Source organism: Mesocricetus auratus, unplaced genomic scaffold (genome assembly GCF_017639785.1).
Source record: "Mesocricetus auratus isolate SY011 unplaced genomic scaffold, BCM_Maur_2.0 Super-Scaffold_6730, whole genome shotgun sequence".
Classification (NCBI taxonomy): domain Eukaryota; kingdom Metazoa; phylum Chordata; class Mammalia; order Rodentia; family Cricetidae; genus Mesocricetus; species Mesocricetus auratus.
The window spans coordinates 15,749,666-15,821,188 of record NW_024429184.1 but is presented as its reverse complement, the minus strand read 5'-3'; the positions used below and the strand labels follow the sequence as shown (position 1 = coordinate 15,821,188).

At 45.4% G+C, this 71,523-nt stretch overlaps 4 protein-coding genes across 4 annotated transcripts; all 4 read right to left on the bottom strand.

The window, feature by feature from the left end:
* Positions 1-29,452: 29,452 nt before the first annotated feature.
* LOC121138938 (olfactory receptor 13C7-like) lies at positions 29,453-30,412 on the bottom strand. The gene has a single exon (XM_040741977.1). It carries the CDS (start codon positions 30,410-30,412, stop codon positions 29,453-29,455), a length of 960 nt encoding a protein of 319 aa, XP_040597911.1.
* Positions 30,413-41,921: 11,509 nt separating this feature from the next.
* On the bottom strand, positions 41,922-42,884 carry LOC121138908 (olfactory receptor 13C7). The gene has a single exon (XM_040741963.1). The coding sequence runs from the start codon at positions 42,882-42,884 to the stop codon at positions 41,922-41,924; it is 963 nt and encodes a 320-aa protein (XP_040597897.1).
* A 5,136-nt stretch (positions 42,885-48,020) lies between these two features.
* LOC101828568 (olfactory receptor 13C7-like) lies at positions 48,021-49,181 on the bottom strand. The gene has a single exon (XM_005078777.3). The coding sequence runs from the start codon at positions 49,179-49,181 to the stop codon at positions 48,225-48,227; it is 957 nt and encodes a 318-aa protein (XP_005078834.2). The 3' UTR covers positions 48,021-48,224.
* A 12,491-nt stretch (positions 49,182-61,672) lies between these two features.
* LOC101833863 (olfactory receptor 13C7-like) lies at positions 61,673-62,629 on the bottom strand. The gene has a single exon (XM_005078890.2). The coding sequence runs from the start codon at positions 62,627-62,629 to the stop codon at positions 61,673-61,675; it is 957 nt and encodes a 318-aa protein (XP_005078947.2).
* Positions 62,630-71,523: the final 8,894 nt, after the last annotated feature.

Below are 71,523 nucleotides of genomic sequence, written 5' to 3'. Positions count from 1 at the left end.
TGTGTGTGTGCATGCATGCCCGTGTGTGTGTGTGCATGCCCGTGTGTGTGTGTGTGCATGCCCGTGTGTGTGTGTGTGTGTGTGCATGCCTGTGTGTGTGTGTGTGTGTGTGTGTATGCTCGTGTGTGTGTGTGTGTGTGTGTGTGTGTGTGCATGTGTGTCACAGAACACATGTGGAGATTGGAGAACAACCTTCAGGAGTTGAGTCTCTTCTAGTGTGAGTGCCTGTGTTTGGACACAGGTTGCAAATGCTCTGAGTCATCTTGCTGGCCCTTGTTTGTTTTTAAGTGATCAAAACATTTTTGTCCACTTACCCTAGTCTTGGTTTTGCTTCTGATATCAGGATGACTCTTAGCACTCAGACTGTAGAGCAATTTCCGACTCATGATGGAGTGTTCTAAAACTACTCGCAGCCTCTTTTGGTGTTCACCGGTAACTTTTTATAGCTCTGTAGCCTCTAGTGAATATTCAGATTCTTGGGAATGCCAGTGATCACCATTGGGAAGTTACCACATGGTGTTAATATTCAGAACCACCAACAAGCTTAACAAAGCCACTTGTCAAAATAGCTGACTTAAGTTTTGTTTTTTTTTTTTCTTCCAAAATTTTGTTCATTTTTCTGATAGTCTTCAAGGACTTGTGTGTGTGTCTTATGTGTATAAAATTACTAAATTAACTTTGTTTCTAGGAATGACATAGTTAAAAACTACCAGTCTGGGGACAGGCCTAGAGGTCTCAGATTCTGACTTCTACTCTTGTATCTGCCTTCTTTAACCCCATCTACAAAGCCAATCTCCTCTGCTTGGCCCTGGAATGCACTTCAAATTTAATCCAGTTTGTAGAATGAACTGTTTTTGGAGTCTGGCATTAGAAGTCAATTAGAAGCTGGGCCTTATGACTCAGGCCTGTAATCCCAACTACTCAGGAGGCAGAGACAGGAGGATTGCCCGGGCTACAGAGTCAGCATGAACAGTTTCATGATTTTTTTTTACTCCAAATAAAAGGCAAAGATGTCTGGGGCTAGAAGCCTAGTGTTAGAGAGCTTACCTGGTGTGCAGAGGTCCCCGGTTCAGGTTCTGCTATTAAAAAAAAGAGCTTGTTGTAGTACTGTCTTTTGCTAGTTCGTAATTTTAAAAATGGCCTTTAGCAGAGTGTATTGAGAGCTCAGTAATGACGTGTGACCAATAAAGGACTTAGTAAGGTAAAGTCTACATGCGGGAACGTGGGAGGGGTGGCAGAGTGAGGATGGGGACCATGCCTTCAGGCAAAAATATTAAAAAAATATTTTAATTGTAAAAATTTATGTGTATGGGTGTTTTGCCTGCCTGTATGCCTGTGTACCATGTGTATGTACCTGGTGACCTCAGAGGTAAGAGGAGGGCATGGGATCTCCTGAAACTAGAATTGCACACGGTTGTGATCCACCACGTGGGTGCTGGGGATTGAACATGGGTCCTTAGGAAGATCATTCAGTGCACTTTGATGATGGAGCTTCTGTTTAGCCCCTGAATAAACCCACAGAGGCTTTATATTGGTTACAAACTGGCCGATGGCTTAGACTTCTTACTGGCTGGCTTTCTCTTAATTATTAACCCAGTTCTATCAATCTGTGCATCTCCATGTGGTTTTGGTGCACTAGAGAATGCCTGGAGTCCTATTTTCCTGGTAGCTACATGGTGTCTCCCTCAAGACTCACTCACTGCCTTCTTCCCAGTGTTCTTCTAGTCTGGTAGCCCCACCTACATTTTCTGCCCGGCTACTGGCCAATCAGTGCTTATTCATCAATCAATAAGAGAAACATACATACAGAAGTACATCCCCCATCAGCTCTTAACCACCAAGCCATCTCTCCAGCCCTCTACAAAGAATCATTTTTTTTAAAAATTCATCTGTTTATTTTACATCCCAGCCACAGCCTCCACCCATCCTTCCCTCCCAGCCCCTCCCCCCCTACTCCCACTTCCTTCCACCCCTTCAATCTCCTCCTCTTCAGTTTCTATCCAGGAAAGGGCAGGTCTCCCGTAAGTATCAACAAAACATAGCATATCAAGTTACAGTAAGACTAAGCACCTCGTCGTGTAAGGCAATCCTGTATGAGGAGTAGGGTCCCAAAAGCCAGTGAAAGTGTCAGAGACAGGCCCTGTTTCCTCGGTCAGATGTGGGGTTGGTGAAGATCTTTTCCAATTCTGTAGCCTGCTGTTTTGTCCTTTTGATGGTGTCCTTTGCTTTATAGAAACTTTTCAGTTTCATGAGGTCCCATTTATTAATTGTCGGTCTTAGAGCCTGTGCTATAGATGTTCTGTTCAAGAAGTTGTCTCCTGTGCCAGTGCATTTTATCAGGTTTGTGTATCTGGACTTACATTGAGGTCTTTAATAAATATGGACCAATTTGCATCCTTATATCCAGTTAGACTCCTGCCTTTAATCCCAGCACTCGGGCGGGGGAGACAGAAGTGACTATAAGGTGGGGTGGAGCAGGATCTCAGCCTTTTGGTCAAAGGGATCCAGAGAGGTAAGAGGTCACTGGTGGCCGCTTTTCTGTTTCTCTGATCTTTCAGGTTATTACCCTAATATCCAACTCCGGGTTTTAATTGATTAAGATTAATTAGATTAATGCTTCATTATATTGACAGATTTTTGCATGTCAAACCATTCATCCCTGAATCTGTGGGAAGAATCCTACTTGGTCATGGTGGATGATCTTTTTTATGTGTTCTTGGATTTGGTTTGCTAGTATTTTACATCTATGTTCATGAATGAAAGTGGTCTGCAATTCTCTCTTTTTCATTGGGTTTCGTGTGGTTTGGGTATCAGGGTGACTGTGGACTCATAGAAGAAATTTGATGATGTTCCTTCTGTTTCTATTTTGTGGAATAATTTGAGGAGTATTGGCTTTAGCTCTTCTTTGAATTAGTGCTAGAATTCTGCACTAAAACCCTCTGGCCCTGGACTTTTTTGGTTGGGAGACTTTGAAAGACTGTTTCTATTTCCTTAGGAGTTACCAGTCTATTTACATTGTTTATCTGATCCTGATTTTAACTTAGACAAGTGGTATCTATCAAGAAGTTTGTCCATTTCTTTTAGATTTTCCAATGTTATGAAGTATAGGTTTTTGAAGTCTACCTAATGATTCTCTGGATTTCCTCAGAGTCTGTTATATCCCCCTTTGCTTCTGATTTTTATTTGAATATTCTCTCTCTGCCTTTTTAATTAGTTTGGATACGGCTTTATCTATTTCATTGGTTTTCTCGAAGAACCAACTCTATGTTCCACTTATTCTTTTATTGTTCTCTTCATTTCTGTTTTATTGATTTCAGTCCTCAATTTGCTACTTTCCTGTTGTCTACTCCTCTTAGGTGTGTCTGCTTCTTTTTGTTCTAGAGCTTTCAGGTGTGCTGTGAGGTCACTTGTGTGAGATCTCTCCAAATTCTTTATGAAGGCTCTTAGTGCTATGAATTTTCCTCTTAGCACTGCTTTCATTGTGTCCTATGAGTATGGGTATATTGTGTGCACTCATTTTTATTGAATTCTAGGAAGGGTTTAATTTCTTTATTTCTTCCTTGATCCAGTGGTAACTCAGTAGAGAGTTGTTCAGTTTCCGTGAGTTTGTAGGCTTTCTGTTGTTGAAATCCAGATTTAATCCATGGTGGTCTGATAAGATACTTGTGTTATTTCAAATTTTTTTTGTATCTGTTGAGACTTGTTTCTATACAGACTCTTTCAACATGTTTCTGACTTTCACTTTATGACAAGCAGACCCCTGGGTGGCACAGAATACATCTTATAATACCAGCTGAGACCTTGGTAATGACTGCTGAAGGTGCTCAGGTTTCAGCAGAGAGATGGGGTTCTGGGAGATAGGAGACCCCACACAGTGAAATTTAGGAAGAGTTTAGATTACTTCATGGAGTGCCTCAGGAAAAACCAGGGCCCTAGGGTGAGATTGCCGGTTTTACCCTACATTCAACAGGAATCTTACATGCAACAGGGCTGGGATTATAGCTACTTCTTCACAAGACTCTGTACTTCTGGGGGAATTTATGCAAAGCTCATGTACAGTGGACTCTTCAACTGAGCAGCAGACCTAAAGGCTAGTCTACAGAGCAGTGCCTGTCCTTAGCATGTTCCAGGTGTGTGTGTGTGTGTGTGTGTGTGTGTGTGTGTACTCACACACTATATATGACATGTTAATATTCCCAATGCAAAGTGTATTTCTTTTATTCTGAGGTTATAATATAATGTCCTTTTTGGTTATGCAGTAGGTGGTATGTTGTTGTTTTATATCTTGGAAAAAATCATAAACTGTCATTAAAAATTAATCCCGACTGTGGAATCTGGAAATCTGGTAACAACTAACAACAGACACAAAATGATACTCTGGCCATCTCTCAACCTTCTAAGGAACTGTAGTTTAGGTATGAGGTCACTAGAGGCCACTGTTGTGTACAGTAGTACCAGTTAGAGAAACCAGTCATATGGTTGCTCTTTTTTTTTTGAGATTTATTTATTTATTTTCTTTCTTTTCTTTTTTTATTTTTAAGTTTAAATTTAGATTAGAAACAAGGTTGCTTCACAAGTCAGTTCCAGGTCTCTCTCCGTTTCCCTCCCTCCTCCCGTGTCCTCCCCCCAACCCCTACCCCCCCATGTCCCCTCATTTCCCCAGGGAGGGTGAGGCCCTCCATAGGGGTGTCCATAGTCTGTCATTTCATCCTGGGCAGGGCTAGACCCTCCCCAAGAGTTCAGGGTGAGAGTGTATCTCCCATTGTTGGATGGGAGTCCAAATTCCATGTGTATACTCGGGATAAATAGGTTACCTAGGCCTCCTCACTGACACCACATTCAGGGGGTCTTGATCAGTCCCATGCTGGATTCCCAGGCATCAGTCTGGGATTCAAGAGCTAACCCTTGTCAGGTCAGCTGTTTCTGGGGGTTAAACCAGCCCAGTCTTAATCCCTTTGGTCATCAATCCTCCCTCTCTGTTACTGGCTTTCTTGAGTTCAGCTCAATGCTTAGCCATGGGAGTCTGCCTCTTCTTCCATCAGCCACTAAATGAAGTTTCTGTTTCCCAGACTCTCTGGCCATGGGATTGTAGGCTGGCACTCCCCAGATCTATGTCTAAAATCCATATATGAGAGAGTACATGCCATGTTTCTCTTTTTGTGACTGGGTTACCTCACTCAGGATGGTTTCTTCTAGTGCCATCCATTTGCCTGCAAAACTCAGGATTCCATTGTTTTTGTATTTATTTATTTTCTTAACCCTTGAGCCATCTCTCTGGTCCCCGTGTCTCTTACAAATTGTGGTACGTCATGAGCAACGCAACACTTAATCGCTTTAACCGCCTCTCCCTGAAGTAGGGAAGCTAACACGGGGCGTTGTAGCTGCAGGCCAGTGCGCTCTCAGTGAGCTACATACCTATCTCACATTTCCACTCTTTTAAGTGTACAGTTCGGTGGTATGAGCAACGTGGCATAACCCTCACCACCATCTGCGAAACTGTGCCCACCCTGCCAAACTGAAACTCTATACTGGTCACGCAGTGGCTCTCCCCGCAGCCCCCGCAGCCATGCTCCCTTCCAGTCTCTGAATTTAAATACATAGGTTTCTCCTGTAAGCAGGGTCAGTGTCTGTCCTTTTGTGACCCTCTTACTTCACCTAGTGGGACATTTTCAAGGTTGACCCACAATATAGCAAATACCAGAACTTTCTCTTTTAATGGTTATAGTCCAGTGTGCTTCTATGTATTAAATAACTTGTAATATTTTGTTCTTCTGCTTTTTTAGATAGGGTCCCGCTAAGTTGCCCAAATTGGACTAGAATTCCCTATGTAGCCCAGGCTGGATGCAAACTTGGGATCTTTCTGCCTCCGTTGCCTGGGTGCTGAGATTCTAACTACAACTCCTGAAGCTCGTATAGGGCAAATTTCAACCACACTAAAAACCGCAGAGACTAGTACGATATACTCACATGAACCCGTTGCTCACTTCCAACTCAGTTGTCTGATGGATTCTTCCATGACCCCACTACACATTATGAAGATAATCCCAGGGCTCCATTAACCTGCAAACATTTTTAATAGATCCAAAAGATGAGTTTTATTTATTTATTATTTTTATTTTTTTGAGACAGCGTTTCTCTGTGTAACCCTGGCTGTTCTGTAACTCGCTTTGTAAACCAGGCTGGGCTCAAACTCAGAGATCTGTCTGCCTCTGCCTTCTGGGCACTGGGATTAAAGGCACACAATCAACTCTCAAACAGTGCCCGATTTTCTACATTTTTTTTTCTTGGCCCGATTGCTTTTCTTATATTTATAACGGATCACTTTATGTTTGCAAAGATCTGGTGGTAGTCGAGGGACCTGGTTCTAAACCAAGAGAAATGGGATCTGAGCTGCTCAGAGAAACTTCATGGATTTGAAGGAGCCTTTGCCTTGCTGTCTGTTCCACGCTGGCTGCTTGCATCCCTGCTTGACAGAGGCTGCGGAGAATTGAGCAAGAGCTGGGGATGCCGCTGCCAAAGCAGCCTTGGGAGGATTCGCTTTTGCTCCCAGTTCTGGGCTCAGCTTCTTCCCTCCCTAGGAATATGTAGTAGCTTAGATTTAAGATGGGTCAGAAGGTCGAATCTTGGGTGCAAAAGGAAAAGCTTATGAATAAAACAAAGAAAAATGAAGTGAATGACGGCTTCTGGGGGATGCGAAGACAGGTGCAAGGATGTGACGGGGCTGTAGAGACGGCTCCGGGTGAGGAGGGCCTGCTGCTTCTCCACTCACTATACCTGTGACTCCAGCCCTGGGGTGTGTGTGTGGTGTGGTGTGAGTGTGTGTGTATGTGAGTGTGTGTGCATGTGCGTGCCTGTGTGTGTGGGGGTGGGGGTGGTGGTGGTGGTGATGCAACACCTCCTCTGCCTATCCCGCCCCATATACATGAGCTCATAGGAATAAAAACATCTTTCTAGGCCGGGCGGTGGTGGTGACCGCCTTTAATCCCAGCATTCGGGAGGCAGAGGCAGGTGGATCTCAGTGAATTCGAGGCTGGGCTGGACCGACAGCCTCCAAAACAATACAGAGAAACCCTGTCTCGTAAAAACCAAAAAAAATCTTTCTGATAAGGGGAGAAAGATCAGAAAACTAACATGAAAGAAGAGAGCCGAGGTACTCCAAGGTAAAGCCTGTCTCTTGTTATTGTTTATATTAAATTAGAGTGCCAGACAAAGACAGGATACCCAGCATTTTAAGGATCATTATTTATCTCAACCACATTTATGAAGATATCTGTTCTTATTTAATGCATCTGGCACCCCTACATTCAATGCTTGGGATTCCACAGGTCAAATTGAGGATCTCTGGCCCAGAGTTTCCTTCACAGGAGATAGCTAAGCCTCTTTATTCAAGTAGCTCACTTGATTTGTATGCTCAACGAAGCCCATTACTTCGTAAGATAATTTAAAAAAATAGTTTAAAAATATTTTATTTAATTCAAAATTTAAAGCACATTCTATATAATGTCAAATGTAATGATTTTGAATTCATTTGCTTAAAGGCCACAGTAGGTTTCACAACAACCTCCAACAAGACTTTTCTTTTCAGTATGGATGGGCCCGGCCCCGTGCTCAAGAATTTCAGTTTAGCTTTAGCAAAAGCAAATATTTACACTTTAAAAGTAAACATTTGATCCAGAGTCCATTAGATGAAACAGTTAATGAACTAAAGCTGCCTTGTTAGTTAATGCCCCCAGAGGCAAAGTCTATTGACCTGGAACATGCTTTTTTCTTTTTTTGGCTTTGTACAATCATATTTATAATTATTGCAATAAGGGGATTTTTAAAAACTGATCCCTTTCATCTACAGTCCCACAAAAAGCTGTTGAAAGTGCAAGTTTCTGCTCAGTTGTTTTTTCCTTTGCTTAAAGAAAAGGTGCCAGGAATCTTACCCCACCCCCTGCTGGGTAACAGTCAATCATTTGTGATCCCTGGCTCAAACGCAGGCATTCATACCTAGGAAAACGCTTTGCGATGAATGGGATCTTGGTCTCTACTAAAAACAAAAAATGTCTAAAAAGAGACTTCAATTTATTTTCAAGTCCTATGGCTAAATTCCTTTCATTCCTAACTGGTGAAAATATTGGCAAACCCCCGGGTTTCACTTGGGGTCAGAGTAACCTCTTTGGTAATGCCTAGAGGCGTTGTGGAGCACTGTTGGGGACTCAGATGTAGTGAATACTGGTCCTGAAGTACAATGTCCAAGGAGATGCAGATCAGAGAACCGAGTGCTTCAAATAAAAGACTTCACTAATGGGCTGGAGGGACGACTCAGTCTCTCAGAGCACTGACTGCCATTCCAGGACAGGGTTTGGGTCCCAGCACCCACATGGAGGCTCACAACCCTCAATAACTCCACTTTGACACCCTCTTCTGCCCCTGAGAACAGCACCAGGCACATAAGTGGTACCCAGACACACATGCAGACAACACTCATACACACAAAATAAGAATAACTAAGTGTAATCACTTGAACAGTTGATGTATCAAAAAGTTAGTTCCCCAAATAAGGAAACTCACAGGTCCTAGGAAGAAGGGCTGTCTGCTTAGCTGCTGACCACCTCTCCAGTTCCAGCATCTGTTTTTATAAGAAAAAGTCAACTCCCAATGTTGCTTATACATAAGGAGAAAGTTACCTTATTTTCTGATGAATTTTCAGACAGGTTAAAGGAACATTTTTACGTTTGTGAGCTATTTATATTAGTATTTGAGGGTACAGCCTTAAGTGCAACGGAAACAAAACTTCAAACAGGGAGTAACCCCTGCTGCTCCTGTAGAGGCTCTGAGAAGCTTCTAGAACATATCAGGTGTCTTACAGCACCAGTAACTGCAGCTTTTTGGGACCCGATGCCTCTGGTCTCCATGGGCACCAGGCACACATTCACTACCCAGTGTTGCCATGTATGCATAAAATGAAACACTCAGATGTACAAAATAAACACAACCTTTAAAAATGTATTTAAAATTAAAATGAAAACAACTCAAAGCGGGTTGCCACTTGAGATGTAAATGAAACAGGTTTGAACTCGGTCACAGCAAGATGCCAGCCAAAAGCCATCGTGACTCTGAGGAGCGCCATAGCCCAAATGTTCTTTAAGGGCTTTTGGGTGCCAACCAAGAGCAGTCCCTTGCAGAATCAAGTCTGCAGGTGTACTGGGTGGTTTTGTGTGCCAACTTGACACAAGCTAGAGTCATCAGAGAAGAAGGAGCTCAGTTGAGGAAATGCCTCCATGAGATCCAGCTGTAAGGCATTTTCTCAATTAGTGATCAATGGGGGAGGGTGCAATCCATTATGGGTGGGGCCACCCCTGGGCTGGTGGTCCTGGATTCTATAAGAAAGCAGGCTGAGCAAACCAGGGAAAGCAAGACAGTAAGCAGCTCCCCTCCATGGTCTCTGCACAAGCCTCTTCCTCCAGGTTCCAGCCTGGCTTGAGTTCCTGTCCTGACTTCCTTAGTGATGGGATATGATCTGGAAGTGAGAGCCAAATAAACCCTTTGCAGCACAAGTTGCTTTTGGTCATAGTGTTTTGTTGCAGCAATAGAAACCCTAACTGAGACAGCAGGTTACTGACGGGAATGCAGGTCTCAGAAGCAGCAGTGGGAATATTTGTCTGCAGCAGAAGTGTGTAGTCTCAGAGTCTGAGGCAGCAATGACTTCCCTGGAGCCTCTGGTAGAGTCCTAGAGGTTGGCTCATTTCCTGTCCAGGGCACAGGCAGTCTCTGGTGATTCTGTCCCCAGCAACTGTTGAAACCAACCTTCCTTCTCCGGTGAACAAGCCTGTGGGGAGCTTTCAGACCTGAACCAACACATGAACATAAATGTCTGTAGTGAATAAGAATGGTCCCCATAGGCCCATGGGTTTGAATTCTTAATCACCAGGGAGTGGCACTATTTGAGAGGGACTAGAAGGTGTGGCCTTGATGGAGAAAGTGTGTCACTGGGGGTGGGCTTTGAAATTTCAACAGCCCAAGCCAGGCCCAGTGTCCCTCTCCCCCTTCCTCCCGCCCTTCCCCCTCCCTCCCTCCCTCCTTCCCTTCCTCCCTCCTGCTCTCCCTCTCTCCCTCTCTCCCTCCCTCCCTCCCTCCCTGCCTGCAGATCAGGATATGGCTCTCTCCCCTATTTCTCCATTAACATGTATTCCCGTAGGCCACATGCTCTCCTCCATAATGATAATGGACTATACCCCAATTAAATGCTTTCTTTTATAAGAGTTGCCATGGTTGTAGAGTCTCTCCACAGCAATAGAACATGAGTAAGACAGTGTCTTAGTACTAGAACTCTTGATGCTGCCTTTGATATGGTATGAAGTGCAGCGTGCTCTCAGGAGGCCTGTTTGCTGGTACAGAGTTAAATCATGCCTAAGCGTGACTCATCTCTGAGACACTGAAGTGATGGTTTTATTCCTGCACATTACAGTTTGGAAGCATGTCTCAGAAGATGAAAGACATTCCTGTTATCTGGAAACAGTCAATGAAGTCCAACTCACAGACAAGTGTATCTTTTAGATGCACACAGCCAACTAGTGCCCATCGTCAAAAATATAATTACGATGCCCACTTTATTGGAACATGAGTGACACTTAAGAACAAAGAATGTGTCAGTCACTTTATCAAGGAACTCATAATTGAGAGGGTCTGAACTGGATAGTTAGGTCATTAATTCAGTCCCATGATGGTCATTTCATCATGAGTTAGTAGTTGTGTAAGATTGTCCTGGACACTGAGAAAATCAATGCATATGAAGATAAAGGCTTTAATGTCTATCTTATTGACTTACTTTCCTAGTGTAAGTACTTTCCGTACTTTCCTGAGTACTTTCCGTAAGGAGGGTTTCGCTTTACTTGGTGATGCTGAGGATGGACCCTAGAGCCCTGTAAATGCTAACAGCCCTCTCCCAATGAGCCACACCCCACCAGCCCTCTTTTCCTCTTTTTGAAAAAACAACTTATTGTGTAGTCCAGGCTAGCCTCATACTTCAGAGACTCACACCCAGCTCCCCAGCGCTGAGACACAGGTGTGTACCACCACGTCTGGCTGGGAGGTGGCAGCGCTTCATCAAGAAAAAACGATGGAAGTGTGACAGGCCACGGCAGTCATGAACTCAGCCTGGTGGGCGGGCACCAGGAACACAGATGTCAGGACCTCCTTTCAGTTCTATTACTTAGTGCTGGCAGCTAACGGGGAGAGGGAAGGCATAGTATGCAGCTGTACACCCATGGTGAGCCTAGTTCAAACCCAGGGTCACGTAGACAGCTCTTGTTAAACGCTGCAGGACACTAAATGAGACACAAACTAGTAACCAGGAGGGAAAGATTTGTAGGGAAGGGGAGGGGCTAGCAGAGGTGAGGGTACTTAAGGAGTGTGTGTGTAGGGGAAACAAGCGGAATATGTATGAAATTGCCAAAGAACAATATTTATTAATAAAAACAAACCACAAGAGGAGATAGAGCCATGGGGGTCATGGGACATAAACAGATGTTGTTTCTCAGTATCTGGTCTCCTTTTCCTCAATAATTGAAGGATCCTTCATGTTAGCTAGATCACGTGATGCTGTGGAAACTGTTTATGAACCTCCTGTGTTCACTTCAAAAACCCTCACTAGCGATGTGTTGATATTTGGAGGGGCCCTTGGGAGGTAAGCTGGTTAATATTATGCCATGATAGGGGACCCTAATATTTGTCTCTCCATGTACATTTTCACTCTTTCTACACACACACACACACACACACACACACACACACCACACACAGAGAGACATTGTCTGTTTTTTCTCTCTCAGTATATACACATACATTCTCTCTCCACTCTTTCTGTATACATAAGCTCTCTTTGTTGTCTCTGTTTCTAGACACCTCCTCCTCTTACACACACACACACACACACACACACACACACACACACACCACATAAGACATTCTCTTTGTTTTCTCTCTTTCTAGACACCCCCCTCTTTCACACACACCACACACACACAGAGACACAGACACACACACACAGACACACACACACAGACACACACATACACATACACAGCAAAAAGCCTGAAAGCCATTGTCTGTGATCCAGAAAGACCAGAAGGAGCCCTTCCTGGGAATAGGCAGAGGAGGTAGATGATCTTGAACTTTCTGGCCTCCAGAACTGGAAGAACAAAATGTTGTTTAAGCCTGTGGTACTCTGTTATAGCCCAAGGTGGCTAAGAGACATCATCTCTCAGAATCAAGACTAGCCTTAGCTTAGAGATTCAATTAACTGTAAGAGATGCTGGGAAACAGTCTTGATATCTGGACTGTAAGTAGGACTGAAACCCAGACAGACATCGTCCCATAGGAGCCTTTCTTAGGGCACGGTGAGCATATGGCCTTTACTTCCTTTCTTTTTGTTTTGTTTTCTTTTGAGACAGTGTCTTACTATGTAGCCTTGGCTGACGTGGAACTTACTATGTAGACTAGACTGTGCTTGAACTTGGAGATCCGCCTGCCTCTGCCTCCTGAGAGCTGGGATTAAAGGCGTGTACCACCAACACCCGTCTGTTCACTTCCCCCTGTGAGTCTTTCCATTCTACAGCTGGAAGTGTGGCTTGAGGTGTCACATTGCAGGTTTGACCGGCTTGCACGATGGGGTGGGTCTGGACCACAGGACTACTGAAGTTGGAAGCAGTGTGGATTGGGACTCTAAGGTACTCAAGGATTAGAGAGCCCTGGCTTGTCCATCCTCCAGATCTTTACACCAGACAGAGACTCTACTGTCCTGTTTCAGCACTAAAACTCGGAGGCTCCATTATTCTCAGTTAAACGAATTCCTTGCTGGTGTACAGCCTTGCCTTTGTGTCAGCGTAATTCTTTGTGGACCTGCGTCGGTGGGTCCCTAGGTCATTTCCTCTTAACTGTCAGAAGTCAAATTTTGGTTCCTCAGATTACAAGCACAGCATGTTGAGAAGCTGTTTTCCTGCCTACAGCAATGAGTGGAGACTGGCCCAGCCACAGCTACTTCAACCAGTCCCCAAAATAGTTGCCCGAAGCCCGTCATGGACTATTTGACTCAGTTTTCGCTCTGCAGGACAATGCTAATCAAAAACCTTGCCTTTTTATGTAAAGGTACTTCACTGATGCGGTGGGGTCATCGGATGAAGAAAAAAAAATCTCCCGTGTTAGAATCTTTTGAGAATGCCTATGTATGGGTGTTTTGCATGCATGTATGTCTGTGTACCGCATGCCGGCCTGGTACCCAGAGAGGCTGGAAGACGGCATCAGATCCTCTGGAACTGGGGCTTCAGATGGTTGTGAGTCACCATGGGGTTCCTGGGAATTGAACCCCAGTCCTCGGGAAGGGCCTTCTGAACTCTTAACCACTGACCCATCTCTCTACCACCATGCCTAGTTTTAGACAGTGTTGCACTGTGTAGCCCTGTCTGGCCTTCGAACTCGTGGTGATCCTCCTGCCTGTGCCTCTCAAGTGCCGAGACTACAAGTACATACTACTAAACGTATACTTTAAAAGTCTACTCCCTCACCCCCTGAGACAGGCCTCCTGCTGCAGACTGGGTGAGCACTTGCTATGTACCTAAAGGTGACCTTGAACTCCTGATTCCCGTGCCTCTCAGTGCTGAGGCTACAGGCACGTGATACTGCATTTGGGTATTCTGCAGTGCTGGGGAACTGAACTCACTGTTTTCTGCACGCTAGGCAACCGCTCTGCCAACTGAGCTGCTTCACCAGCCCCAAACCCTTATTTTAACGGGAAAAGTTTTATGTTTTATTCTGACCCATGATATCTCAACAATGCAAGTAGGGAACTATGGGGACTGAGAGCTGAGAGCACCGTCGAACAAGAAACAATAAGAAAGCCAATCAAATTCGTATGTAAAAGGTGTATAATCAAGTTCATTCTACTAGCCTAGGAAAGAAGGACTCGTGGTGAGGTCTGAGGAAGGAACCCGAGGGATCTATTCTTTCAAAGGAGCACTTTTTTAAAAAAAAGATCAACTATTTATTGTGTGAGGTCGGGAGGCCACATTCGTGTCCCGATGCCCTTGTGGAAGTCAGAAGACAACTTGCAGGGTTTGGTTCTTTTTCCACCACCCGAGTTCCCAGGGACTATACTCAGGTCACTATGGTTGTTGGCAATCACCTTCACCCAATGAGCCATTCCTCTGGCCCCTAAGAAGCCATCTCCTTTATGGTGTTTTCTTCATTACTTTTTCTACGTTTTAGGCTGTTAAGGTAATCTTGCACTAAAAGTATACAACTAATAAAATTATATGTCAGGAAGTACTTTCAGGGATAAATATAAAACTAAACATATAAGTGTGTTAAAACATGGGTTTTTTGTTTGTTTTTGTTTTCTTTAAGGGAATGTATGCACAGAACCCATGAAAGTTTCCAGAAGACATGGCTAGTCTATGTGTTTATCTGTCTTGCTTGGTGACACATTTTAGACTTGTCCCTCGGTGACAAGCAATTCCTACTTGTTCCACAGGATAGTCTCCATCTAGAATGTGGAGTGTCAAAAAATAAGCTTATAAGTATATCTTTGAAACAGAAAGTCAAATATTGCTTCTTGTGGGATGTGTCGTTGGGTTAAGACATTGCTATGATGGCTGGGGTCAGTGTGGGGTGGGGTGGGGTGCCATTGTCTGGAAAACAGAAGAGGGTTCTGGAGGCAGCCCGAGTGGTGGGAGTTCTTCACTGGGCTGCCCGTATGCCGGGAAGTGTACAGCTGGAGAGAGCCGAGGAAGGCGCAACCCAATTCTTTCTCCGGCTTCTCCAGTGCACCCAAGTGTGGTCAAGCGGGGAGGCCTCTGCCACACACAGCCAGGGCCCTCACACCTCCAACCTCTGTTTTCTTTCCACCAGACCTGGCTTGTGTGTGTGAGGCCTGTAAGCATTAGTGTTTCTGGGAAGCAGTGGTGGGAGTTCCCAAACACTTGGTGACTTAAAGAGACAGGACTTGGAATGCACTGGCCAGCCTGGGCATACATAGGTTTGTTTTGTTGAAAAATCAAGTCTTGCTGGGTGGTGAAAGCCACGCTGGGAGAAAGAATGGGGTAATTCATCAATCCCTGCTCACCCGGCCTCTCCCATTTTGTTCTGAAATCTCTTGAGAGAAGGATTTGTTCTTAGGCCCTAGCAGAGCAAGCGCTCCCAGAGCCTAGAGGTGTGGGGTGAGATGGAGCTGGTTCAAGTCCCATTTCCTTTTCTAAACAAGTTAGGTCTTTTTTGTCATCCACCCTCCACAGAAAGGAAACCACAGTAGCTTCTGACCCCGCATTCCCCTGGGAAGGTGTCGCAGCACATTTTCTCTTCTTAGCTAACTTCGCTGTGCACAGATGTTTAACACTGTTTTATCCCAGAGACATTTCTGTGCCGATTTCAGTCTCCTTGGGTGCTCTTTGGGAGCCTTGTTTCTCGGGGTGGGGGTGCGGGGTGGCTTTCTGTCTTGCCGTTGGGTTCCTTGCTGCTGGGGTCAGCTGTCACCCTAAGGCCCGACAGATCCTGCGTCTGCCCATGGGAACTTAGTTGTGAGCCACTAACCAATTTGTGTCCTTTAATATGGGAATTCCTTGCTTGGGTACATGAAGTTCCCAGCTCCTCCTTGAAGACAGGGAAGCCTCACCCCTAAAGCTTTCCAACAATTCTGACACTGGGGGTGCTGGGTGGGCCACAAACCTGCCCCTCAGTGACAAGATGGCTCCCTCTGGCTCCCAGATCCCAAGCTGTTGCTTCATTTTATCAATCTCGGTCTTTTTTCTTAAGATTCATTTGTGTGTGTGTGTGTGTGTGTGTGTGTGTGTGTGTGTGTGTGTGTGTGCGCGCGCAGCATACAGCCCACAAATGTAGGTCAGAGGACACTTTTGAGAGTTGGTTCTCTCCTTTTATCACGTGGAACCAAGAATTAATTTAGTTGGCAGGCTTGGTAGCAAGGTTCTACTCATGGAGCCATCTCACCAGCCCCCTATGACCTTTAAAATTCCCTTGTTGAAAGCCTGGGGTGGGGGTAGGGATACACACTTGTAATTCCCCCACTCTGATGTAGAAGTGGGAATCATGACTTTAGAGGCAGCCTTGGCTACATAGCAAGATTAAGACTAGACTGAGCTAAATAGGATTCTGTCTTTAACAACAAAACAATGGCTGGAGAAATAGCATAGCAGTTAAGAGCAAACACTGCCCTCCCAAAGGATCCAAGTTCAGTTCCCAGCACACACTTTAGGCGGTTGATAAGCTTCTGCTCAGCTCTAAGGGATCTGATGCCTCTTCCCATCCCCTCCCTACTGTATGCAAATGGACAAACACATACTTGGACACACAAATGTACACATAATTAAAGATAAAATGTAAAACATTTCTCATTTTTGATTAATTTCCAGTTTTGACTAAGCACAAACAAATTAATATGTAAGTTATCAGAGTTAAATTATTTCTTGGTTTTGGTTTTGTAGTGACCAGCCTCCCGTTTTAGCAGCCATGACAGGCTAACATGTGCTTGCATGACCTTGCGGCTCCTGTCCTGGTCACTAAGGTCAGATGCCCTCCTCACGGCAAGGAACCAATCAGAAGTTAGCTGGCAGGGCAGTGCTTTACAGCTCTGGGTGTGCTTTAGGACAAGTGCACAGCAGTGACATGAGGAGCATAGCAACCGGCCTGGGAGGGCCTATGGGCCATAACAACCAGTTGACCAATCAACACAGGGCAGGTCACCCAAACTTAGAAGCACACCAACCCTGAGACTGTTTCATACCCCTAGACACTCCCCTTACGCCGGCCTTTAAGATCCCTGCCTTGAGGTTGCTGGGGGTCTTTCTCCAGCCATCTGCCATGGTGGTAGGGTGAAGGACCCTAGCTAATGGGTTTAGCTCGTTAAATAACTTCAATAAAAGACTCTTTGCTTTTGCATTGAAATGGGCCTCTTGGTGATTTTGGGGCTCAGAATTTGGACACAACAGTTTCACTCTGCGTTTCTTTCTATTCAGTAGTACAATGGTTGCCCTGGGCCAGCACCCACATGAGAGAGTAGGAGTTAGGATTACTCCCTGGGAGCAGACAGAAAGGGAGGTGCCCTTGGCCAAATTCTTCCTCCTGACTTGAGACAAAATCCTGGCAGCCTTTGTCTCCCACCAGCAGGACCCCTGATGTACTGACTCAACAAGTTCAAGACCTGCTAAGGACATGTCACACATCAGTTGTGGGCCAATCAAACACTCTAATGGTCTTCAAGCTGACCAACTAAGTTAGGGGAGAGAGACTCTTCAGAGGCCTTACTCCGCTCCTCCAGCCCTCAAGAAGACACCGGCTCTTTTTGGCTTCCCAAGCCCTCCCTCTACTCTGCAGAGGGTCTTTGGCTGTGTCTCTGAATGTGTGTTTCCTCACCTGCAATAAATACCTTCTTTCAACTGCTGACCCTGTTTATGCTGCTTGAGATTTCTCTGCTGCCACATGCTGTGCTCAGATTTCTCCTGCCTTTCGATCCTGTAAGCAGCAGAGAAAACAAATCCAACCAGGACCGTTAGGCTGTGCCATTTCAAGACCCCTAGACTGCATCATTTCAAGACTGTATCAGCTGACATATCCAGATCATTGTCGTCATAATGAATCTGATCTACTTTTTGAGCATTAGCTATAATTCCTTTTTTATTAGAGATATCCATTTATTTTTTATGAAAAATTGTCAATTATTTTATTAGCATGATTTAAAATTCAGAACTCTATTTTAATCTTTTAAAGGAACTTTGGGGAATCTATTGAGATGATTTTTTTCTCTTTGCACAGGAGTGTAGGGAATTATGCCAGTAAGCGTCCTTAAATTGTCTCATCTTTACACTGAAAATGAATGGGGGTGGGAAGATGGCTCCGGGGTAAGAGTGCTTGCTCCGCAAACATGAGGACTTAAGTTTGCATCTCCAACATCCATGCAAAAAGCAGCACATGCCTGTGACTCCAGCACTGAGGGGTGGAGACAGGCAGATCCTGGAAGCTTCGTGGTCAGCCAGCCTAGCCAAAAAGTGAACTTCAGGTTCAGTGAGAGATGCTGTCCCAAGGGGACAAGGTAGACATTCAGTGTCCTGATTCTCTTCTGGATTCTGCATATATCACACTGCATGTGCTTTCAACACACGCGCGCACACACACACACACACACACACACGCACACGCACGCACACATACGCGCACGCGCGCACACACACACACACGCACGCACGCGCACACACACACGCACGCGCGCACACACACGCACGCGTGCACACACACACGCACGGACGCACACACACACACACACGCACGCACGTGCACACACACACGCACGCGCGCACGCGCACACACACACACGCGCAGAGGCAACTGCTTTTTTAATGTGTTGCTGAATTCTATTATACCTATGTGTGACATTTATTAATGTCACAGCTCTCGAGGCTTTCCCTCCTTGTCTCTTCTTCATCATGTTTGGTATCAGTGCTGTTCTGGCTTGGTTAAGGGAATTTGAAAGAGATTTTGTGTGTGTGTGTGTTCTAAAACAATTTGAACAACCCCCAAAGATCTTTTTTTTTTTTTTTTTTTTTTTTTTGGTTTTTACAAGACAGGGTTTCTCTGTATTGTTTTGGAGGCTATCGGTCCAGCCTGGCCTCGAACTCACAGAGATCCACCTGCTTCTGCCTCCTGAGTGCTGGGATTAACGGCATGGGCCACCACCCCGGCAACCCCAAAGATTTTTGTTCCCAGAATGCCCTGCGACCCCTCAGTGACATTAATTTGTGAAACCATCTGAAACTGAAATATCTTAAGGTGGTAACTCTGAAAATTCGCCAACTTCTTTTCAGTTAATTCGAGGTTTTTTTTTTTTTTGTCATTTCTTAACTGGCTAACTAGATCATTTTCTCAGCTCTAGAGTGTTCTCCCAAAGTTTTCTGGGTTTTTTTTTTTTGTCTGTTTTCCTGAGTGTGGGCAGTTATTCTTATAAAATCCCTAACTCTCCTTTGCAGTGGTGGCTCGTGTCTAACTGGCAGCTAGTGGTGAAACGGGGTGAGCATGGAGGGTCAGCTGTGTAGAGAGCCCCCACCTCACATCCTCCTTGTGCCTCGAGTTCCTGCACGCCATGGTTCAGCCAAAGCAGGCAAGCTTTACATTTGGAGTTTTCCACTAAACGTCTCTCTGGGGGAAACATGAGAAGCAACAACAAGAAAACAAAACCGCTGGCCTGGAGTTGAGGTGTTTGTTGGACTTTTGGTGTGTCCTGTTTGTTTGGCAACAGATACCGGGTGGTTTTAGCTCAGGTGGCGGTGAGGGGGCGCTGTTACGGCTGTCAGGGGAGAGACTTGCCATCAGGAGAACAGTCATCACACAGAAGGGAAGGCATCAGGTGTCTGTTGTGTAGGGGACAGGAGGATAGTCACTGCTGGAGAGTACATGTTACGGGTGCAGGAAGACTGGCGGTGAGCGTGAATGAAACAGATACAATCTGGAAATCTGAGGTATCCCTCTCAGTGGAGCAATGCTGGGTGGGCAGAGCTCTATCTATGCCCTACTTAGATGAACCTCTGCTAAATTTCACTCCCGCGCTCTGTGAGTGTCTGAATTTGGCTTGAATGGCCACTAGATGTCACACTTGTGCATCTGTAGTGGCAACAGCGTTTCAGCAGGCTCCATTAACCCAGAGGGTAATAAACTAATGTTAAGAAAATGAAGTTTGAAGCCGGGCGTTGATGGCGCACGCCTTTAATGCACTCGCGAGGCAGAGGCAGGTGGATCTCTGTGAGTTTGAGACCAGCCTGGATTACAGAGTGAGCTCCAGGACAGGATCCAAAACAATACAGAGAAACCCTGTCTTGAAAAACAAAACAACAACAAAAAAAAAAAAAAAAGAAAGAAAGAAAGAAAGAAAGAAATTTGGGGGCTGGAGAGATGGCTCAGTAGTTGAGAGCACTGGCTGCTCTTCCAGAGGACCCAGGTATAATTCCAGCACCCACAAGGCAGCTCATAACTCCATAACTCATAGCTCATAACTCCAGTTCCAGAACCCAATACCTTCACACCAATACACATAAAACAGTTAAATAAAGTTTAAAAAAGAGGGGAGGGGAACAATAAGGAAGGTATTAAAGAAAAAAAGATAATGAAATTCTATTTCAAGAAACATGCACCCTAGGTTACACTTAGCATAAACTTAGTTTCTGAGCCATGTTTCACAGTCTGCCATGAATGACAAAAAGTAACTCAGTTCTGTTGTGTTAAAATGACATCAAGTTGTCAGGTTATCTCCAGACGCCCTCTAGATAGGGAACTTCCCTTTGTCTCTTCTTAGGCCTTCTAGAAAACACCTGATAGGTGGAAATCTCCCTCCCAACGGGAGCAGGGGGTCCTGTGGCTGTGTAAGCCAATGTCTTCCCCTTAGTAAGTTCAGTAAGGACCACTCAGCCTGCTCTAATGGCTGCTGTCTAAACGGCTTCAGTGTGTATTTAGAACGCCTTTAGTGAAGCAAATTAGGGTATTTTTTAAGCCTGACACCTGATTAAGTTGTTAAACATGAGACTCAGAAAACAGCCTTTGAAAAGTTCAACATTGACCTAAGGGTGAGAGACAATTCTCGTTGGTCAGTCTAGACTTTTGAATGGCAGTTGATGTGATCCTTTCTTTTCTGTGGGTGGCCATCATAGTTGACCTTGTCACCATCACTGGGTGAGGTATTTCCTAACTATGAAGGTCCTCACCGCAGTCTTGGGGGTCAGAACTCCATAGAAGAAAGAGATAAGCTTGCCTTCTCCTGGTGGGTCCTTGGACTTGGGCTTCCCTGTGATGAAGAGGGTGGTCCCACAGAAGACTCGTAAGGCGAGTACCTGAAGAGGTTGAGGCAGGAGGATTCTAAGTGTGAGGCCAGCTTGGGTTGTACTTTTGAAACCAGGCACAGTATCATAAATCTATCATCTCAGGCCTGGTGAGGTTGAAGCAGGAGGATGGCTATGTGTTCAAGAGCAGCCTGTGTCACATAGTGAGCTGGAAGTTACTTTAGCTTGGACATTGTAGGCTTCAACGGACGCGTTTCCTCTGCTGAGCCGGAAGCCGAACTCCAGGAAAAAGAGACCGAGACGTCCTGTGTGCTGTCTTTTATACCTTCCCCTGTAACGCCCCCAGCCATGCCCAAAAGTGGGCCTGGCTAGTGACGTAGTTCCGCCTACGTACGTATACGTCTTTACGTCCAGCCGTATACGTCTTTAGTCCTGCCTAAAGTGGGTGTGGTTAGCGGTGTGGTAAACCGCCCTTTTATTACCTCATCTGTATGCGCCTCTAACAAGTCACATGTTTAATGGCGGCATCAGACTTCCTCCTACAATTCCCCTTTTAGTCTAAAAAAGGACAACTAACTTGTGTCCATGAACAAAATGTATCAAAGCTCTATTCTATCTACCTAAACTTATCTGAAAGAAATACCCAAATCTGAACACCTCCTTCCAATCCTAACTCTAAAATAATTGAAAACTAACACTAACAGGTGTAAACTATCTTATAATATCAATAGTAGGGAGAGGGGGCGTGGAATTCTCAAAACTACTTCCTGCTGAGATGGGACGATGATAATCTCATGGGGACCTGTGAAAGAAAATGTTAGTATAACAAAATCTCAGTAGATCAGACAGTCTCAGTATGGCAGGAGATGCTTGATTGAAGTTCCTGACTGGGGTTCTAGTGTTGATTGAAGCTCTCATCTTGAAGCTCCTGCCAGATTGTAGAAGATGTGCTATTTCAGTTTCTTGGTCCGGAGTTGTGTAGAGTGATGTAGTTTCAAGCCAGTTTCAGGATGGTGCTTGTCAGGTGGAGTCAATGATGTGGGGCAGTTCATATGCCTCCAGTCGAATCAGGTGAAGTCAAGGAAGTGAATCCTCATTCTCTTTCTGAAGCAGTTGAAGATTGCTGTCAGGAAATCCCTTGTTCTCTGGAAAACTCAAACATTAATGTTAACAAAGAAATATTTTAACTTTCATATGTATGCATACAGAAGAGGTGACAATAGGGAAGATGGAAAACCTGGAGGAAATTAGACTGTTCAGAAAAAGAAATCCACAGATAACAGTCCCTCATTTTATTTCTTCTGTCTTATATCAATGGCTCTTTGATATAATACAGAAATTCTGAATCGTATTTAAATAATATGCTTGAGTTTAGAGTAGGAGAGCCAATCCAACTCCAAAGCCAGCTTCAGTTAAATGAATGGGGACTGAGGTATGTGAAGAAATAAAGATAAAAGAGTACTATGAAAAAACAATATAGAGAGATTTAGACTTTGATACCACACAGTGAGTTACTGTTTGTTTGATGGTCCCCAGGGTAGCTATTCATTCTTCTACAGGAATCCATATGTCCAGTAGTCTTTGCTGAGTTTACCTGTGAATACAAAAAGCAAAACACTTCTCTTTCCTTTTAGGAGGTCACTTTACCCATGGTGGACTATGAATTTGTAGATTGGCTGTTATCTTCCTCCTCCTGATATAATTGATTCATCCTCTGGAGCTAATGTATTATCCAGTGCCCTATTATTTACAATGGGCAGTGAGATCTTCTAATTGTCCTGGGAGAGGCTGTCCTCCACTGTCACTGGGAATGACCGAATAATCTTCCTTTTTGGGGCTCCATTGAGCCCCTGAACCCCGTTTCCCGGCTTTAAAGATCTACCTTGTCTGTCTATTGTGGAAAAGCATTCATCAGTCCAATGGCGCCCCTTCCCACACCTCCTGCATAGACCAGGAGGCTTAGGCCTTCTGTTTGATGCATTCCTGGTAAAAGCATTATTTCTAGGAATGCGTTGTCTACAGTTCCTACTAAGATGTCCTATTCTACCACAGTTAAAGCATGTTGCATCTTTATGCCTATTAAAATTCTTTGAGATTGCCTTCCCTACCCAGGCCTCTATATCATCACATGTAGGGTATTTGGCATCCTGGTGCCTCCTCAAGCCTGTAGAAATAGCTTCACCTACCCAAGCTCCTGTATCCTGACTTTTACATTCCAGGTTCGCTGTATGTAGGACCCATTCCTCCAATGGCGCTGATCTTATTTTTAATGGCCAAATTACCTGCCTGCATTGAGGATTCGCGTTCTCATACGCCAAAGATTCTATAAGGAGACGCCTGGATTCTGGATTCACTACCTGTACTTCTACTGCTCTGGATAATCTCTCTAAAAATTCAGTGAACCTTTCCCTTGGGCCCTGTAATACCTTGGTGTAGGGTTGCATTATCTCTCCTGTTTCACAAACCTTATCCAAGGCATTTAAAGCAGCTGTACAGCACAAAGACAACATGTGCTCGTCATATGCAGATTGAACCTGCGTGTCAGCGTAAGGACCCTCCCCAAGAATCTTGTCTTGGGGTACTTCATGACCGTTCTGTAATTCCTGAATTTCTATAGCTTTTGCTTCTTGCCTCCATAAAGCTCTCCATTGAATTTGACAAGAATTTTCGAGCACTGCAGAGGCTAATTGGGCCCAGTCTTTTGGGGTTACTTTATTTACAGTAGCCCATGAGGTTAGGAGCTCTCTGACAAAGGGAGAATGAAGACCATACAAGACAATGGCCTCCTTAATATTCTTTAGCTCCTTCATCTGTATAGGTTCCCAATGGGACCATTTGATTGCTTTTTCGTTGCTGGTTTTTCTGTTACAGATATTGGAAAAACCATAGGGGAACGCATAGCAACCTTAGGGAAATCATTCCGGCATTTGAGAAGCTTTGGGAAACTCCTGTCCTGACCTGTTGCCTGTATTTCTGATTCTGAAGTATCAGATTGAGCGTCTTCTAATTCCTGCAGTCTATTCATCATCGTTTCTCTGAGCTCTTGAAGTTCTTGGGACAAATAATTTTCTAAGGACGTCATGGAATCTTTCATTTTCTTACATTCATCATTTACATGTGATTCCAAATTTCTAATATTCTCATCCTTATAAAGTACTTCAATAGCATGTAAACTGCCTTCCACAAATGATATTCTATCAGTTAGTTTATCATTGCTCTCAGACATGGAACAATTCTTTTCTGTTAGCATTTCAATTTTATGTTCCAGTCTTTGTAATTTGCTAGTGAAATCATCAAACATGGAACCGTGTTTTTCGTTAAATGTTTCAACATTATGTTCCAATTTTTCAATTCTATCTGTGGAACACATTTTTCCTGAAAGTAATTCGATTTTGTGTTCCGTCTCTTTAAACCTGTTCGTCAGACCTACACTATTGTTTTTAATATCCTGAATATTTTCTACCAACCCTTTCTTACTCTCCTGCAATGAATTTTGCATTTCCTGAATCCTTTGTATTAAGATTTCAAAACTATCCTGCGATGACTGTATGACCTGTATAAGTTTAGTCCTATTTTTGAGCCATTTCATTAACAAAATTATATTGATTATGAAGCTAATAATCACCATCGTGGGTAGGAAGTACCTTTCAGGTAGGTCCTCAACCCTTTCTAAAATCCCCTCCATACAAAAAACAAGAAAATTCTTAACATCCTGCATCATAATGTTAGCTGTTGACATTGTATAAAGCAGTTACGTTTGTTACCAGTGGAGTAATTCAAGCTGAAATCAACAGGCTGCCAGCAAAAGAGCACGTGGCCTGAGTCAGCAGGCCGCCAGTAAAACCGCACGTGGCCTCGAGAGAAATCTTGGAATACCGCCTAACCTTACCGGCAGGTAGAAGGTGCTGGTTCCTGGCGGCAGGAATCGTGCCTTGCCAAGCGAAGTGGTGAGGAACTTAGCGAAAGGAGAGTCCACGTGTGCCTGGTCGGGCCGAGAGAAGCTGCTTTTCTGGGCGCCTGGATCCGGATTCCAATCCTGCTCCCGACACCAAACTGTAGGCTTCAACGGACGCGTTTCCTCTGCCGAGCCGGAAGCCGAACTCCAGGAAAAAGAGACCGAGACTTCCTGTGTGCTGTCTTTTATACATTCCCCCGTAACGCCCCCCTAGCCATGCCCAAAAGTGGGCCTGGCTAGTGACGTAGTTCCGCCTACGTACGTATACGTCTTTACGTCCAGCTGTATACGTCTTTAGTCCTGCCTAAAGTGGGTGTGGTTAGCGGTGTGGTAAACCGCCCTTTTATTACCTCATCTGTATGCGCCTCTAACAAGTCACATGTTTAATGGCGGCATCAGACTTCGGACATCAGTGAGATTTTTGTCTCAAAAGAAGTGGGGTGTGGGGAATAGGTTGATGGGGAGGGGACAAGGGGCACTTTGGGCTTGCTCTGCATGGCAGTCTTCAATGCACCAGCTGTTGGAGGGGTTTTCGCTGGCATTGCTGGGCTCTGTGTATCCACAAAAGCAGCTGGAACCCTGGGGCAGGGAAGTGGCCTCTTTGAGTCTCCTGCACAGGTTGGTGACAGAAGTAAGACTTAAACCCAGCCCCAATAACCCATACTCAAAGAGGGCTTTTCTACCACCTTAAGAGTAACAGCTGAAAATGGCATGGATCTTGCTCATGCAAAAGTATACAGCTTTCATTTAATCTGGGATTTCTTTGACATTTCAGAGAGAGAAAAAATCCTCAAACAGATCCAGTTGTTAGAACTAGCATGCTTAGCAGTCTTTCTACTTGGACCACAAACATGAGGAGCTCTGCATGCACAAAGAAATAAGTCTAGCTGACAGCTTAAATGTAAGGAGGGTTATTGAGTTGAAGGGATGGCTTAGCAGATAAGAGCTGGCTGCCATTGCAGAAGATCCGAGTTCAGCTCCCAGCAACCGACTTGAGTAGCTCACAACCACCTGGAACTCCAGTTCTGGGGTGGTGGGGTTAGGGGTCTGATGCCTCTGGCCTCCTCAGGCACCCCTTCTCTGTCACTGTCTCTATCTCTATCTCTCTCTGTTTCTCTCTGTCTCTGTCTCTATCTCTCTCTGTCTCTGTATCTCTGTCTCTGTGTGTCTCTCTCTCTCTGTCTCTCTCTCTCTCATAATCACTTAGTTAAAAATAACGAGTTTTACTTCTCTTGCCAGTTAGCTGTTCCTGCCAAGGCTTGCATGAAGATATCTATTTTTACTTCTGTTCATATATGATCACTACAAATATACTCATACAGGTTTCACCTATTTCTTGCTTTTCCCCCTAGAATGGCACACGGTCACCTTACTGTACTTTGTGTTTCTAGTAATTTTGCACTAAATTTAACATTTTATTGTTTAGATTTTATTTTCCTTGGGATTATAATGTAATACCATTTTCCTCTTTCCTTCCTTCCAACCTTCCTATATACTCCTCCTCCTCTGCTCTTCAGTTAGAGATGAGGCTGGCTTAGGAAAGTGATGGTTGTAGGGTCTCTTCTGAGATCCATGACTTCACTCGCCCTGGGTAGTTGTCTAGCTTTCCAGTACCAGGACGGTTTCCCTTCTTGTTGAGCAGATCTTAAATCCAATTAGAGAGCTGCATGCACGCTACTACTGCGCCCTTAGGGTTATCCTGCTGGTCATTGTGGTTCACAGGCCTCATAGCTGGGCATGTGGATTTCATTTTTTTCCAGATAGACAGCATGTTTTCCAGTGGATAGATTTGTTCTTTTTTTTTCTCTCAGTATTACATTTTTAAAAATTACATGTATTTATCTGTTTATTTGGGGAGTATTGGTGCACAGGTGCCATGGTGTGCCTGAAGAGGTCAGAAGACTGTCTCCTTCCACACGGAAGGTCCTGGGAATTGAACTCAGGCTGTCAGGCTTGGTGGTAATTGCCTTTGCACGATGAACCGTATTGTCGGCCTTTTTCAGTGTCTTTATCCTTTGTTTTATTTCCTGAATCTGATGTCATGAGGTAGACTGTAGTATGACAGGCAGAGCAGATGCCCAGGACATCTGGGGGATTCGTCACCAAGCAAGCTGCCTGCCACCGTCCTGATGCTTCTACTCCTGTTAAGGATGATTTCCTTTATTCAAGTCCCTTACTTTAAAAAAAGTCATAAATTGGATGGGGAGGGCCACGTGTGAACCCACCCCCAGCTGAGGAACCATGGGCAGTTAATGACTGATTGGGAGGGGGTTCATTTTTCTTCAGGGATGTAGTCACTTGTAAGTTAACCATGACCCGAGAAACAACTCCATATCCATGTACATCCTGGTAACTCTAAACTCAGTGGGTTATTAAAACAAGTAAACAAGCTTCTCTCCAGGCCCTAGCCCCCAGGAGCACGCCCTGTGTCCCAACCCATCTACCGCAGCCCAGGGACCAGGCAGCTGCATCCTCCCCAACCATCCCCAGCTGCGCCAGCAACCGAGGGAGCCACACTCCCCATCTACACCTGGAGGAAGTGGGACCGCCACAGCCATGGACCCCACCTGCGCCAAGTGGAGGAAGAGAGGACCACGGAGGCACAGGCCCCATCTGCACCGATTGAAGGAACAGGTTGTGTAGACAGCAGTATAAGAACACACTCCACAACACACAGAGCAAAATGGCAGCACCAGAGACTAGTGGCTACAGCAGCAAGACCTGAGCATCCCAATGCAGATGAAGCAGAAGAAAATGCATTTACAATAGCTTTTTGAAGATGATTGAGGCCCTTAAAGAGGAAACGAGAAACTCTCTTAAAGAAATGGAGGAAAAGGCTGGGTGGTGGTCACGCACGCCTTTAATTCCAGTACTTGGGAGGCAGAGGCAGATGGATCTCTGTGAGTTCGAGGCCAGGCTGGTCTACAAGAGCTAGTTAGTGCCAGGACAGGCTCCAAAGTTACACAGAGAAACCTTGCTCAAAAAAATAAAAAAAAAGAAAAGAAATGGAGGAAAAGACAAATACAAACTTGGAAGAAATCAACAAATAAGTTAAGGAACCAGGCGTGGGTGCACACCTGTAACCCAGCTCTTGGAACTCTATGACTGGATGGAGAATCTAAGGCCAGCCTGAATGACATAATAAGGTGCCATGCTAAGAAAGCACTCTGCCACCGAGCCAAATCCCCATCTCTTTTCCTTTTCATGAACATTTGTCTTCTACCAATCTGCCTTCAGACGAGGTGCTAAGTTCTCATGCTCAGCTATAAACGCCGTGGCAGATGTGCCACGAAATCTTGCCCAGTCTCTTTTGTACCTCCCGTCTTTTCTTCAGCAAATCGAATCTTTTCATGGTTTTCCCTCTGAAGTCTAAATAAACAATTTGAGTTGATTTATAATTAGATAATTTGTTTTGGGGCTGGCAAGATGGCTCAGCTGGTTAAGGGGCTTGTCACCAAACCTGATGACTTGAGTTTGATCCCATGGAACCCACACAGTAGAAGGAGAGAACAGGCTTCTTCAAGGTGCGCTCTGGCCCCCACACACATGCCATGGCACATGTGTAACCCTGGGGAAGAGGTAATAAGAAGAACACTTCGTTACAAAACAAGAATTTATCTTTGTGTTGTCCTCTCTACTTTTCTATCGAATACTACAGATTTTCATTTATTCCAAATAAATGTTCATACTGTCTATTCATGCGTTCTGAAGACTTTTTTGTTATTTTGTTGTTGTTAACAGGGTCTTGTTCCATAGCCCAGGCTGGCTTTGATTTCTAAGCTTGCTGGGATCCTTCTGTCTCTGCCTCCTGAGTGCTGGGATTACAGGTGTGAGCCACACCCAGGCACCAGTCACAGATACTCCTAGGTCACAGCCTCTTAATTCCATGCAAACATCAAAAAAGCCCCCAAGTTTTTTAACCTGGCATCAGTTTTCTCAAACCTTCCTTGTTCTTCTACTTGCATTGAGGAAACAATGATTTCCTGCAAGGATCTTGACATGGGACAAGAGACGAACTGTGAACACATAGGAAGAGAACAATCCAGAAGACATTTATTAAGCGTTTGTGTTACTGTGGACAGACAGGGGAAAAGGTAGCTATTACCAGACACTGCTACACGGTTTATCAAAGTACAACTTAATGTAAAAGTGAAGACACAGGTGGGGGCAGGAAGACCCTGAGTCTGAGAGCAGCCTCATCTTCATAGTGAGATTCTGTCCTCCCAGAGTCAAGAAGGAGGGGGGTAACCAACTATGGTCCCTATTTGCAGAGGAGCTGAGGAGTGGAAGCAGCAGGCCTGAGTCAGCCCCTTGCAGGCTGAATAGTCATCTTTCCCTGGCCTCCATATTGTTAGTGTCCATGAACAAGTGTGAGTGTGGGGCTGGAGCGGGTCTGGGATGGGGGACCTGACACTCTCTTCTGGCTTTTGTGGATTCCTTCGTGCAGTAGTGCCCATAAACCCACACACAAATACATGGATCATTTTTCTTAAATCTTTAAAAGCGGTGTGTGATACCCAGAGTGCTCAATGGAATGGTTATGCACATTTGGGGAATTGCTTCTAGAATGAGGTGGGAGAATTGTCATTAAAATCTTCCCATTCCTACAGAGCCCTTCTGTGTATTGGGATTTATTGCATAGTCCTTAGTGAAGGGTTATTCAAGAACCATTGGGGCCCCTTCACCATCACTGCTTGACGTGTTTCTTAGTCACCAGGTTCCTCACAGCAACCTTCACATCCTTGTTCCTCAGGCTGTAGATGATGGGGTTAAGCATGGGGGTCAACACCCCATAGAAGAGGGAGATGAGCTTGTCTGCAAGGTCCTGCTTGTCTGCCCCCAGTGGGTCCTTGGACTTGGGCTTCCCGTACATGAAGAGGATGGTCCCATAGAAGACGATCACCACAGTGAGGTGGGCAGAGCAGGTGGAGAAGGCCTTCCTCCTCCCCTCAGCAGAGGGGATCCTCAGGATGGTGGTGAGGATGAAGATGTAGGAGACAAAGATGAAGAGAACGGGAACCCCAAGGAAGATCACATTGGCCACCCCCATGCTGATGACATTGATGGAGATGTCAGCACAGGCCAGTTTCAGGATGGCCAGGATCTCACAGGTGAAGTGATTGATGACATTGTCCCCACAGAAGGGCAGCCTCATTGCTAAAGATGTCTGCACTGTGGCTGTGATGCTTCCAGCCACCCAGGAGCTGATGGCCATGGGCACATAGGCAGCCTTACTCATGACCACTGGGTACCTGAGGGGGTTGCAGATGGCCACATAACGATCAAACGCCATCATGCCCAGGAGCACACATTCTGTGGCCCCCATGGCCAAGGAGAGAAACATCTGCACCGCACAGCCTGAGAAGGAGATGGTCTTCCTGGGGGTCAGGAAACCATCCAGGACCAGGGGGACCGAGGATGTGGTGTAGCAGATGTCCAGGAAGGAGAGGTTCCCCAGGAAGAAGTACATGGGCGTGTGCAGGTGGGTGTCGAGGATGGTGACCAGGATGAGGACCCCATTGCCCAGCAGGATCACCAGGTACATTGAGAGGATGAGCACAAAGAAGGTTTTCTCTAGCTTGGGGTGGGCAGAGAGGCCCAGGAGAATGAAGCCGCTCACAGGGGAGGTCTCATTGGGTCTGTCCATGTTTTCTCCTATGGACAGGAACTCAAAAGGTCATGTTCTGGATTCTCTGGTGCTTGTAATGGCAAGTCAACCTGTGAGAAAGAGCTCCTTGAAGGTGGGTTGGCTCAGAATTCTGATGGTCTGTGAGGAGTGGCTGTCCTGTTGTTCCAAGTCCAATGCAGGGAACCTGAATGGCACCGGCTTGGTGGTATCTGGACACTTGCAGATGTTTGAAATGTCACCTGGGTAAATTTAATTTTGCTAACCACATTTAAAACAGGTATCACCCATTTGTTTGAAGCTGGTGCATTTGTGGACAACTAATTTTTCTCAGCTTTGGCAAGAAATACTTTATTTTACTTGAAAAATTTCACTCATGATGCCTATGTCTTTGAAACTCTTGTTATCATTTGTTCTCAGTTCCTGACCATTCCCCTGTGTAAGTGTGAGCACTCCTGTAAATTGTTGTCTTCCTCTTTCCTCATTCATTTTCATGATATACATGATCCTGAGCTGTTCTTTCTTTCATTCATTCATTCACATATACATACACAAGTCAAATTCTTCTGGAACATTTGTTAGAATAGCTAGCATTGACAATTGCTGGCATTGCCCAGGAGATGGGAATTGCTAAGGCTCTCCTCCTATGTGGAGATGATCATCTTGGAACTCCCTGCTATTGAGGCATTCCATACAAGGACCATTTGATCTCAGGAATTTCTCTGTTTTGACTTTTTCTTACATCACTGATGTGCCCCTCTCTCTCACCTTCAGATTCCTCCATGCCATTTAACCTCAGGGAGGAAGCCAGGGATGTGACTGGTCCACAAAAGCTTCTTTATTCTTTTAAAAGTGTTCCTGCTTCCAAGCCTGACAACCTCAGCTCTCCCCACCCCCTCCCACACCGATCTACATGGTATCTGTAAAGAACAGACTTGCTCAAAGTCATCCTCTGACCTCTGTTTGCATGCCTTGACAAATAAAAGTGTAATTTAACAAAAAGTGTTTCTTCCAGTCTAGGGAGCTAATGCAGTGCAGTGGTAGGGTGCTTGCCTATAGACCTGGACTGCACCTACCCACCCACCCACCCACACACCCACACCCCCACACACACACACACCCACACACACACACACACACACAGTGCTATCTTACCTTTTTGATAAATATGCTGATAAAATCACTTATCTGAGACCTAGAAATAGCCCAGCAGTCTGGCTGGAAGCACCAGCCAAGGTGTGATCACCTCGGGTCATGTTTTGTTTTCTTGTTATGCTCTCTCTTCAGATATATCCACAAAGGACCTTCTGAGACATATACAAAGTCATTTAAAGCCCACTCTGCTGTTGGGATTATTCTAGTCCCTGATGTGATTTGAAGTTACAAAATTAAAGTGACAAAGTTAAGAAACTTTCCGTACATCTGAGACTATGTCCCCATGATCCAATTATTCTGAAATCCCTCCAGAAATATCTTCCTCCTACCTGAGCTGTTGGAAAGCTCTGGAGAAGAAGGGGTCATCCTGGCCCTATTGGAATAAAACTATAGCTAGTGAGAACTCTCAGTGCGTACTGTAATAGTCTGGGGAGAACGTGGAACCCACACATTGCAAAGGGAAAATCCTTGTGGCTTGAGTTCTTTGGCTGTTTGCAAATCCAAGAGCTCAGTTCTGTACAGAGGGTTCTCACCTGTTTCTTCTTAACTGGACCCAGCCACAGAAATTGCAAGCTCCTGCCACAGTCCAGGTCTTAAAGGGCATGAGAGGAGCCTTAAATAAATCTGATCATAGTTCTGACATTTGCCACCAAGCTTGCCAAACCTGATGACCTGTATTTGATCCACAGGATCAAATCGTGGAAGGAGAGTTAACCTCTGACCTCTGTGTGGTGCACATGTACAGGGTCACACCTCTGCACATACATACACACTAAGTAAATAAATGCAACTAAATTTTAAGATGAAGAAAAATACACTTTTTAAGAGGAAAATAAAATTTATATCATGTGTGCCTTACTCAGAGTGAGAACTAAAATTGTCCAGTACATTATTGGCCCTCCATCTTGCCCTGTCTCCTCATTCCAGCACTATGGAAACACCCCATTCCCCTCCTGAAATAGATTTCCTCCAAGGTGATGACTAATGACTTCTCTAGAAGCTATCACTTCTAAGCACAATCCCGTGATCCCCCACCCTCCCATGAGCCAACAGCACCCAGGTGTTGTTGTGAAGGGCCTTTTTCAGTGAGATTAAAGCTCCATGGTGGCTGACCTTAAGTTTGTCCAGTTGAGTCTGGTCCAATCAGGTGAGAAATCATATATATTGAATAAAAAGGATTGTACATGCCCAAGAGCTATCACAAGGATCTGAGAATGGCACCTGGGAACAGTCAGCAAAACAGCTGGGTCCTCAGACTACCAACAAGAGAATCTGAATTCCACCAACAGTCCCAATGAGTTTGGAAGAGAATTTTTTTAAGTTCCTAACTACTGTTACCCAGACACCAAATTTATAGAAAATAGTTGGTGGTTGTTTTAAACTGTTAACTTAGTGTAGTTTGTTATGGAGCCAAGGAAGATTAGTAATCTGTTCTTGATTTCTTTCATGGCTCTACTGCCTACAAAAACATCAGTGTAAATAAATCATTCCATTGAAATATGAAGCAATAATTGCAAACTCAGCTTGCTAAGAAAAGGGAGAGTTTGCCATCGTGTGAGGGAAAGTCATCTGAAAACATAAATTCAGGGTTTCAATAGCCCCTCTTCTGGAAGTCAGGCATGGTTGAGTGTGACCAGGGATCAGACATCTGGTATGGGAGAGCAGAAGAGGAAGGGCTCATTTCAAATTTTCTGCTCCTCGGCTCTCTTTCCTTCCCCTCCCCACTCCTAGAGACAGAGGAGAGCAGAGCACTGTGTAGGGTTGAGTGAGCACCTCAGCTAGCCCATCAGCAAGGCAGAGAGAGGGGAAGGGACTCAGGGTCTGCTTAAGATAAGACCAGGGCAGTAAGACTGGGCCAGGTCCTCTGAGGCATCTTCAAGTCAATCAGCCCAGACAGCAGGGCTCTGTAGAAGAGAGCTCCACACAGACCTGCCTCTGGTGTCCCTGGGCTGGGTTGCCTCCTCTGTGTGGAGGACAGCTGTTTTTAGAATCCTGTGGACTCCTTATGCTACATCGTAGACTAGACTCCTACCTTAACTATTTGTTACATTTGTTGGTTTATCCTTTCTTTTTGGTGGAACACATTCTTGAATAGCTTCTTGAGAAAAGTATATTGAAGACCTTATATATCTGAGCATATTTTATTCAGTCTTTATAAATGACTAATATTCTGGTGTGTGTAATAGTCAGGGCTCTCCAAAAACATAACCAACTCTCTCTCTCTCTCTCTCTCTCTCTCTCTCTCTCTCTCTCTCTCTCTCTGTGTGTGTGTGTGTGTGTGTGTGTGTAGAGTAGGGAACTGGCTCAGTTGATCATGTGGTTGTGAAGGCTGACAAGTTCCTCCTTGTGTTATTTAGCAGACTGGAGTACCAAGAGCAATTCCCGATGCCGTTCACAGAGCTCAAGTCCCAACTCTACGGAGGTGTTCTCTCTTGTTCCTCTTTTCTCTTCTGTTGTGGCCTTCATCTGACTGGATGATGCCCACACAAACTAGGGAGGGCAACCTGCTTTACTCAGTTTACGTACTCAGATTGTGAGTTTCTAGTTTCATCTAGAAACACCAGAATAACGCTAGACCAACTAGCCCAGAACCCATGCTCCTTCAGTCACATTTCAACGAGATAAGGGATTCCAGGAACTTCACAGAGAACATCTTCCTTCTGAATCAGAAGGCATGGCTGGTACAAGGTGAAAGCCATTCTGTGCTGGTGCAAAGTGAGAGGCCATGCTGATTCTTGGCGGGTGGGTGTGACTGTTGGCTTCTCCCTTTGGAAGCATAATGTTCCCATGTTCTCATTTTTGCCTGCTGTCCTTCAGCCCAGAGCCCTGGTTTTTCTTCCTACAGAGCAAACTTTTTGTTGGGGTGGATACTCAGCATCATGGAGGGGCATGGCCTCCCGCTCATTTGTCACCCAGTCCTTATTCTGATGGCGCCATCTGTGCCTCACGATAACACCAGTCCGTGGTGCAGAAAATCCTCTTTGCCTTCTGCTTCCCTGTTGCCCAGCATTCCAGGTTCTGCCTGGGGATTTGGCTCTGTCAGATCTAGGATGGTTGACACTGTCCATGTTCCTTCCACTATCATCACTGCTGACATGTTTCTTCTCTTTTGTGGATGGATCTCATTGGGGAGGGAGGGAGAGAGGAGGGGGGAAGGAGGGAAGGAAGGGAGAAATGAAGGAAGGAGGAGGGAAGGAAGGGAGGGAGGGAGGAAGGAAGGAAGGAAGAAAGGAGGAGGGAAGGAAGGGAGGGAGGAAGGTAGGCAGGCAGGCAGACAGACTTTCATGGGTTTAAGAGAGAAAATGCTTCAGTCCTGGTTATATGAAATTTCTAGTGTGTTATTTTCTTATTTATTTTAGTATTGTTTGTTACATATTTCTTCTTGCTAGAGTGTCAATTCCACAGGTGTAGGGTCATCACAATGCTGAGAGTCCTGGGTCTGGCCCCTGACTCAGGGCATTAGGGTTTATAAATAGGATTGTAGTGGTTGACACTGACTACCAATCTGATAGGATCTAAAACTACTCATAGACACATCTATGAGCGCAGTTGAGGTTAACTGAGGCAGGAATGCCCATCTTAATTATGGCAGCGCCTTCCTGTGGGCAGGGCGCACAGACTGAATGAAAAGCAGACTGAGGGCCAGCCATGCTCTCTCACACGCATGCCGCCATGACCTCCTCACCATGATGGACTGTGCCCTCACTCTGTGAGCCAAAATGAACCCTCCTTTCTTGGATCGCTGTCACGTCTGCTTTTCGGCCTGTGTCCGAGAACGTGCGGAGGGTGTCGGGGATTGACAACACAGAGACTGATTCAACGATGTAAAGAAAACTTTAAGCAGGCTCCAAAAAGGTTCAAGAAAACCTCCTAAGAAAAGCTCCATCAGAGAAGCTTCTGCTCTCTCCTCTACCCTGGCTGGTTCTGCTCTGACCCCAGAGGTGGATGTGTGTGGGTTTTGAAGGTGCGGTTAGTCTTTGGACAAGGTCGAGGTCAGGGCGGTTTCTGTGGGAAGGCCTTTTCCAGGAACTTATTGTATTGTTTTTAGTAAACATGTTTTTACTAAACATTGTCTTACAGCTGCCTACTCCCAGGCAGAAGGGGAAGTGGGTCTCTGCTCAAGGTCTGGTGTTCCCACAATTCACCCCTTTTTATTTTCAAATGAGGCACTCCTGGCTTAGGTCAAGTAGGGTCACCCTCCCTTTCCCGTCTTTGGGGGACCTTGAACCCCTGTCTTAGGTGGGAGGGGTCTTCCCCACAGGTTGCCCGTCGTCGGAGACACCCCAACCTTAAATCATCTGTAACCAACCTTCATGGCTATCGGGATTGCTGTGGGCTAAGCTAAGCAATGCTTGGTTACGGATCTCTTGCCTCTGGGGAACAAGGCACGTTTGAGCTCGACATAAAGCCAGAATGCCTACTGCCACTGCCACCATTTCCAGGACCCCCATTGACATAGCGCCTCTCCATCACCATACCCATCACCAGATCTGGGCCATAACATTCTACCAGCCTTCATCTGTTACAAGGGTAACATGCACGTGATTTACATTCTGTTACAAGGGTAACCCGCATGTGATTTACATTTACAATTTGATAAAGTTTACAATCGTTTCAAGATCTGCTCAGGCAAGCATTTGAAAGTGCACTTGCACAGATACATTGGGCACAATCATTGATGTTACACATGTAGCATTATGAAAAATATGAACAATAGTTGTCGCATTAGGACAAGTTGCATTTCTCTAGAAAAATACACTGGCCTAGTCGTGATTCCAGAAACAGGAACCACCAAGTCTGATATTTCAAGTGACCATGTCCTGTTCAAATACTGAAAAGAGGCTTTTGCCACTCATAGTCCATACCAATGTCCAAATGCTTTAAATGGGTCCTTTTTTCTCTGTTGGCTTCACGATGAAAACTCATGGGTCCGGAAGGTTGATGCAGCAGGTCTGTTGAGAAACTGGAAATCTCGAACCGACTGTTTTCTTTCTTTCTTGGGCTCTAGATTCGATGACATCAAGGGTCAGGAACACTGATTTAGGAGATCTCACCCAAACTAGCTTAGGTAGGCTCCCATGGTCTCAGGTCCAGTTTTTCTCTGCTCCATGCATCTCAGTAAATGGTCTGACAGCTGCCAAAGCTTTATTCTTTTCCTGCAAGAAAACACAAACATGCCCTCGACCCCAAATTAGGGTCTTCTCCACTGTCTAGTGCATGGATGTCTCCATTTGACCTGAGCAATGGTTGCTCAAGTTCCATCATGCCAGAATCTGTCTGAAGCTCACTGGCATTCACATTATAAAATTTTTAAATGAGGAGTGTATCATTTGATGAGTCATGTGGGGACTGGGGGCATTATTCCCCCTTTTTTATTTTCTAAAAAAATTTTTTTTGAACTGTTGAAGCTGGACCATAACAGTAGAAGGATTTGTCTACCCTCCTTGGTTAACTATCTAGGTACATTGGGATTACTACTTAGATTATTTGTAGATGCCCATTAAAAAGGACATATCCATTAAATATTTTCCAAAAACTTCTGAAAATCACTCAAAGATTGTAAACTATACTGTGTCCAAATAACTTTTGAAAATTATTTGAAGTCTGTGAGCAGTCTTTCCCAATCTAACCTGTAGAGCTCTCACTAGCTGACAAGGCCTCATTTGTATCTTAAATTTTTCTGTTAAAACATTAACAGACTGGCTGGATGTTCCTTTTGGCTACATAGAAAGCAATCTAGGTAGCTTTTTAACTATTTTTGAAGGGATTTAAGTATCCTTTTAATCATATAAGCAGTTCACACTCACGCATTCACAATCACATTTCATACATACCGGTGTGGCCACACCATACATTCAGAACATACATGTATCTTTCAGTCATCCTTTTTCCCTAGGTCATGATTAGTCTGTTGCAATGAAGCTTCCTTAATTGAAATCTATGTAAAAGAACAACTCCAGCCAATCCTTGAACTAAAAGGGTTAATAGTCCTGTATGTTTTTTTTTTATCATTCCTCCATTTGAGATACAGTCATGGGGTACAGCTGTACCTACTCCTTGTAACTCTGTAGATGCAAGGTGGAGAGGCCAGGCTTTTGGCCAAAAGTTTTTAGAGATGACTCACTAAATAGAACTTAAATGTAAACAAAAATTTCCATTCCATATACCTTTGTCTTTTTCTTTTTCTTTTACTTAATACCAGTACCTCCTTTATTAACCATTACCAATTTTCAATTTACCCACTTTTAATCCATCCTCCAACTGAGGGTGATCTCTCAGGTTCCCCTTTCTTTCCTGACCTTGGTGTCAGGCGAAGGCCTGGAGATTTAATCCAATCCACCCCCCATCTGAGGGCAATCTCTCAGGGTCCCCTTACTTTCCTGACCTTTGTCAGGCGAAGGCCTGGAGATTTAATCCAATCCACCCCCCATCTGAGGGCAATCTCTCAGGGTCCCCTTACTTTGCTGACCTTTGTCAGGCGAAGGCCTGGAGATTTAATCTGGTACCCCTAGCTTGGTACCCCTTTTTAACACATCCGCATAGCCTTACTGGCCATCCTTTTAGATCTCTCAGTTCCCCTTTACTTTCCTGACCTCAGCAGATCAGGCGAATGACTGGAGATTTTTTATTTTATTTCTTACTTTACCCCTTTTTTCATTTCTTTTTTTTTCTTTTTTTCTTTTTCTTTTTCTTTTTTTGTTTTTTTTTGAGACTGGGTTTCTCTCTATCCTTTTGGAGGCTGTCCTGAAACTTGCTCTATAGACCAGGATGGCCTCATTCCTTCCTATCTCTGCCTCCCGAGTGTTGGGATTAAAGGCGTATGCCACCAACACCCAGCTCTCTGAATATCATAGCAGACATCCTCCCAATCTGGGACATTTAAGCCTTCCCCAGTAATGAACCATGGGCTCCCTCGTTCAATCCATTTTAAAAAGCCTGCCATGGTTGTAGTCCCCTGTTCTTTAAGTAACTTTTTTACGTGATACTGTAATTTAAACTTCCAGGGACTATTTCCCATTGTTTCTTTTCCTATTTTCCTCCATCTGTCCCTGGCTGGCAAAAGGGACGACCCCGTCCACTTACCTCCCTTTCACGATCTCGGTGGGACCTCCAATTGTCACATCTGCTTTTCGGCCTGTGTCGGAGAACGTGCGGAGGGTGTCGGGGATTGACAACACAGAGACTCGTTCAACGATGTAAAGAAAACTTTAAGCAGACTCCAAAAAGGTTCAAGAAAACCTCCTAAGAAATCTCCCACCAGAGAAGCTTCTGCTCTCTCCTCTACCCTGGCTGGTTCTGCTCTGACCCCAGAGGTGGATGTGTGTGGGTTTTGAAGGTGCGGTTAGTCTTTGGACAAGGTCGTGGTCAGGGCGGTTTCCGTGGGCAGGCCTTTTCCAGGAACTTATTGTATCGTTTTTAGTAAAAATGTTTTTACTAAACATTGTCTTACAGCTGCCTACTCCCAGGCAGAAGGGGAAGTGGGTCTCTGCTCAAGGTCTGGTGTCCCCACGATCGCTTTTGCCATCGGGTTTTGTCACAGTAACTAATACAATGACGGAGACCCTTCTCACAGTTGTACTCTTGTTAGCCTTCTTTTACAGTGTCTACCACTTGGTTCTTGCTTTTCAAGATCACAAGTATCACGGGATGGGACACACCTGGTGGATGAGCAGTTACCATCAGTGGGCACGTTTAGTTTTGTTTATGGGTCAGTGAGCCGACGTGACCTCTCACTTGGGAGTTATAATTAATAAATGTTATATTTCATCTTTCTATATTATATTTTAAATATAATTATGTAATTCTTTCCCTAGATCTTTCCACCATGACAAATTTTGACAACCTCAACAGCATGCAGATTGTGATTTCTTTCTTTTTTTTTGGTTTTACGAGACAGGGTTTCTCTGTATTGTTTTGGAGGCTGTCGGTCCAGCCTAGCCTCGAACTCACAGAGTTCAGCCTGCCTCTGCCTCCCGAGTGCTGGGATTAAAGGTGTGCACCACCACTGCCCGGCTCAGACTGTGATTTTTAAGTTACCACCCTCCACTAAAGGAAACACAGGGTCCTTAGAGAAAATGGTTGCTCCAGGTCTGCAGAGGGAGTGTGACTGCAGAGCCAGGGACACCCGAACAGCCTGGAGTGTGACTGCAGAGCCAGGGACACCCGAACAGCCTGAAAGCAGGAACGTCATCAAAGAGGCCACCACATAGTTTGTGGAGCCTGGGCTCATAAACACAGTGAGTTTGAGTCTGGCCTGGGCTACCTGACACTACAAAAAACGGAGCAGGTGGCACATGATTAGTGATGTGAAGCCTAGACAGTGGGTGACAGAGGAGCCATTGCTGGCCTTTAGGTGTGACAGTGGGGTGGGCGTGTGTGTGTGCGTGTGTGTGTGTGTGTATGTGTGTGTGTATGTGTGTGTATGTGTGTGTGTGCGTGTGTGTGTATGTGTGTGTGTGTGTGTATGTGTGTGTGTGTGTATGTGTGTGTATGTGTGTGTGTGTGTGTGTGTGTGTGTGTGTGTGTGACTCTAGCTTGTGTCGAGTTGACATAAACCTGCCAGCATACCACGGCATCAGTAATTTTAGAGACAGATACCAAAAGATTTGAATGTAGACCATCTGACCAATAACCCAGGAAAGGGACAAGTAAGGCAGGGTGTAGCTCAGTGGTGGAGTGATTGCCAGCTTGTGTGAAGTCCTGAGTTTGGTTTCTCTACACTCTCCTTACACTAGAAAAACAGGAGCCAGAGGGAGAAGCCATCCTTGGAAGTGTGGATGAACAGAATGGCCGTGGCAGATCGTCGTCAGGCCTCGGAGATGAGTGCCTGGATCCACTTTTCTATAGTTTTAAATCTCACCATCAGGGCTGGGGGGATAAAGAAAAGACTCAACCAAAATTCGGCTCTGTGGGGCAGCCCTGTTTTCACACCATCTGCTTCTGTGTTAACTTACTTGTCACGTGACAAAACACCTCTCAGTTGTAACAATGTAAGGAAGAGAGCATTGCTGCTGTAGCTGCTGTTTCTCCCTCACCAGGGATTGAACCGGGAGCCTCACCCACTAGTCGGGCAAGCGCTCTTCCAAGGAGCTGCGTCCTCAGCCTCTGCCATCATCACTGTTATCTCGAGCCAAGGTCTCTCACTAAGTAGCCCAGGCTAGCCTGAATTTGTAAACTTCTTGCGTCAGTCTCCCAAATAGCTGGAATTTCTGTCATGGCAGAAGGATTTCTTTTGGCTCCTGGTTTGAGAGGGTGCAGTCCAGCAAGGCTGGGAAGGCAGGGGTGTGGGGAGCAGAAGCAGCCTCTAGCTGGGGCAACAGGAGCATGAGGGAAACGGTTACATCATGTCAGCAGTCAGGAAGCAGAGCCTGCTCTGGCTGAGCTCAGGGCCACATTCACATTCACAATTCACATTCACACCAAATTGGTTTTCTAAACTTTGTCATCTCTCTTCCTATCTGCTGTGTTAGCATCAGAAACTTTGGGACACACCCTGGTTGGTTCTCAGTTCCCTTATTTATAAGGCCACGACATTGACATTTGTGTTGCATTGACTCTGAAATCTGTCTGCCGCCAACGGCCTTCCAACTTCCCTTTGTCAGTGCTTATACATTGTCAGCTTATAGGGACTGGAGAGATGGGTGGTGGTTAGAATTACTTCCTGTTCTTTGCGGAAGACCCAGCAGCCAAGGCTGGCAATCCACAACTGCCTGTAACTCCAGCTCCAGGAGGTCTGGCACCTTTTGCTGGCCTCTGAAGGCAAGGGCTTACAAGTGTGTGCACACACACCCAAAACCAAAAACACATGCATACACACACAGCATGCAAAGATGTTTAGTCACGTGCACACATATACAAAAATTTAAGATACTGTTATCTTGTAAATAAAAGGTTGGAATTTATCCAGTTGCTGTCACGCCCAGACAGAGGGCTATGGAGTGTGTGTGTGGGCTTTGTGCTTAGGGGGTAAGGCAGAGTCATAGTGGGGGAGAGATGTCAAACTGCTTGGGTCCCATTTAAACAGGAGCACAATCCTGGACGATTTCATGAGATGTGTGAAATGAAAAGATATTTTTCCCCCAAACAGAGTAGCAATCTGCTGAGAAAGGTGAATTCATATTTGCACAGTGGAGAATGAGATAATCGTCACCTCTCACTTCACCCCCTTTTTGGCAGCACGACATTTCCATCCTTTAAGGCACATGCCCAGCAGGTCACAGGTTTCATCATTTTAATTGTGCCCTGTCCTCTAATACAGGTGAAATACCATTTTCAGATAATCACTTTTCACACACATCTCCTTTAGGGTGTATACGATTGATGGATGAACACAGCTAAGAAGCACAGAACTATGGGCACATCTGTCCTCCAAACATCACCAGGCGAAGCTCTCCTTAAGTCCCACCAGGTTCCTCACAGCAGCCCTCACATCCTTGTTCCTCAGGCTGTAGATGATGGGGTTCAGCATGGGGGTCACCACCCCATAGAAGAGGGAGATGAGCTTGTCTGCAAGGTCCTGCTTGTCTGCCCCCAGTGGGTCCTTGGACTTGGGCTTCCCGTACATGAAGAGGATGGTCCCATAGAAGACGATCACCACAGTGAGGTGGGCAGAGCAGGTGGAGAAGGCCTTCCTCCTCCCCTCAGCAGAGGGGATCCTCAGGATGGTGGTGAGGATGAAGATGTAGGAGAAAGAAATAAACAGAACAGGGACCGCCAGAAAAATTATATTTGTCACCCCCATGCTGATGACATTGATGGAGATGTCAGCACAGGCCAGTTTCAGGACAGCCAGGATCTCACAGGTGAAGTGATTGATGGCATTGTCCCCACAGAAGGGCAGCCTCATTGCAAGGGATGTTTGAACCATAGAGGCAACAATTCCACCTGCCCAGGAGCCAGCAGCCATGGGCACATAGGCAGCCTTGCTCATGACCACTGGGTACCTGAGGGGGTTGCAGATGGCCACATAACGATCAAACGCCATCATACTCAGGAGCACACACTCTGTGGCCCCCATGGCAAAGGAGAGAAACATCTGCACCACACAGCTTGAGAAGGAGATGGTCTTCCTGGGAGTCAGGAAGCTGTCGAGAATGAGGGGGACGGAGGATGTGGTGTAGCAGATGTCCAGGAAGGAGAGGTTCCCCAAGAAGAAGTACATGGGCGTGTGCAGGTGGGTGTCGAGGATGGTGACCAGGATGAGGACCCCGTTGCCCAGCAGGATCACCAGGTACATTGAGAGGATGAGCACGAAGAAGGTTTTCTCCAGCTTGGGGTGAGCAGAGAGGCCCAGGAGAATGAAGCCACTCACAGGGGAGGTCTGGTTGCTACTTCCCATTCTGTGTGCTCTCTGTCAACTGAAGAAAATACTGAGGTCCAAGCCAAACATTCTTTGCTTTGCACAGGGCCAGGACATCAGCTCCAGTTTGACGGAGTGATTAAAACACAATGGTGAAGGCCCACAGAAGTATTTCTTTGCAAAACAACAATAACAACAACAAAAATCAATATCAAAATTGGGGTTAAAGACAACAAAGGTACAAGTCTGGTAATTTAATGTGTTTGATCAATAAAGTGACACACAATGCATTCATTTTATTCATGTTGTTTCCTGTATGGCAATTCACCTGAGATCACACTCAGAGAAGGACTAAAAATGTTCCATGCTCCCCTACCTCGCTCCAGATGTTAGAGAAGTAACTTGTGAATCCTTTCCTTAACACTCTCTCTCTCTCTCTCTCTCTCTCTCTCTCTCTCTGTCTCTCTGTCTCTCCTTCTCTCCCTCCCTCCTTCCCTCCCTCCCTTCCTTTCTGTCTTCGTGTTTTTTGTCTGTTTGACTTCTTTTGGTAGGTCTCATTCTCTCTGAGGCTAACCTGGGCTGGCCTCAAACTCATGGCAATCCTCCTGCCTCAGGCTCCTGAGTACTGAGATTATAGGTGTGAGCCACCACACGTGCAAAGTCACTGCTTTGGTCCAGCGCCTTCCCAGAGAAAACACACTTCAGATTCCGTGTAAAGCCAGCCCCAGGCTTTCAGTTTACTGATTCAAGTATCCACTCTTCCATCCTCCATTAACTTACCCAATATGTCTGAATATCCAACCACAAAAATACTTGTTGATCAACCAGTCTGTGGGTGTAACAGTTGCTAATAAATAAATGACCCATGGCCTGGGCCTAGGTGGACTCACTGCCTAGTAGAGAAGGGAAACTCAGGGATTCGTCAGGACCCGTTAACGGGAACAGAGCTCATAGAAGCTCTCTTGGATATATGGAATGCTATTGGGTCTTAAGGAAGAGATATAACAAAGGGGGAGTATTTTCCTAGGTGACTTTATACTCTAGAAATTCTGATATATCCCCAATAGTTTGAATCTGACATTTCTTGAAGATAAACTGAGGGATGGTCTTAGAGAAATCCATAATGGCTCAGAGTTTCTGGGAACCCAGTTCTTTCAGACAGGTGTGTGTGTGTGTGTGTGTGTGTGTGTGTGTGTGTGTGTGTGTGTGTGATGTCACTCTGCTAGGTTTCTTTCCTTCTGGGTCGGCATCCACATCCACACAGGTGTCAGTGGACATAGTAGTCCTGGAGACTCTTGACTCAGTGAGTCACCCAGACTGCTGCTCCAAGGCTGACTGTGCCCCTCAGGAATCTAGTTCCCTGAACAGCCCTGGTGCACAGCCTTTCAGTTCCAGTGTGATCTCCTGGCGTGGGAGAGCTCACTGCATCCCAGATAGCCTGCTCTGTGTTTGCTGAGCTCTGGAACAGCAGAACATGCTCCATATGGAGGAGACCAGCATACTTCTGGGTTTCTCTCACTCACATGATGGTGTCCATCTCCTCCTCAAACTGCCCGAGTCTGTGGAAGGTCTTTCTGAGAGGGGACCATATCGGTTATGGGTCACTCTTTTAAGTCAGGTGAACTCATGAGCTCAAACTGACACACCTTGTAAGTCTCTACATTCAGATTTTTCAGACTCAGGAAGGGGTCCAGTCTGGTCCTCAGTCTTGGTGATGCAACTAAAACTGACTCATTTATTCCCTTCTAAAGTTCAGTCACTGTAGAAAGTCAAGCCAGACACTAGGAATGCCAATATGTTAACAAAAGGTTGAGGTTGGCTTTTACAAGAATCCTTACTTACCTTAATTAGAAACCTGTTGTGGGGGGTGCCTGAGTCTAAGGAAGGGGATCCAGGCCAGAGATAAAAGCAGTGTCTTAAGGGGCCCAGGCTGAGGTGTCTCTTCTGATTTGAAGAAAAAACTCAAAGTTTGTCCTTTCTACTTGGTCTCCGTTCTATTTCAGGCATTCTCCTGATGAGTACCGCTATACCGTGACGTTGATATGAAACCAACTCCATATGTGGGACTCCTGCATTCCCTCAAGTGATTAAAGTTCAGAAATGGAACGCCACAGTCAGGAAACTTCTAACCCCTTTGGGACAATGTCCCCAAGATCCAATTACGCTGCAGTGCTCCAGGAGCCTTCTCCCTCTTCCACTGCTCCTGCTGGGAACTCCCTCTCTTGCTGAGGGACCTCAAGGTGGACATGCCCATTCCATGCTTGAATTTCTGCAAACTTCAGTTTGGCTAAATATCTTTGAGGAGAAGCTGGGCAGACAATCTCCAGGGCAGCCCCGGCCTGGAAAGGAGTTACGTTTCAGCATCTTGGTTAGGTGTGACCTAGGAGAGGCAGCACACCAGGCCTGTGACAGCTGTGTGACATTACCAGATCTGGACCTCAGTGAACCTCACAGGGCCAACAGGAAGAGAGAGATCACCTGGTGACCTCTGTGTATCACAAATGGCCAGAGAACAAGAGACAGAGAGGAAGGGACCCATGAAGCATTCACTGGAGCCTAGGTGGTTTCCAAGCAAGTGTCCTGTGAGACATTGTAATCGGTGGGTCTAGGCCCAGCAGGACACATGTTCTATGAAGTCACTTTAGAGCCTGCACTCCACAGGTGTCCACAACAACCCATACATGATGTGGGGATCAAGAGGTTGATGGGGGATGCCCTTCCTGTATATGTTTTTTCTTACTGGCTGATGAATAAAACACTATTTGGCCAATAGAGGCAGGAAGATAGGTGAGACTAGAAGATGAGGAGAATTCTGGGTAAGGTAGGCAGAGAGGCACCTTCTCACCCTTCTCCAGCGTAAGCCGAGACCATGTGGAAATACATAGATTTATAGAAATGGGTTAATAATTAAGACAGAGTTAGCCAGTAAGAAGCCCTAGCCATCAGCCAACAGTTTAATTGTTAATATAGCATCTGTGTCTTTATTTGGGGCTAAAAAGCAGTTGTGAGATCATGCTGGGAAGAAACTCCAGCAACGAGAAGTGAATCAGATTGTCTGCATGTGGTCCATAGTGAAGTCAGAGGAAAGACTTCAAGGAAGAGGTGGTGGGTAGAAATTACGTGAAGGCAGACTAAGCTGTGCTGTTGATATATTGAGGATAGACACAGGAAACACGAAACTATGTGCATCCATTAGGTTCCTTGTGATTACTGAGTAGTATTCCATTGTGTGGACAACCAAGGTTCATTCACCCATCCTCCTTGCTGATAGTCAGCCATGCTGTTTCCATTTGGAGCCATTATGAATAAAGCTATTAGTGACAAGTGTTTTGTGTCCATTTCCTTTTCTTCTGGCTAAACACCTGAGGATGAAGTTGTAGGATCACACCAAAGAGTTACACTTAGTTTTTATAAGAAACTGGCAAGTCCTTTTCAAAGGGGACGTGCTGTGAGGCTTCTAACTGCACCATAGCCTTGTCAACCTTTTATGTCGTCAGTCTTCTAGGTTTTAGCTACTCTGGCAGGTGTAGTGGTAACTCACTGTGGCTTTAATTTACATTTCTGGACCATGGGATATTGAACACTTTTTTTTTTAACTTGGTGATTGCCTGTTCAGAACTTTTATGTTCATTTATCCTCATTTCCCTTGCTAAAAAAAAACCCACATTTTGTTCCTCACATATTTTTCTGTCTGACCTTCTTCAGATATGTCCCTAAAGTAATTCACAATATTCTTTTATTATTATAACTATTCTGATATCTGAAATTCAGCAGCATCTCTTTTTCATTCTTGACATTGATAGCTCATGTGCTATCAGTCCTCTGCCTGTCTGTCTGCCCAGCCTCTTTCTATTGCTGCCTGAGTCACGCTGAGGATTTGTCAACTTTGTTCTCTTTAATAATGCCCATTGGACTTGTTAATGTTTTCTACTGTCTCTTTTCCATTTCATTATGTTTATGAGTTGATTTATAACTTCCTTTTCCCCCACATTATATTCACTGTGTTCTTTTTCTAGCTTGTTATGGTGAAAAGTTACAAATTCTGGCATATATTTTAAACTTTAACATTCCATTTAAACTCAGCTTTAGGTATATCACACATTTTTAAATTTTCTGAGAATTTCATTGATGAGTACACTGTATTTGCATCATATCCAATCCTCCCTTGTAGGCAGAGGTTTCTGTTCTGCCTAGTCTTGACACCCTTCAGTCCCAAATAAACACACAGAGGTGTATATTATTTTCAAACCATTTGACTGATAGCTAATGTTTCTTATTGGCTAGCTCTCTCTTAATTATTAACCCATTTCTATTAAACTATGTATTGCCACAAGGCTGTGGCTTACCTATAATGCTCCATCATGTTACTTCTTTGACAGCTACATGGCGTCTCTCTCTCTCTCTCTGTCTCTCTCTGTCTCTGTCTCTCTCTGTCTCTGTCTCTGTCTCTGTCTCTGTCTCTCTCTCTCTCTCTCTCTCTCTCTCTCTCCCTCACTCTCTCTCTCTCTCTCTCTCTCTCAACTCTCCATGTTTCTCCTACCAGCATTCTCCTAGTCTAGTAGCCCTGCATATACTTCCTGCCTGGTTACATTTTGCCTGTCCATTGGGCGAAACAATTTATTCATCAAGCAACAAGAGAAACGTGTGTTCACAGCATAGAGAAGTACCTCTCCCATCACTCCCTGTCCACCCTCCAACTTCTTCTGTGCTCTCCTCTTGAGTCCATGACCCTTTTTTCCTGATATGTGTTACCACTAAACAGCTAAAATATGAAAGAGGAAAAGAAAAAAACAGACATATAAATACACATTCTATTTGTCTGAAATTTCTAGAGAAAACAAAACTTCCTAGAAATTACCTAGGAGGTTGGAGGTGTGAACTGATTGCAAGAGGACACGAGGGAACCTTTGGAAGTAAAGTAAATGCTTGAAACTTGGATGGGAATTGTGTGCTCCAGACCACCTTGGGCCATACAGCAAGACTCTATCTAAATCAAAATAGAACAAGAAGTGAGTTTTTCTCAGTGTGTTCCCAGTTGTACAGTAGAACAACAGCAACAACACAAAATTGACCCACACATCCCAAATAGTCTTCACTGATAAAGAGAGAAGCATATTTTTCACCAAGTTTTTAATTGCTTATTTTCTTTTGGCATACAAAGAATGTTTGATTTTCACAACCTTTTTTTCCTGATTCAGGGTCATTTAGTGCAACCACTGCCTTTAGTCTAAGAGTTGATGGTTCAGCCTCAGACACTCAAGAAGAACTCAGTCCAAACAGATCAGCAGGACCAGTGAGCGAGTCTGTGCTTAATACGTGGCCATTCCTAGCAGAGTCCTGGTGTGCACAGAACCAGAAAATGACCCTCTTCTCTCACTATCAATGAGTGAGGCATTTCTGACCCATCAGGTTCCTCACAGCAACCTTCACATCCTTGTTCCTCAGGCTGTAGATGATGGGGTTAAGCATGGGGGTCAACACCCCATAGAAGAGGGAGATGAGCTTGTCTGCAAGGTCCTGCTTGTCTGCCCCCAGTGGGTCCTTGGACTTGGGCTTCCCGTACATGAAGAGGATGGTCCCATAGAAGACGATCACCACAGTGAGGTGGGCAGAGCAGGTGGAGAAGGCCTTCCTCCTCCCCTCAGCAGAGGGGATCCTCAGGATGGTGGTGAGGATGAAGATGTAGGAGACAAAGATGAAGAGAACCGGAACCCCCAGGAAGATCACATTGGCCACCCCCATGCTGATGACATTGATGGAGATGTCAGCACAGGCCAGTTTCAGGACAGCTAGGATCTCACAGGTGAAGTGATTGATGACATTGTCCCCACAGAAGGGCAACTGTACTGCAAGGGAGATCTGCACCAAGGAGTTGGCACCACCAGCCACCCAGGAGCTGATGGCCATGGGCACATAGGCAGCCTTGCTCATGATCACTGGGTACCTGAGGGGGTTGCAGATGGCCACATAACGATCAAACGCCATCATGCCCAGGAGCACACACTCTGTGGCTCCCATGGCAAAGGAGAGAAACATCTGCACCGCACAGCCTGAGAAGGAGATGGTCTTCCTGGGAGTGAGGAAACCATCCAGGACCAGGGGGACCGAGGATGTGGTGTAGCAGATGTCCAGGAAGGAGAGGTTCCCCAAGAAGAAGTACATGGGCGTGTGCAGGTGGGCGTCGAGGATGGTGACCAGGATGAGGACCCCGTTGCCCAGCAGGATCACCAGGTACATTGAGAGGATGAGCATGAAGAAGGTTTTCTCCAGTGTTGGGTGATCTGACAGCCCCAGCAAGACAAATTCAGCTACTATGGATTGGTTGGTCACCTCCATTTCTCATACTCTCTTTCCCTCTCATGAAAACAGAAGACAACAAGCATTTACTGGGGCAAATATATAGGTATGTTTCTAGAAAGTATAATTAGATTTACCCTTTCGATGGCGGCTTGTAAAATCAGTGGTGAAGGGATAAATTTCATTGTCAGGTTACCTGATAGAATGCAGTATTAGTTCAAGCAGGAAAAAGCTGTTAGAAGCTTAGCCAACCGTGATACACGGGAAATCATGAACTAGTGAGGCCAGTGGAGCCGGCATGCCTGAAGGAAGGGGCGTGTCTCTTTGTGCATACAGGGCTACATGAAAACCACAAAGAGGGCCCTTAGAATGCTACATGGTTCCTGAAGAGGGGAGAGACACGGACTCCTCTGGCTACCCCTACCTGTCCCAGAACCATTCCTCCACTCTCCTAGACTGCTGCCACTCATGGTAATGTTAGCTATTGGCTTCACCTCTCCCTCTTCTAGCTTAATTATGTGCCCTTACAGTAGTATTATGATAATTTAGCTCCACGAGGAGGTAGTATGGTGGGCGGAGGCCAGGCAGGTTAGGGTGTAGCCAGAATCTCTGCTTGTTGCATGGTGTCTGTCTTGCCCTTTGTTTCTTATGAGCTTGATGGGTGCTGCCCCGGCTTGCACGATCAATACAGAGTCTGTGGGCTGCCAGACACGGTGGCCCTTACAGAAGTGCAGCCACATCCCCTCTCCCATAGCTCTACAGTTGACCTACTCTGCTCCATCCCCTGAAGGACAAGAGTCCTGTGCCCTCCTGTGTGCCCTGTGAAGCTGGACTGTGCTTTGGAGCGGTTGCATCAGTCGCAGCTCCTAACTCAAGCCCTTCCGTAGCTGGCTTGAGTATCAAAGCCACAGCAGAGTCAGCGTAGCTCATTCTGCAGAGTGAGGAAGACAGATCCACCCAGGCTCACAGAGGTCTTGCTCTAGGAGGGAACCAGGTGCTGCAGGGACTACAGACCTCTGTGTTAGAGAGAGCCTTGAGCCTTGACTTCTCGAGTTAAAGGTAAGGAAACCGGGGTCAGATGGCTCAGTGGGTAAAGGCACTTGCCGCCAAACCTGACAACCCCAGTTCAGTTCTTAGCACCCAGAAAATGTGAAGAGAGAACTAACTCTTTCAAGTTGATCTCTGACCTCCACAGGAGCATTGTGACATATGAGTGCGAATGTCACATACCAGTAAATAAAAAGCATGTGTTTTAAAACAGCGAGGGGCCTGAAGCTCTGAGAGAACCACAGGGCTAGGAGCAGGCCGGGTGTTTGGGTTCCACTCTCCCCTAGGCGTTCTCGCACCGTATTTGTCCCTGTCTACCATTCGTGCCGGAACATGTCTACGGAGCGCAGAAAGGCCAATTATGAAGCTTTTTCATTCTCATCCTCTCTAGGACAGTCACAGACAACAGATGTATCACGCCTTCCTCTAAGTCAGTGGTTCTCAACCTGTGGGGCAAGACCCGTTTGGGGTGATCAAACAACTGTCTCACAGGGGTCCCATATCAGACATTTTGCATACCAAATATTTACACTATGATTCACAGCAGTAGAGAAATTACACTTATGGAGTAGCAACAAAAATAATTCTACGGTCACTACAACATGAGGAACTGTGTTGAAGGGTTGCAGCATCAGGAAGGCTGAGAACCACTGCTCTAAGAAATCTACCTTGTAGACAGGCTTGAGTGGGGTGAGTGGGGCCCTCGCTCCACCCACTGTATCTTTGACCGTTACCCTGTTGCTAGGGAAGATGGGTGCGAGAAATCAAACCCAGGACGAAGCCATCATCATGCAATTATCAGAGACGTTGAGTTGCAGGCACTGGGAACATTTGGAGAAAAGGAGATCTGGTTTTAGAGATGTCAGCACTGTGCAAAGGGCATGTAAGCCGTGGCAGGGGCAGCTCAAGGCAAAGGAGATGTCAGCTGAGGCGGGGGTGCTGTGAAGTAACTTCCCTTCCTCGGCTGCATGAGTCTTCCAGGAAAACAAACCAAAACATTTCCCAATTGTTTTGAGCCCCTGCTGTGTAGCTCACATCTCTCGTTCTTTCGTCAGGCAGCCTTGATGATTAGAAAGGCGGCCTTACATTAAGCAGAAACTTTCCTCTTCCGTTGTTGCCCCTCCACAGATGCCCCCTCATTCTGCCCTGTCCCTGCACCGGCTGGGACTCCTTGAACACACTCGCCTCCTTTCCCCTACGAAGAGCCTGAGAGCTGCGGAAGGCAGAACCAAGGTCTAACCTTGGATACCATCCTCTGATTCCTGCCTTTGCTCCTCCCCTCACCTACCTGAAGAAGGTCTGGCCACAGAGAGAACCCTGCCTGTGTCCACTGGGCAGACAAGTCCATGGTGGGGATGGGAGCTCACGCAGCTGGAAGTCCCTGGTGAGAAGAGTCTGGAAGCTCTCTGAGCTAGGAAAAGGATGGTTTCAACTACTCACACTGTGCTCGCCTGACCCAGCCTTGTCTGCTGACCTGGAACAGAGAAATTCTGCTTGGCTGTCTCAGGAGACAGTCGTCCGTAAGAGGGCACAGTAAAGACAGGAAATACACAGCTGGCTGCAACTGGAGGGGCTTGTGTTACTCCCTACTCTAGTTGCCTGTCCCCATTCCCAGTGAAAAGACGTAAGGTAATGACAACTGGAGTGAACTTGCCAGCTGCGGCCGGAGTTGTGCCCGGCCTGTGTGTTCTGTGCTGTCTGCCCTCTGCCCTTTACCTGGCTCTCCAGAGAGCTTATCAAGGATCCTGGAAAAGTTTAGAGTTCTAGTTGTTCGGGGCCTGTCGTAATCCCGGAGGCGATTTAAAGTTTGCCGAAAGACCTCACAGGAATTGGGACCTGTGTTCCATAGATCCAATTAGACAATAGCAGACAGCTCCTTGTGAATCTGAACTCTCGCTGTGAAGGAATGTTCCTTAGCTAACGAAGCTCCTGCCCTGTGTCCTGTGCTTGCTGGAATAAAATTACCTCAGTTTAATTTATGCTAAGCAAACTGGAGTTGGGGAGCTGATTTAGTCTATAATGTTCTTGCCTTGCAAGCAACAGGACCTGTGATAGATCCTCAGAACCCAGGTAGAAAAGCCTGGCACTGTTGCTCATACTGAAATCTCAGAGCTGGGGAGGCAGAGACAGGTAGGTCTATGAGGCTTGCTGCCCAACCAACCTATCCTACCTGGCATATGTGAATGAGACAGCCTGTCTCAAAGCAAGGTGGACAGTGTTCCTCAGGAGTGACACCGGAGGTTGTCACATGTACCCCCACATACCTGTGTACCCCCTTGACACAAATATGCATGAACACACACACATTTAATTAATTAAATAAATAAATTACTCAGCCTGAGCTTAAGCGAGGGTAGATCGGGTTAGGTTCATAAAAAATAAAGTTGAGTGGTTTGGATGAATCCATTAAAGGGTTAATTATTGAAATGAATTGCTGTCGTCAAATGTTAGGAAGATATACCAGACGCCTGTGTAAAGTTGGACGAGGTCTTCACTCTGATCCTTTTGTAAAAGTTTTTGCATTCTTACTTTAAAAACAAAGGACGGGGCTGGAGGGGTGGCTCGGTGGTTAAGAGCACTCGCTGCTCTTGTAGATCTTGATGTGGTTCCCAGGACCGGCATGGCAGCTTACAGTGCTGTAAGTACTGTAAGTACAGGTCTAAGGGACCCAACGCCATCCTCTGCCTTGGTGGGTGTCAGGCACCATATGATGCACAGACACACACAGGCAAAACACCTGTACACATACAAAAAAGCATTTAAAAGAAAATCAACCCTAGTTCCAGGGGATCCGACACCCTCTTTTGGCCTCTGAGGAAACCTAGATGTCCTGGTGCATATCCATACACATAAATAAAAAGGAATTGTGAAAAATTTTAAGTAAAATTTAAAACTGTAGACAGTGTGCCATGGGAATGGATTATTTACGTGTTCAATAGTTACTGTTTGCATTGGCAAGAAAAAAAACTCTTTATATAAAAAGGTCAGCAATTAAATCTAGTCATAAGGCTTTTGCTTGTTTGTTTTTTGGTGCTTGGTTTCTTATAGCTCAGGCTGCCTCCAAACTAGCTAGATAGCCAAGGATGTTCCTGAAGTCCCAATCCCCTACACTGACCTTTCAAACACTGAGATCACAGGTGTGTGCCACACCTAGTACAGGCATAAGTCTCAGTGCAACGCCCATCAGGGGCTGCCATCCTCCAATCTTTATCTTCAGAGCACTTCACACTCTCCAAACATTCTTTCCTTCATTTTCTTTTGCTGCTGATATTCTTATTGTTCCTGTGTTGGGCTTTCTGTAGCTGCCTCATGGTTCTTGGGACATTGCCTAGGCTCAGCAATCCTCTCCTCGGCTGCATCCAGGCTGCTCCTGAGCTCATCGGGCACTACATTTCCGACACAGCGCTTTTGAAGTTCAGCTCTTGCTCTGGAGTCTTTAGAAGTTCAGCCTCTCTGGTTAGATTTCCCATCTGGCTGTGTTTCTTTCCAGCATTGGCCACTAAGTCCCTTGGCCACCTCCGTTTTTAAATTTTAGCTTTAATAGTCCCAACAAGCCTGTCTGTCTTGAGTCCTGAAAAATATCTGGCAGATTTTTCTATGTAACAGGAATTTCAAGGACTGTCCTGCCTTATTTTGGCAAAGTTTGACAGTCTATTTCCTTTGTGTCCTTCTTGTCCAGGTTATACAGCATATTGTCAGTAGTGAAGGCAAGGGCAATTTTTGCCCAAATGCCTAGCTTTGATACAGTGAAAGCAAATTTTTTTATGGAATTTCTCCATTGTCAATCATCTTTTCTGAAGTAAATTGGTGCTTCCAGGAACAGATGTGTCTCACCATGAAAACTCTTAAGTTATTAAACATCTTAATGTCATATTCTGTAGATCTGTTTGAAGGCTACATCTACTAACTAAATATATCTGTTTAACTTTGAAAACATATCTGATATGACTACAAGATTGATTATTATAGATGACTACTAACCTGCATTTCTTAATTACACTTTACATTTTAAATGAGATACATAAGTACACTACCCCAGCCAGGAGTAGAAACACATACTCAGTGTAACAAAATAACTTTGAATTTGTATCAGTGCTAATGGATTTTGAGGTCAATAGTTGTCTTTTTCCCCCTACCTATATTCCTCCCTGAATAAAGACAAACATCCATAACCCACCAAATGACCAAAAGCCATCCATCCTACAGCTTGGGAATGTGGGCGTTGTGTTGTCTAGACTGCTTCCTGTTGTCTGAGGGTGACAGCATCTTTAGGGAACCTGAGAAGACTGAGATAAAATGGTAACTTCCTGGGAAAACTAGCCATAACATGTGCTGTCCAGTCTCTGTGCAAGGCCTATCTGAAGTCTTTTCTAGAATAATCTGTGAGGCTGGATCATCTCATCCAGCAGCCTTGAAGCTGTTCTGGATGCAGAGCTCTGAGGAAACTGCAGCAGAGGTTCTCTGAGAGGATGGATCACCTGGGTCACCCCTTGCTCTGAAAACACAAAATTTCAAAGGTAAAATACATATCTACATTAATGCAAGTATGGACTGACTGTGTTGTGCACAAGCCAACAAAAGATGATTTTTTATTTTATGTTTGAGCAGGTAAAATATATGTCACTTATAGTTTTTCTTAATTTATTTCTTTATGTCTATAGCCAGGTTTTTCAGGGAGTCTTCCCCAATCAAACCTGATCCCTATCAACCTTGAATGCCCAACATTTTCCCCAAGGCAGTATATTTTCTGACTTCCATTTTAAAGTTAAGGCATTCCTAAAGCATCTAGAATGGTTTTAAGTCAGCAGTCCCTTTTACAATCCCATGCCTCTCAGCAGTTGTCGTTCATTCAGCGGCATCCAAGAAATTCAAAGTCAATGTAGCAGCATACAGTATTCAGTCTCCCTGGGTGTTTTCCATCTCTACACAGTCATTTTTTATTATTTATAAACTATGTTCCTTTTTCTATGACTGTCTATACCCGTTTTCTTTTCTTTCTTAAGCACAACTTTAAACACACTGTAACCTATTTAGAGCTTTTTCCCATCTGGATGTGTCTTTACTGCATATCTCCAGCTTTTTCTATTTGCACGAGCAAAACCTTAAACTGCTAAGTTGCTGCAGGCTCCATCCCCTTCTCAGGTCTGTGAGAGCCAAGCTTGTGGGCCAGTCCAACCTGCATTGTGGCAGACTTTTTACTTAGCTTGACGTTTCTACTTAGTATGAATAAGGCTGTTTGGCAGAGCCTCTGAAAGGAGCCATGTCTGGTTTTTTCTTTTTAATTTGCTTTGTTTCTCAGCTTTCTCAGTCCTATGTGGAAATATCAGCCTCACATTGGAACACCAAACGTATCAAGCTTTTTCTTTTAGGGCTACCAACCAGCTCCAAAATCTTAATTATGAATGCCTTAGCTTATACTCATTTCTGGATGTCTTTTATAACTTAACCTGTTTCTCTTTATGTTTTGTCTTAGTTTTTTTCTTCCTTTCTGTGTGTCCTACTCTGTGTCTCCTGGCTGGTGACTGCCTGGCTGATCCCAGTCATCTCCCTGGTTCTCTCCTCTCCCTCTTGTTCTCCTCTCTCTCAAGCCTAGATTCCTCCCCCTACTTATTTTCTCTCTCTGCCAGCCCCACCTACCCCAACCCTGCCAAGCTATTGGCCGTTCAGCTCTTTATTAGACCAATCAGGTTCCTTAGGCAGGCAAATGAAACAAATGCAACACATCTTTACATAGTTAAACAAATGCAACATAAACAAATGTAACACACCTTTACACAGTTAAAATAATGTTCCACAGCAACCTTCCTTTTTATACTGTTGAAGACAGTGTAAAAACCTGCCTAAAGAGACTGTTGGTGGCTCAGTGGGTGAGGGTGCTGGCTCTGTGAGGATGAGGCCCTGAATTTGAATCTCCAGCACCTACACAAAGAGCCTGCTGTGGTTCTCTGGCCATAGATAGCCACAGCAATGGGTAGCGGAGACTACTGGGTCCCAACCTTTCTCTGGCTGGTCAGCCTAGACAAAGCAGAGAGCTTTGTCATAAGATCCCAACTCAGAATGCAACAGAGAAAGACACCCAGTGCCTCCCTCTGGCATCTGAATTGCACATACATGGGTGTGCACCCACAGTCTCATGTGCTTGTGATACACACACACACACACAATCACGTTTGAAATCACTGATCACATGATTAACTCAGTGTTTAGTGTTTGTGAAGGAATGACAAGCTATTTTTCAACAAAAGATTAGAAGGATTCCAGTCTCTTCAAAAACATTTTTTTTTGGTTTTACGAGACAGGGTTTCTCTGTATTGTTTTGGAGGCTGTCGGTCCAGCCTGGTCTTGAACTCACAGAAATATGCCTGCCTCTGCCTCCCGAGTTCTGGGACTAAAGGCGTGCGCCACCACCGCCCAGCCAGTCTCTTCAAATTTTGTCCCTGGCATTGGCATCCTGGTCCTGGTGTGAAGCCACCAGGTCCGGGAGCAGAGGGTTTCATGATGTGTCGAGTTTACAACTTCCTGGTGAAGGATGATGTGGAGCTACTTTTCCTGTGCTTATTAGTCATCTGGTTTAGAGTTTTGTTGGCTTGTGTTCAGAGTTTCAATTATGCCCCTGCATCCTCAGCGCTGGCTCACAGCTGTGCCCCGCCATGCCCAGGCTACTGGTACACCTGTAACCTGGATAAATCTTCCAACAAATCATTTGTCCATTTTTAATGGGTCCTCAGAGACCTTAAGACTGAATTTCTGTTTTATTTTTTAATTTTTATTTATTTATAATTTTACACAAGAACACAATGTATTAAAATGATGTCTAAGCCTCAGGCTCTGCAGATCAGTCCCTCCCAGGCTCCCTGTACCACATATCCTTCCAATTTAACCTCTTACCCCTCCTCTTCCTTCTTATTGTTATATAACTGCCTGAATCTAATTAGTGCTATGTATATGCCATGGGTGTAGGCACCTTAGGAAACCTCCACAAGCCACATGGCTAAAGAAAACTGATTCCCACTTCAGTGGTCACTGACTGCTAATAGGTCCCCATTCTGGAATGTGGACTGATTTGGTTTTGGTGCTGTGAGTCTGTGAACTCAACGGCTCTGTCATATCCAGAATACTTAATTTTGCATCAGTCTTTCCAGACCTCTGGCTCTTACACATTTCCATCCCCTCTTCCCTGATGTTCTCTGAGCCTTAATGGGGTGAGTGGGTGGGGCTTGTTGTGGTGACACAGATGGCTCAAGCTGTTAAGTCCTACATAAATCATCATCTGCTCTGTAAAAGATTAAGTTAGTTTTTATTTAAATATTTTTACTGAAGTTATATTTGAATTACATAAAACTATATAAAAGTGGACAATTTGGGGACATATAATGCATTCATAATGTGGTGCAAATCCCACCTGTATCCAACTCTGAGACATTTTCATCACATCCCCGAGCAGGCCCCCTTCCTCTTTATCCCTAGTCCCCGAGAATTAATCACTGTTTTGTGTTCTGACTTTGTCACATTCACAGAGATCCCACTGGACTGAACCAAGTCTCTCAACTGAGCCAGTGTCAAATGGGAGGGCCATGCAGAGCTACACAACAGAACTGTTTCCAGAGGAGAGATCTGAGCCATTGCTACAAGTGACCACACACATCTGTGTAGAACAAAGGCATGTTTTCTCTCAAGGACATGTGAGCATTTTGAAACAAGTCCTGCTTTTAACAAATGCTACTTCCCTTTAAACTATATGGTACAATAGGGTAGAAACTTCCTGAACATGTACCATGTCCCCTTCTGGGCTTCAATTTTCTATGAAAGGAAACATCCTGGATCGGATGGGGGGATCATACACCCCTGAGATTTCCTAATTTGGAACCCTCTGTATCCATGAGTTGTATTTATAAATAAGGCTAAGGCAATATTCAGTTCCTTTTGCCAGCCTTACAGAAGATGGCTATTTGAAATAATGAAATAGGGATAGAAGGCCTAAGGTGAAGTATTAATTTGCAGCAAGGATTAACCTGAATTCCATGAAGTAAAATAACCAGGGACAGAAAGACAAATACTGCACAGCACGGCCATTCTTCCATGTGGCATCAACAGATATCAAGTCCATAGGAACAACAAGCTCCTTCCTTCTTGTTGCTGTTGTAAATGCCTGACAAAAGCATCCCAAGGGAGGAGAAATGTGCTTTAGCTCATGGTTCACTGGGTCCATCCCAGCAGGAGAAGCCTGGAGCAGCTAGGTCTGTGGTGGCAGGAGCGTGGGGCAGTTCTCACATCTTAGCAGACCAGGAAGCAGAGTTTGGACCCGAACTAGAAGCAGAACAGTGCCACTATCTGGGGACCAACTGTTCAGACACATGAGCCTGTGGGAGACATACATTCACACCACAACAGAGTAGTGTAGTGACTGGAGGTGGTGTCTAAGGAGAAAGTGTTGATCAAAAGATACAAGGTTTCCATTAGATGAGAAAAATGGGTTCATGTTCTCTACAGCACATTAGGGTGACCATAGTTAATGACAATGTATCGTATACCTAAAAGTTGTTTAAACAGCCCAATGTGCAGAGAGATACCATGTTGAGCAACATGAGTATACAATAAGAATTTGTCAATTAAACTTTAGGATTGCTCGTTGTTACATCTCTTGTAGAGAATTTAGATAAATTATTTCTCCTAGAAGGAGGAGGGGGCAGAGAATTCCTGTACAGACATTCATTTTATATCTCTGTCTATTGTAGGCCAGCATCTCTAACCTCCCACTCTTAGGTCACATAAACTAATAAGATTACAATTATAGTTGAGCATCTTGGTGCTTGCCTATAAGCCCAGCACTCAAGGTGTGGAGGCAGGAAGATAGAGTTCAGGACAACCTGAGCTACATAACAAGACTCTCTCTCTAATAAAATAAAATAACACAAAATAAAATAATGAGTAGGGATTGGCATGACGGCTCAGTGAGTAAAGGCACCTGCTGCTAAGCCTGACAGTCTGTGTCCAAACCCAGGGAAACTATGTGGCAGAGAGAATCAACTGCTCCAAGTTGTCCCCTGACCTCCACATGGCACCTATGATACACACACACACACACACACACACACACACACACACACACACACTCCCATGCACATACATGCACCCACATGCATGCACATACATGTACACAATGGATATATAAGATATAAATAATGAATAAATAAATGTAGTCCTTTGGCTACACTGGATCAACTTTGGGTTCCTACTATTTGTAACTAAACATTATTAACTAATTCAGTTGTTCCAACAGAAACAGGCTCAGAGCCATGGTGGCCAGAGAGGACACAGTAGGTACCCATCCTTTTGGTCTATGGGGAGTCTTGGATCCCAGTAAGGAAGGGACTCTTTCCACTATCCCTGCTGCTACAGTGTAGCGTAGAATAAAGGGTTTTACATCTAAGGAAAGAACATGGAGGCAGAAGAAAACACCCGGCCTGGAAAGGGAGCCATAAGATGTATCTCAGACAGAAGCAGCTCTGACATCAGAAGTCCAGAAGGGTAACTAGAATTTTGCTAGCACCTGCTTAGTCAAAGCCCCTCAACCTAGTATCCCCCACCTGGGGCCAGAGAGCGGAGCATCAGCTGATACGGACCACGCATGTGCCTCTTTACACAGGGCCAAGGACTGGAGGTTCTTCTCAGAATGAATGAGAAGGAAGGCGGGGAGAGAGGCAGGGAGGGAGGTGGAATAATAACTCTGAACTGGAGCTCTGTCTCCGTCAAAGCGACCAACCAACACTGATCCTAAAGGAAAATAGGGTGCCTTGCTAATACAAATAGACCGTGGCTTGAGTGATGGAGGTAGAACGAGGTACATGGGGAGTTTGAGGCCAGCCTGGGTTACATGAAACTCCCCCCAACTTTTAAAAGTTAATACAATACGATTAGAGATAGCTCAGTGGTTAAGGGCAAGTTCTGAGTATCCTCGCACCAGAGTCAGGTGACTCACAACCTCACAACAGCCTGTAACTACAGCTCGGGGCATCAGCTGCTCTCCAGGCCTCCCCTGGTTTCCCTGGGCACCTACACACACACACACACACACACACACACACACACACACACTCACCCTAATGAGAAAGACAGACAGAGACACACACACTCACCCTAATGAGACAGACAGACAGACACACACACACAGACTCATCCTAATGAGAAAGACAGACAGACAGACAGACAGACACACACACACACACACACACACACACACACACGCCCTGGTACTAATAATCTTTTGGTGAGGAGAAGGATGTTAGCATCAGAGTTCTTCAAGCATCTTTGCCACCTTAAGAACATAAGCACTATTGTCCAGGATGCCACAAGGCGGATGCACAGAGCTCTCACAACAGTGTGTGGATTCATCTTGACCAGGGCTTTACCATTTCTCTAAAGCCTGAGGAAATGAAGCCCTGAGGGTCCTCTGACTGGGGACCCTCAACCCACAGACCTCTCAGCCCTCAAGGCAGAGACCACGTTCACTTTCTTAGAGGCAAATGTTCCGCCATCCGAGCCCTCGCCTAAGCCCAACATAAGAAGGACATTCACCACATGCAACATGGGTCTTCAAGCAAGCAGAAGGCAAGAAGGTTAAAAGAAAGTTTTGGACAAAGCCACCTGGGTGTCCTAAGAGTCTCTGTATGTGTACACTTTTAAGCTTAACATTGAGGGAACAGAGGCAAGTTCCGTGAGTGACGGGTCAGCTTGAGCTGTATCATAAGACTTATCTTTAAAACAATTAAAAGGGTTTAATTCAGCAAATGCTTTTTAGGAAGTGATTTTTTTCTCTAAGCAAAAGGAACTCACACATTTTTCTTTCTGGGAGCCAGCCCAGGCAATGGCTGCCAAGGGCACACACAGGCGACGCACCCGGCTGTGCTGACATGGTTGCTTTGTGTCCAAGGCTGGCTGACTCTGATGGAGAGATTTTTCATGCAGGGTGTGCTCTGTGGGAGCTGAGGACCTAAGCGAGGGAGAACAGGAACTGCCCCAAGAAGTGATGGTAACCAGGAGGCCAAGCCTTCCGATTACCGCTGATGGGTCACGGGGTGTGGGCTGACCAGAGAAGAGGCTGCGACATTGGGTGTGGTAGCTCCTTAGTTAGGGGCAGTACTGCTGAGAAATGCCCCGAATGTTGTCACCCGCTGATGGCCCCTTCACCTCTGGGCACGAGTAGGGGTCCAGACAACATCTACTCCATGCTCCTAACCAATACTTCTCCAGGTTTAGCATGCATATAAATCCCCAGGAGAATCCTGTTAAAATTCAGATCCCCAGTCAGTGGGTCTGCAATGGGGCCAGGGAATCTGTATGCCAATAAGCTCTCAGGTGGTGTCAGCCTGCGGAACACCCTCTGATTGGTTCTAAGGCAACTTGTCCCTCACCTGGCATTGTTTTGCATTAAGCTACTAGATGAGAACCATCAGAACATGTGGGTCATAGGCTATGTCCCTCCCTCACTGCGTGAGGCATCTGTGACTTGCCAGGTCCCTCACAGCAGTCTTAACATCCTTGTTCCTCAGGCTGTAGATGATGGGGTTCAGCATGGGGGTTAGAAGTCCATAGAAGAGGGAGATGAGCTTGTCTGCAAGGTCCTGCTTGTCTGCCCCTAGTGGGTCCTTGGACTTGGGCTTCCCGTACATGAAGAGGATGGTCCCATAGAAGACGATCACCACAGTGAGGTGGGCAGAGCAGGTGGAGAAGGCCTTCCTCCTCCCCTCAGCAGAGGGGATCCTCAGGATGGTGGTGAGGATGAAGATGTAGGAGACAAAGATGAAGAGAACGGGAACCCCCAGGAAGATCACATTGGCCACCCCCATGCTGATGACATTGATGGAGATGTCAGCACAGGCCAGTTTCAGGACAGCCAGGATCTCACAGATGAAGTGATTGATGACATTGTCCCCACAGAAGGGCAACTGTACTGCAAGGGAGATCTGCACCAAGGAGTTGGCACCACCAGCCATCCAGGAGCTGATGGCCATGGGCACATAGGCAGCCTTGCTCATGACCACTGGGTACCTGAGGGGGTTGCAGATGGCCACATAACGATCAAACGCCATCATGCCCAGGAGCACACACTCTGTGGCCCCCATGGCAAAGGAGAGAAACATCTGCACCGCACAGCCTGAGAAGGAGATGGTCTTCCTGGGGGTCAGGAAACCATCCAGGACCAGGGGGACCGAGGATGTGGTGTAGCAGATGTCCAGGAAGGAGAGGTTCCCCAGGAAGAAGTACATGGGCGTGTGCAGGTGGGTGTCGAGGATGGTGACCAGGATGAGGACCCCATTGCCCAGCAGGATCACCAGGTACATTGAGAGGATGAGCACGAAGAAGGTTTTCTCTAGCTTGGGGTGAGCGGAGAGGCCCAGCAAGACAAATTCTGTCACAATGGTCTGGTTGGCCACTTCCATTTCAAATTCTGTCTTTCAACCAGAGGAATACTAATGGCAGAAAATACGCGGTCATTACTGGACTTGATGGAGTCAACACACAATGCCTTTAATCAAATCCAGAAACTAGCCTATGTGGTAGGTATGGTGGTGTTGACCTTAATCCCAGCACTCAGAAGGCTGATAGGACTGCAGGTTTGAAGTTAACTGTTAATCCCACCCACTGAGAATACGACCACTACCACAGTTTAAAGCCAAATTTGAAGGAAGCTTTAATTAAATACTAGCCAGGAGGATGGGCTCTGGCCAGGTCCATAGCCAGGTTCTTGGGAAATGACCCAGAATGAAGTGTGGCAAAGACTTAAGAAGGAAAACCCATAATGCATTGCATTTCCTATCAGATCCAATCAGGGGCAAGCATACATCCTGAGTACCTCCAGTCTGTGAACCTCCACCACGCACATGTGATCATGAAGTTTCCTACCTTCCTAATGGTTTTATTTCTTTATATGTGTGGGGTTATTCTTTGTATGTGTGGGTGTAGGGGGGTGCCTATGTATGTATACCATGTACCACAGAGGTCAAAAAGAGCATTGGCTCTATTGGAACTGGAGTTACAGGTAGCTGTGAGCTGCCTAATGTGGGTGCAGGGATCCAAACCCAAGTCCTCCTGGAAAGCAATATGCACTTTTAACCACTGAGCCTTCCTTCCCTCCAGCTCATGGCTCTTCGCTTAGTCAGTGTTTGGCTTCTACTTCAGTCTCTTATGAACTTAATCATTTTATCTGACCTTGGCTACCTTGTCTGTATTTGTGAGTTTCTGAAACTCTCCTGCTTCCCCCACGACCTCTTGGCTGCTCTGAAATGTGGCTGGAGATAGAGAATCTTACCTGATTGTGGAAGCCTCCTCAAAATTCACAGCTTCAGGATGGTGGGGCCTTGAGGCACACCCATACTAACCGGGGAGAAAAAACTCAAGAAGAAAGGCCTTCTCATGCCATTTGGAGGTCTGCAGATGCATCCGCATGCAAAACTGTTCTGCCTCTGGAAGCTGGAACCTGTGCCAAAGATGGTCACTGCTCTGCTTCCAAAGAGACTCAGTACACCAAATGTCATAAGATCCTGCGCGGGATAGACAAAGTGACGTGTGAGCTGCCTGCCTGGGACTGGTCATGTGCCCTGATTTCAAGCATGGTGCATGCCTGTAAACAGCACTTGAGAGGTAGAAGCAAGAGGACAGCTACAAGTTCAAAGCCAGCCTGGTCTACAAAGAGGGTTCCAGGCCAGGCAAGGCTAGTAAGACCCTGTCTCAAACAGACTAACCAACTGCATACATACATACATACATACATACATACATACATACATACATACATTTCTAAACACTGATGTCAATGTGGTACATACATACAATAGAATTTTATTCATCCAGAAAGAAAAATGAAATTTTCAAGAAAATTGATGAGTGGACAAACATTATTTTAAGCATGATAGCCTAGTCTTAGAGGTAAATGCCATATGCTCTCTCTCATATTCGAATACTAGCGGCTGATTGTTAGTGTTCATGTCCAGCTGAGAGCAAGCATGGGAAAGGCCAGGTCAGAAAGGGGCCCACGGGACTGGGGGGGAAATGCTTTAAGGGAGGAGGCCTGGGGATAAAATGGAAGAGGGGAGGATGTAGGGATACAGCATGGGAAGGGAGGGGAGTGGAAAATAACCAAAATGAAATGTGTATTTAAAAATCCATATGGAAGTCTATTAGTCTATCAGCTAATGTTATTTTTTAAATTTTTATTCATTTTACATACCACCCACATTTCCCTCTCCTTCCCCTGCTCCCTTTCCCCCACACCTCCCCCCCCCCCCCCAACACACCCTGATACACTCCTCAGAAAGGGTAAAGCCTCCCATGGAGAGTCAACAGCCTGGCATGGTCAGTTGAGGCAGGACCAAGACCTTCCCTCCTGCATCCGTGCTGACCAAGGCATCCCACCATATGGAATGGGCTCCAAAAAGCCAGCTCACGCACGAGGGGCAGATCCTGGTCTCACTGCCAGGCGTCCCATGAACAGACCAGGCTACACAACTCTCGTCCACAAGCAGAGGGCTTAGCTCAGTCCCATGCAGGCTCCCCAGCTGCCAGTGAAGAGTCATGAGCTCCCACTAGCTCGGGTCAGCTGTCTCTGTGGGTTTTCCCATCATGATCATGACAGCGCTCCACCTTGCTCATATAATCCTTCCTCTGTCTCTTCAACTGGACCCCTGGAGCTTGGCCTGGTTGCTGTGGATCTCTGCGTCTGCTTCCATCAGTTGCTGGATGGTTTCTCTCACAAGCATAACTACCTCTTCCCTTGTAAGCTGCAGCCTTCAGAGCTAAACAAATCACTCTCTTGTCCATCCAATCCTGCCCCAAACCACTCCATGCACCTTTGCTAATATCCTCCACTCATCTAGAGACAGGTCAACCCAGAGGTAACCTAGAACTCACCTAGTGTGGGGTCCCATCCAAGCTGTGTTCGTTGCTTCCAGGAGCAGACTAGAGGGATGGCAACGTGGCCAGTGTACCAAGGTGAGAACAGGTGACTAGCTCTGGGTCACCTGCCCATCTGGGTGCCAAGCAGGCCAGGCAAGGTACATCTCTCAGAGGTGCTCCAACAACAGCTAGATGTGCAGTCTTGCCATGACCAATCCTCTTTAACTACTGTACCCTCCTAGTTCTCTACATGACTCCTAAGGTCAGGGACTCCAAGATGCAATCTTAGCCTTACAAGCTCATGCCCGAGCTTAGCACCGGGCAATACGGAGAGGGGGACTGACTCTCAAGCCTGACACACTTGGTACTCCCAGCCCCGAGCAGGCTGTGCCTGGGCCAGCTGGTAAGCCACACCCAGCCACTAGACCCAGGAGCTCTCCTCTGAATTCCACCCTGCTCTCCAGGGAACCAGATTCTCCAAGGAGCTTAGGACAAGGGTTGCTGTGGGGCCAGGTCCCATCCCAGAAGCAATTTAAAGTTTAGTGAGAGACTCTGAGTTGAGATTCCACCCTATAGGCTCAATTAAAATTGTAGAAGGCTCTTGGCCTACTATTTTAAACTGGAATAGTATTTACAGTTTGGATCTGAAATATTCCCCGGAAGACATTGTTGTTAGCTTAGTGTCAGCTTGATACTACTGAAATGGCAGAAACTTGAAGAGCCTAGTGGGGAGGTAGGGGTGCTGGTCACAGGCATGTATCCCAGACATGGAGTGAATGGCTATCTTCCACCACATCCTCCCCACAGGCCCAGGAGCCAAATAACCATGGGCTGAAACCTGTGAGCTTTTTGGTGGGTAAGGGACATAGGTAGAGTGGCTAACATTTGGGACCCCCTGGTTTCTTTCTCCAGGGTCACCTAAACGGGTGTGGTGGCTCGTGTCTGTAGTCTCAGCACTCAGAAGGTAGAGGCAGGGGGATCAGAAGTTCAAAGTCATACTTGGTCACATAGCAAGTTCAAGATCAGAAATGGCTACATGAGACCCTGTCTCTAAACAGTTTTCCCTTTATAAGTTAATCTTCTCAGGCATATTGTTCAATTAATAACAGCTGATGAGCAATGTACAGGAAGGCCTCTTTCTCTTCTTCCTGTTGGGGCACATGTCTATGGTCCCCGAACTCAAGAGGATGAGGCAGGAGGATCACATGGTCTAGCATGGTCTACATTACAAGACATTGTCTCAGAAAAAATAAGAAAGACAGGGGCGGAGACCAAAAAGATGACTCTCCTATATGGTAGGAGAGGGCCTACTTCAACAAGTTGTCCTCTTATCTTTCTGTGAGCCCTGTTCTCGTGCACACACACACAAATAAATGAATAAATAAACTTAATAAGAATGCTTTTAAAGCCATAGAGATGTAGAAGGAGATTTTTCTCCATCTATCTTGGTCCCACTAGACCAGTGTTCTCTCCATCCACCTGGTCCTGCAGTCACTAATGAAATGACCACTCTGAGACTTAATATCAGCTACAATTGTTTAGTCAATGGCTTAGGCTCCTTACTGGCTAACTCTCTCTTAATTATTAACCCATTTCTGTTAATCTATGTTTCTCCTTGTGGCCTTGGCTTACTGGTGACACCCGCGTCTCTTGACTCCTCGGCTGCTACATGGTGTCTGTTCTTTGTCTTTCTTTCCCTAGCTCTTTGTTTGGAATTCCTGCCTAACTAAATTCTGCCTATCCATTGGCCAAAACAGCTTTAATTATCAACCAATAAGAGAAACATATATTCACAACATACGAAAGGACATCCCGCATCATAGCAGTGTGTTATGGTTTCTATTGCTTTGGTGAAACACCATGACCAAAAAGCAAGCTGGAGAGGAAAGGGTTTATTTGGTTTATGCTTCCATATCATTGTTCATCATCAAAGGAAGTCAGGAAAGGAGCTCAAACAGGGCAGGACCCTAGAGGCAGCAGCTGATGCAGGGGCCATGGGTTGGGGGGTACTGCCTCCTGACTTGCTTCCCCTGACTTGCTCTGCCTGCTTTCTTGTAGAACCCAGGACCACCAGTCCAGAGATGGACACACCCAGAATGGGCTGGGCAAAGGCAGGCAGATCTCCGTGAGTTTGAGGCCAGCCTGGTCTACAGAGTGTTGTTCCAGGACAGCTAGGATAGCCACAGAGGAACCCTGGCTTGAAAAATAAACAAACAACAATAAAAATGTTAGAAGGGCTATCCAGGTGAGTTGTTCAGTGGTTAAGAACACATGATGCCATTCCAGAGGACCCAAGGTCAGTTCCCAGCATCTATATTAGAGGGTTCAGAGCTGCCTCTCACTCCAGCTCCAGGGGATTGGAACCCTTTTCTGGCCTCTGAGGGTGCCTACACTCACATGATGAGCACACACAGACACATATTTAAAATTTTTTTAAAAAATGGTTTAAAACTGTAATGAGCATTCTTCCCGCCAGCCCAGAGCTGTGTCAACCCCAAATAACACACAGAGACTCTATTAGTTACAATGATGTTGACCAATATCCAGGGCTTCTCCTTGCCTACTTCTGTCTTAAGTATTTACCCATAACACTAGTATATATATTTCTATAAGGTCTTATCTTACCAAGGACGCCAGTCTCATGCGTCCTCTCTTCCCAGGATCATATGGCAACTCTCCACTCTTTACTACATTTCCCAAAATCCTCCTTGACTCCTAGTTCTAACTATCTTGCTTCCCTATTAGCTAACAGTGCTTTTTTATCAACCAATAAAACAAACATATACACAGAAGGAAATGCCCCATCATAAAACCTATTTATTTAATGGGTGTGGGTGTTTTTCCTGCATGTATATCTGTACCACATGCAAGCCTGGTACCCATGGAGCCCAGACGAGGGTTCCAGGGCTTTTAAAACACTGAACCATTTCTCCAACCCATAAAGGCTTTTTTAAAAGCTTGTGTGTCGTGAACAGTTGAATAAATTAGAGTGCTTTTCCTTCATCAATCTGTCTTAGGCTGTAATAGCTCTAGCCAATAAATAGAAGAGTCGGTTTTCTGTCTCCACAAACCAGACCCAGAGTCTTAAAAGCCAGCCTCAGGGCAGGTGAGGAGGAGTGCCTGTCTGGACTGGCAGAGGTGTGGCAGTTACAGAGTTGATTCTGACTCTGCAGTATATAATTTCTGCACTTCTCTTGTACCCAGCTGCATTGGTATCTACGAATAAATGAATAACCAACAAATATTTCTGTGTTTGGGGCATTTACAGTGCACTGGATTTGTTATGCTTGTGATATCAGTGAAGCATTGGTGTCAGTGAGATGTACCATTATAATGGTTTTCCAAATCTTGTGCTATCTGATGTTCCCAACAAGCCTATGAAGAGGGCATTGGAGTTATGGTAACGTGGTGAGCACAAAGAATTAAATATATAAATAAGTGATATTTAAACTAGTAAATGAAAACATTCATCGAGTTTCATGAACCACTCTCATACACTACTGAGCCCAAGATGGGGGCTGTGGGAACCTTTACAGCTGGCTGATAAAAGCATGGGGGATCAAACTTCTTTAAATTGACAAGCTTGCTTCACATGTCAATCTCAGCTCCCTCTCCATCCTCTCCTCTCCCGCCCCCCCTTCAGACCCCCAAGCCCCCAATCTCCACTCCACTCTCCAGGGAGGGTGAGGCCCTTCATGGAGGATCTCCAAAGTCTGTCATATCACCCAGGGCAGGCTGGGTGCCCTGGCTGAGACAGCATCCCTCCATATGGAATGGGCTCCCAAAGTCCATCTGGATGCCAGGGATAAATACTGACCTATTGCTCGAGGCCCCAAAGGTTGCTGAGGCCTCCTCACTGACACCCACATTCAGGGGGTCTGGATCAGTCCCATGCTGGCCTCTCAGTCATCAGTCTGGGGTCCATGAGCTCCTCCTTGTTCAGGTCAGTGACTTCTGTGGGTTTCACCTGTCTTGCTTTAACCCCTTTGCTCATCACTCCCCCTTCTCTACAACTGGGTTCCAGGAGTTCAGTTCAGTGTTTAGCTGTGGGTGTCTGCCTCTGCTTCCTTCAGTCACTGGATGAAGGCTCTAGGATGGCACACAAGGAAGTTGCCAATCACATTATCGGGGCAGGGCATTTAAGGTAGCCTCTCCACTATTGGTTAGATTGCCCGTAGGTCTCTAGACATCTCACTAGTGCCAGATCTCTCCTCAAACCTATAATGACTCCTTCTATTATGGTATCTCTCATCCTTCTCTCCTCTATTCTTTCCCCTACTCAACCATCCTGCTCCTCCATGTCTTCCCCTCCCCTCCTCTTCACCCCCTCTCTTTCTCCCAGCTTCCTCCTCCCACCTGTGCTCCCAATTCCCTCAGAAGATTCTGTCCTGTTCCCCTTCTCCATGCGTATCTCTCTTAGGGTCCTTGTTTTCCAGACTCTCTGGCTGTGGGATTGTAGGCTGACACTCCCATGTTTCATGCCTAAAATTAATATATAAGTGAGTACATACCATGTTTCTCTTTTCGTGACTGGGTTACCTCACTCAGGATGGTTTCTTCTAGTGCCATCCATTTGCTGGCAAATCTCAAGATTCCATTGTTTTCTTTCTGCTGAGTAGTACTCCATTGTGTAAATGTACCACATTTTATCTAGCCACTCTTCAGCTGAGGGGCATCTAGGTTGCTTCCAGGTTCTGGCTATTACAAATAATGCTGCTGTGAACATACTGGAACAGATGTCCTTGTTGTATAAATGTACATGTTTTGGGTATATGTCTAATAGTGGAATTGCTGGTTCTTGTGGTAGACTGATTCCCATTTTCCTGAGGAATCTCCATACTGATTTCCAAAGTGGCTGTATGAGTTAGCACACCCACCAGCAGTAGAAGAGTGTTCCCCTCTCTCCACATCCTCTCCAGCAAAAATTGTCATCGGTGTTTTTGATTTTAGCCATTCTGACAGAAGTGAGATGATATCTCAGAGTTGTTTTGATTTGCATTTCCCTGATGGCTAAGGATGTAGAGCACTTTCTCAAGTGTCTCTCAGTCATTTTAGACTCATCTATTGAGAATTCTCTATTTAGTCCTGTAACCCATTTTAAATTGGATCCTTTGGTGTTTTGGAGACTTGCTTCTTGAGTTCTTTGTAAATTTTGAAGATAAGCCATCTGTGGGGTTAGTGAATATCTTTTCCCATTCTGTGAGCTGCCTTTTTGTCTTGCTGACTGTGTCCTTTGCCTTACAGAAGCTTCTCAGTTTGTTAATTGTCGATCTCAGTGTCTGTGCTACTGGTGTTATGTTCAGGAAGTGGTCTCCTGTACCAATTCGTTCAAGAGTACCTCCCACTTTCTCTTCTAAGAGGTTCAGTATGGCTGGATTTATGTTGAGGTCTTTGATCCATTTGGATTTAAGTTTTGTGCATGGCAATAGACATGGAACTATCTGCAGTCTTCTACATGTCAATATCTAGTTATGCCACCACCGTTGGTTGAAGATGCTTTCTTTTTCTATTGTATAATTTTAGCTCCTTTGTCAAAAATCAAGTGATCATAGGTGTGTGGGTTAATATCAGGGTTTTCAATTTGGTATACCTGTCTATTTTTGTACCAATACCAAGCTGTTTTCATTTACTATGGGTCTATAGTAGAGCTTGAAGTCAGGTATGGTAATGCCTTTGCAAGTTCCTTTATTGTACAGGGTTGTTTTGGCTATCCTGGGTCCTGGGTCTTTTATTTTTCCTTATAAAGTTGATTATTGTTCTTTCAAAGTCTGTGAAGAATTGTGCTAGTATTTTGACAGGGATTGCGTTGACTCTGTAAAATGCTTTTTGCAAGACTGCCATTTTTACTTTGTTGATCCTACCAATTCAAGAGCATGGGAGATCTTTCCATTTTCTGATATCTTCTTTAATTTCTTTCCTTAAAGACTCAAAGTTCTTGCTATACAGGTCTTTCACTTGTTTGGTTGGCACTATCCCCAGATATTCTATGTTGTTTGTAGCTATTGTAAAGGGTGATGTTTCTCTGATTTCTTTCTCAACCCATTTATCATCTGTATATAATAGGGCCACTGATTTTTTTAAGTTAATCTTGTATCCTGCCACTTTGCTGAGGGTGTTTATCAGCTGTAGGAGTTCCCTGTAGAGTTTTTGGGTCACTTATATAAACTATCATATCATCTGCAAATGGTGAAAGTTTGACTTCTTCCTTTCCATTTTGTATCCCCTTGATCTCCTTTTCTTATCTTATTGCTCTAGCAAGAACTTCAAGTACAATATTGAAGAAATATGGAGAGTATGCATAGGCTTGTCTTGTTCCTGGTTTTAGAGGAATTGTGTTGAATTTCTCTCCATTTTGTTTGATGTTGGCTATTGGTTTACTGTATATTGCTTTTATTATGTTCACGTATGTTCCTGTTATCTCTGATCTCTCCAGAACCTTTAT

What these genes read in the sequence shown, in the direction of transcription:
- LOC121138908 (XM_040741963.1), bottom strand. Translation starts at nt 42,884, where the DNA reads ATGGGAAGTAGCAACCAGACCTCCCCTGTGAGTGGCTTCATTCTCCTG.
- LOC121138938 (XM_040741977.1), bottom strand. Translation starts at nt 30,412, where the DNA reads ATGGACAGACCCAATGAGACCTCCCCTGTGAGCGGCTTCATTCTCCTG.
- LOC101833863 (XM_005078890.2), bottom strand. Translation starts at nt 62,629, where the DNA reads ATGGAAGTGGCCAACCAGACCATTGTGACAGAATTTGTCTTGCTGGGC.
- LOC101828568 (XM_005078777.3), bottom strand. Translation starts at nt 49,181, where the DNA reads ATGGAGGTGACCAACCAATCCATAGTAGCTGAATTTGTCTTGCTGGGG.